Here is a 72,089-nt window from a genome sequence, read left to right on the forward strand (position 1 = left end):
CGAAATGAATTAAAAACGTTTATTGACCTGATCTAACATTTAAATTCGATTACTAACGAGCTCACAAGCAGTAGCAGGTACAATATAGTTTTTTTAGTTTTGGCTAGTTAAGATGAATAGCAAGCAAACTAAAAAACAAACAATTTTATAAGTTTCGAAGTACAAAGCGATGAGTTTGTTTGCTACAATGACTTACTCGTAGAGTTTGCTTTCATAGCTTAAATCACTAGTAGCGTTACATTTATTTGTAGTCTTACGCTGTTGAGATAGAGCCGAATTTCCTCTGTCGCTACACGCTCACACGCATGTAAATAAAGCGGGCAAGTTTAATGCAAAACTTTTGGTTTACGCTTTATGGTAAATATTTGGTGTAACATCGTATAACTGTTTTATAGATCTAGTAAAATGTTTGGTTTAATTGTGCTAGGTCAAGAGCGGGCGTTCGACAGGCGTCCTTGCGACGGGTAAATATTATTGTCTAAGCGGGTTTTCCGCTGTTTAGTGTTTGTATAAGCCCGAAGCCCGTGAGAGATCCAGGCTGCGAGAGCTGGCGCAACGACTGCGAGGCCTTTAAGACTGTTTCGCATAATTATATTCTGAACTGCTACAGGCGACAGGCAGTAAGCCAAACACAATAATAGTTTAAAATATTTTTGATAGCAATATGAGTTAAAAAAAGCAGAATGAAATCTTAAATTAAAAAATAAATAATGAAAAACAAAAATAGATATTTTCAGGCTCAAAGGAATCATCTATATTAATTTTCCATTGGTGTAGGTGCATGTGCTCTTTCAATAGGAGAATTTGTAAAGCGGTGTATGAGCGATACGGGTGTGGATGTCTGGCTACGCGGCGGGAAGGCGCGGGTGCAGGGGCGGCAATGGGCGGCGCGGGCGCACGCTCGCTGGTGGGCGGTGCGTGCACTGTTCTCCGGCTCGCGTTCCGACGCGCACGCATGAAGACCGAGGACCAAAACACCGAAGAGGCGGCGCGCCGCGCGCCTGCCACGCGCCGTCAGGAGAAACCACCTTTCTCTTACATAGCCCTTATTGTGATGGCAATTCGTCACTCTCCGAACAAGCGCCTGACCCTTAGCGAAATATATGCATTTCTTCAGCAGCAGTTTCCATTTTTTCGTAGTTCTTATCAAGGATGGAAGAATTCGGTGAGACATAATCTTAGCTTGAATGAATGCTTTGTCAAGCTCCCGAAAGGGCTCGGAAGGCCTGGGAAAGGGCATTACTGGACGATCGATCCATCTTCAGAGTTTATGTTTGAGGAAGGATCTTTCCGGCGGCGGCCTCGTGGCTTCCGACGTAAATGTCAAGCGTTAAAGCCTCAGTTTGGAGGTGGTGGTTATCTGTGCGGAAGCGGAGTTGGAGCGCTGCCTCCTTCCCAGCCTACAGGATATGAGTTAGCAAGTGGTAGCGGCGCGGGCGCTAGCAGCACTCCATCTATCGATTACGGAGCCTGTGCTTATTCGCATTCGGGTTCAAGCCAACAGTTGAGCTACGGTGGAGAGTATTGTGCTTACAGTAGTATGGGAGAAAGAGAATGGCCCCTCGCGTACGGTGCAGTTGAACCAGCGTACCGACCACAGCCAGCTTCTCCACCTTCTCGACATGATCTGCCGGACCTCATACCCAACTATCAGTATGCCGTCGCCAATGATCATGGTAAGTTCATATGATTGAAACTCTTACTTGTCCAAAAGTTGAAAATAGTTTTAGTTTAGTAAAACGTTTTCAATTTTTCAATAATTTATTAAGTAAATTAAGTAATATTATTATTAGTATGTGATTTTACTCATACATTGTTTATAATCTATCGCCTTTTTAGGGTACTTTGAAAACTAAATTCAAAAGTTTTTTTTATAACATATAGTTATTAAACAGCTTTCTAATTTTTAAAACAATCTTCTAAATTAACTTGATAAAATATACACGCTTGAGAAAAAAAGCATAGAAAATTGCCCATATTTAATTAAACATACCTACGTAACTGAAAAATGTTTCAATATTGTTTTTACTTTAGTATAAAATTTTAATGTGAGTCCTGTACACCCTGTCAATCGTCTTAGCGTAGAATCGACGACTTCAAAGTTTGATTATTTTAAGATAATAGTGCGATATGGCAAGTTCTAAAAGTATCTCCAGCCTAATAAAGATATTTTTTGGATAATTACTTCTTATTCCTGTCGTCTGCAGGAGTAAGGTCGCTATTTCTAGAAAACACGACTTTAATAACATTGTAAAAAATAGTCAGACGATATAAAAGCGTAGAATTACTTTTGGACTTCCAGGCAGAATATATTACATACATATATAATTATATTTGACTAATATGTCTCTCATTTTTAGATATTGAAAAAGAGTAACTACTGAGTTTCTTGCCGGTTCTTCTCGGTAGAATCTGCTTTCTGGAAGGGTCGTAGCTTCATTTAATATAGTTGTTAAATACCTATTCGAAAGTGCTGTAAAAGCCTACTTGAATAAAGTATATATACTTGATTTGATTTGATTTGAATAATGAGAGTTTTATTCTTGGTAAATGTTTTTTTTTATCATACATAATTATATCTCAAATTCAACGGTTATTAATAAAGAGTGGCAAGTGTGTTACAAAGTAATGCATAGAACCTTTTATAGGCAATAACACATTGCACGTTACTCATTGCGTTCTTTTTTGTTTTTAAATATCTTATCGGATATTCAGTGCACAAATTGTCGAACAGTATTGCATACAGGTGGTAATATTGGTGGTAGGCCTTTGTGCAAGCCCCTCTGGGTAGTTACCACCCAGTTATTCTACTCATCAGTATTCTACCGCCAAATAACAGTACTCAGTATTGTTGTGTTCCGGTTTGAAAGGTGAGTAAGCCAGTGTAACTTGTGTAACATAACATCTTAGTTCCCGAGGTTGGTGGTACATTGACAATGTAAGGAGTAGTTAATACTTTTTACAGCGTCATTGTCTATGAGTCATTTTGATCACTCACCATCAAGTGGCCATTATGCTCGTCCGCCAACCTATACCATAAAAAAAACACAACAACTTAGCCTTTGACCACTGTAGGACTTATTGTTAATACTTTCGATTCAATTAATTCTCAATATAATTATTCTTAAAGAGAAAAATAACTAAAATAATCGTTTGTAAATAACAGTTGTAAGAGAATTGACACTTATATCTGGATTGATTACTTTGAAATAACTTAAATTGATCTATGTATGACGTTATTACGGTATTTGAATCAATCAATCATCAAGAATCAATCATACAAAGTTAGCAAAACAAGTACCTACTAAATCTAAATTATAAAAATAGTTTTGGATACCATATTTTTTACTGTTCTTACAAGTTATGTAACATTACTCTGAAGGAGTTTACTTTACACTACCCAAATCCAACTGCCACCCAATCTTTTTTGAGGATACATAATATGTGGCAGATTTTCATATGACACTTGCAAACTGTTTCTGTGGTATCCTTTACCGCTCAACATAGGATGAATTATAAATACAAAATCAATAACATTATTCGGTAGTGCTAGCCCGGGGTTGAGCTGAATAATCGGGTTTTCAGTAATATATTTAAGTATACTTTATTTAATAACTGTTTTTGTTGCAATTATAAATAAGCACCACAGCACAATAGATATTTTTATGTGTTTACTAAAATAATAATTAATATACACTCAGAATACATAGAGCATGATGTAAGTAATTTATGGTCCAATTGGATTTTCGATTCCCTTGTCAGAAAACAACTTGAACAATACAGACAATTATTAAAAATCTTACGTTCAGTTTAACATATTCTTATATACTATCTAAACTAATCATTGAACAGACAATTACAAAAATATAATAAATTATAAAAATACCGACATGTGTCCAATAGGTTTCTCACAAACCTAGAAGGTATCTTGATTAATTAGTCATACGTTGCAATGCATACCTATAAACATTAGCTTAAAAATAGTGTAGAACGCTTGAGTCGGTGAATGAGACTATGAGAACGCGCCGAAATATACCGAATACATTTCTACAAAGTTCTTGAAAGTGTCGACAGCGCGATCCCTCGTAACTCTGGCTCATGTCAAGTGCTCTTGACTTACCGTGAGCGTTGAACGCTGATTAACAGTAGCTACGTGTGAGGGTAAACTGCGCCCAATTTCGATAATGAATGATTTATCGTCCTCTGCTCTTAGAAGAACTTGTAAATTATGCATGCGCACTTGAGAATGTTGTATCGAAATAAATCATGCAACTGCTTAGTAGCATGCGTGCATACTGTCTTCTTCGGTTGAAAGGATATTAATTTAAGCTTTTGTAAACAAAAAATAAACGTTATAATTATGAATAAGTACCTATAATCTCACAGTAAATTCTAAATCTATAAAACTATATCTCACAGTAAATTCTAAAACTTTAAAACTATATTACGGGTGAAACATTTTAACATTTAGTTTCAATTATCGTGAATAAACCAATGGCAGGTTCTGCAGAACAATCAAGCTTTATCTAAGAGTCGTCAAAGAGCTCGAAAACGGAAGCTTTTATAAACTATTATAAAAGAGCATTAGGAAAAATTGATATTGGTGTCATCCTGAGTGATTTCACCCACCGCTGCCAATCTGAAAGGGGCCTGCCAAGTCCTAGGATATATAGTGCCTAAGTGTGCGCAAAAACAATTGCACTTATACCTATTCTTATAGGACGGCAAATCCGAGACGACCGTAATTCAGGTGAAGAACCAACAACACTTTCATCTCCCAAACTGTGTAAGAAACGGATAATATTTTTTACCTTAGAAATGTCTATGGACCGTGGTCATCGCTTACCACCAGAAAGCCTATTTATTGACTGATCAATAAGCTGACAAGTATATCTGTTTTAAACATAAACGTGATAAGGCCTCCTAACATTATGAAGCCAAATGGCAATACAAATAAAAATACTGTGATTCGGAGGTACTATGGTAGCACGTACCCATTTATTAAATCTTTTGCAGACCGAGGGTATTGCATCAACATCAATTAAATATTAATTATGGTAAATTAAATATTTACCAGTTATATATAATATTTACAGTAATATTTTTTGTTTATAAATATAGTCAATATCTAAACGAACAAACTAAAGTAAAAATGTAAAGGTGGAGCTGTAAATAATTTATACTCTCATATTATATTTCTACCTGCTTCTACACAATTATTTAAATGGTTATATTTAAATAATTGTGTAGAAGCAGGAAGAAATATAATATGCAAATACATATAGGTCATAAACACGCCAAATCATCTCTTGTTGTATCCTGGTACCCTGGTAATTGGCACGCATCCGTGCACGTCGGTGTGACAAATATATATTATACGCACAGTGGAGTTAGTTGCACTTAATTAATTAATAATCAAACCTTAGTAGAATTATAAATATTTTAAAAAATTATAATAAAGTAAAAACAAAACGTTTTTTGTTTTTTCATAGTAAAGTATAGTACGACACAAATTAGATGTAGCATCGGAAAATGGAATGGAATGAAAATAAAACCGATTACTGCCGATTGACACAACCAATAAAAGTAGCTCCCTATCGCGCCATTGGATGCTATTCGTCGCTATAGATTCAAGCGTCAGAGAAAGCAAGTGCATGTAAATCGACGCGTCAAATTGACGAATATATTAGGTCATATGATATTACAAGTTATTACATTTGTGCAAAGATCATATTCGCATGAGAAATAAATATTGATAATTTGGGATAGTGTATATAATTTGGATGTGATCCGTTTTACGAATTTTGCCGATGCGACATCTAAGTTGTGTCGTACAAACTGAAGCTTAAACAAGTCATCACGATCGTAATAATAATCCGTACCATATGCATATCGGACCTGAACTATTATACTATATAAGTATTTATACATACATTTTACTTGGGTTTTCAATTTATAAATTTTAGCTTTAATAAAAAAAAATATTGCTTTTATATTTAGTATAAAATCTGTTAAATCATACAAAATAACTGGTATTAAAAATTTACATAGTATCTATCAAAATAAATGTGTATAGTTTAATAATATATTAATAATATTTTTATGGATTATTTCTACAAATAGAAATAGACATGAACAATTGAATCTACAATTTCACACGATTGACAATACTGTGCAAATGTACAAAAATCAATCAATGTTAAATATATAAATTAAGCAAATCTATGGCTAAAAAACACCGCAGCAGTACTAGAAGCCCATACAGTGAAAGAGTTTGCAAAGTGCTCTATCGTTTGTTGAGTCTATGCACACCATATGATAGCAAGAGATCGCTTGGATTGATACTGGTTCATTTTGAAATAATTTTAGTCTATTGTTAATAGTAATTGAAAATAGTCATCGTCTCTTATGCTAAATTACTTCTTGGTTAAGTTTGCAGTTAAGCAGTCGGCCTTTGGAGTAATAATGAAAATATGTTTTTTAAAAATATATAGCCTCGTCTTATTGGCTCCACTGGTCTAAACTGGCCTAACTTTATTTTTTATTATTGTTTCAAACGACTGTTTTAATTCATGATTTATGTTTATTAAAATTACTTTTACACTAAGTTGGTTCAAGTCAATCTACACTTTTAAAAATACCTTTGATATACTAAAAGTGTATGCACTAGTGAATGACCACAACAACACTTGCATATATAGACGAAAATGTGTGTATTCAGTTTTAAGTAGTGTGGAAGTTATAACAAAAGCGAGATAGCAATAATGCTATCTCTTTCTCCATCGACGAGTCCTTTATGATAGTTAGAGTAGATGCAACGATTATGCCCCAGGTGCTACGTTGACCGGATGTTGTATTAATATAGCTTCCTGTACTGTTAACGGTGATAGGTCCACCTGAATGCACCCTGAACTCTAACCTCTTCACTTTCATGCAGTTTTAGTACGGTTGCATCGTATTTTCAGGTTATGTCTATATAAAATTATGGATGGGTTTGTTCCCTGCATCGGAAGCGTAGCAAATACGGAAACAATGTTTGTTAGAAAAATTACATTAAAGTATTATATATAATACTTAAACAACACTAACATATATTTATATATTTAAAAATAAATATATTAGATCTTTAAAATATCCTTCTCCCAACTCTTATATGTATGTCAATGCTATTCCGAGATAAATTCTTATTTTTTGTAAAACATAATTAACTTCTCTCACCACCTTTGTCTTATCTCCAAAGATGGCAGTCTATTTTAGGTCTTGAAATGCCTTTTAATTTAGAAAACCCCAAAACCTGACGACCTACTTCTGGAACGAGAACGAAGCAGCGGGCGACAATTAATTAATTATACATTTTATAGTTAAACTTAGGCTTCAAACTTAATATTATAACCTTAATAGTTACAAATACAATACGTTTGTGTTATAAGCATAGAGTACTCCAAAGTTACGTTTGGTAATATCATTATGATCAATAGAGTAAAGCAGAATTTATTACCACTTTACTGCTTTTTTTTTTAAGTATTGCAGACACTAAAAAATAACTTTACGTTTTTCAGTATTTCCTCGAAATAGGATATTTTTAGGATAAAAAGTATTTAGTTTAAACGAATATAACTTTTGAATATAAAGTATTATTGAAAATCAAAACGATGCAATTTAAGAAAGGATTTAAAATTTGTTATCTGAACTCCTAGGTACACAATCGCACTGCGTTTTAGCACTGAATAATACTGAATATAACTTGACATAATAATAATTCATTATATGACCCGTATGTAAAAATGGTATGCATTGCAATGCTATGCAATAGAAAGAGACAGTGAGAAAACTGCAGGAAATGATGAATGAGCGCGCGTAAACAGTCATGTCAGCTGTAGTATTGATTTTTAATACTATTGCATATAAACTTATCATGAAAATGCAGCTACAACTCTTTGCGTTTATGTTACCTTAGTACTGGTGCATCGTGATTTTACGTCATTTATAGGTATGATGGCACGACGACAAAAGTAAAAAAAAAAGTTGCATTTATTTTCTCATCCAATTTGTTAAATTAAAAAAAATATAGTTATGTTCAGCCATGTTTTAAAATTTAACAATTCCCTCATTTTTGTTTATAGATAAAAAGAGAATTATAAAAGTTGGATATAAAAATTATGAGAGATTTTTAAGATTGAGGTGAGGTTATCCATGCGCATATTAACTTAGTACCGGTGCAATGTACATTTGCGTTTTTATTTTTTATTTTTACGTATATCTTTGCAGAAACAAAAAAAGAATTGCTTATGACATTTTTTTTTTAAGAAAAAGTTGTTTTTCTTTTTATTTGGCCACTTACAGTTTTTAAATACAGAAAAACAAAAAAATGTCATTATGTTATTGTCAAGTTTTGTGATTAGCCTTGTATGACTTACACGCCATAAATTTGTACTAATAAATAATTCGTGTATGGTAAATAGCAATAAATCCAATACATAAGATATCATCAGAAGAATAATTTAAAAAGAAAATCCTTTAACACAATATTTTAACGCTTATATGGGTTTTATTAAATATGTATTTAAAAATACAGTAAGAGAGATTCAGATTGCCTCAAATTTCCCGCCGAAGGTTTTTCTTTTTTTAAATGTTGCCCACACCAAAAGTCGTAGCGACTATACTCGTAGATAGCGATTATATGTAACTGCAATGATACACACAAATTGTATTAAGTGAGTCACCATAATAACCAAAGTTTTTTATTAAAAAACTAGTAGACTAGACTTTTTTTCATTGTTCAGGCAAGAGCGACACTAGAAGCTGGTGATACAATTGTATTTTAAAATAAATTTAAATTTATAAAAACTGTTTTTTTAAGATAATGTTAACATATCTAAATAAATATGTACGTATAAAAATCGAATTGTTACTTAAAAACACTTATGTTTTAATCAAATATACTATAGATACCTACTTAAATTTAATTTATTTGTATAAGCACATTTTATTAATAAAAATTACAATGGGTTCAGCTTATGTTGCGTAACAAACATACAGACACAAACTTTGGCATTAATGATGTCTGTAACATAATTTCAAGAGTTTTGTTGTTAACTGAGTGTTAAGTTTCAAATGTTCGTCGTAGAAAGCCCATTGTTTATATAATTTGTCGGCGATTGCATTTGAAATAAAACTCCCTCAATTATATATTAAAGTATTACTTGTTCATTTTAACTCGATCCATAAATAGAAAATAATACTTTTATCACGTGATAAAAATATTATAAATATTGTGTCTACGTCAACACTGTAAAATCTTGTAATTAAAAAAGATGTATTTGTATATTTTTTATCTATATTTATACTTTATTCTATTTTTTTATCAGCAAAATAAAGTATTTAGAAAAGTTAATCTCAACTTTAGTTAATTATTTATAATTCATTGATAACAATTTGATTTGAGATTATTTATATTTAGATTCTCATTATTATGATTAAAAACACACTTCAAGTAATGAAACGGTATACAATTTCAAGTCTAGCTACTTCTTAAATAATTAACAATAATAATAATACACCAACTACATATAAGTAAAAAGCTACTGTACCCTTCCCATTTATATCAATATTATGATCCTTTACCCAAAGGTTGCCTGGAAGAGATCGCTGCTTAGCGATAAGGCCACCTGTTGCACCTCATGCAATTTTTGTTTGGGTGCAATAAAGAATAAATAAATAAAATAAATAAATACACCAATATAATTTTATAAAGTAATAGAAATTTCTTTTCAATTAATTTTCTATATACTATTTTCTATTATTAACATATGATCATTTATATTACATTTAGAATTCAATTAACCAACTTTTTAGTTATCGTTTTTATTATTTTATATTATCGACTTTTAATATTACTTCGAGGGAAGTTTATAAGTCCGCGCTGTTTCCTACTACGTTATACGCTCCTAGTAACGTTAGGTTTCAGTTTTAGGTTATACACAATTAGGTATTTGTAGCGGAGTCTAAGCTAGACAGAGAGAGAGAACCACATAATAAAAAAATATTTTGATTAAATTATTCAATTATTTATATACTTTTATTATACTCATGTACTTTTTTAACTACTATCCATTATATTAATATTAATTTATAATTATTATTATAACTTATAATTATGAATAATATCTACATGTTTTTTTATAAGCAACAAAAAATTAAGTTTTTATAAGTTATAGATAAAATTAAACTCTATCGATTGATACCTCTCTACCTACTCATATGAATTTATATTTTAGTACGTAGGCTGAAAATACTTGTGCAATTTTTAAATACTTTCTTTTTAACTTTAACAAAGTTATGAATGAAAATGAAAATTTTCTAATATATTTATATTTTCGCAATATCATGAAAACAAGTCGAAACATCAATCATGCTGTCGAAACGCTTGGCCCTTGGAGTAGTGGTGCAAAAAGCTTCATCAAAAGTATAACACCCCGCCTCATTGCCTCCACTGGTGACAGGAGGGCTGGTTCGTTTTTTGCCCAGAGGATCGGAATTGCGATTCAACGGGGAAATGCTGCTTGCCACCATTCCACGCGGTCAAGATTTATACAGTAACTAGTTTTAGTTCATATCTGTATATATATATATATATTTAATCATTTAATGTTATTAATTCTTATGTTAATAAATTTAATTCAAACATAAAAAAAAATGAAAACAAGTTATATTTGTATTATATTGGTATGTATATTTTAAATATTTTAATTGGTCAAACAATTAATAAAATAATAATGGTTGCTATGATGTCGGTAACTTATAAGCCATATGAAAAATATATATCACTAAAGATTTATTAACATAAATTTAATAAAGTTCTTTCATGAGGTTATAAAAACAAGAAACCATCCAATTCTAATTTAATCTACGAATCTAATTAGTTAGTTAGTAAGTACTTTGAGGTTATATAAAGTTAGGCATGTGATACTAGGCTCTCAGAAAGCATAAGAGCTAGTTAGAAAGTTATTTCAATTGAAACCTCATATTATGTAGGGGGCAGTACAACTAGTACTAAATGCACAAAATTATGCAATTGACTTTCTATGTGCGCAGAACGTTATTCATAAAGCTCCACCCATTGCAGCAGAAATGGTTGTCTGACCATTTAGATGGATGGTGACACTATAATTTAATATCTAACTAAGCTTCAAGACTTTTACAAGTTATGTCAATTTTTATATTGCCCTTCTTATATGTGATACATAGTTTTATCAAGAGCATTTTTCTAATATTGATAATAATAGTTTTCAAATACAATATACAATTAGGATAATAGTTTTAATAAAACATTTATTTAATGAGTATCTCTAATAATGTAAATTGCTCTGGAAGTAGAGATATACGTTTTTACTTTGGGCAAAAAAAATAAAAAAGCACAATTAAATAAACATTAATTGGTTATTTATTATTTATTTGTAAATTAAAAAAATAGTTCTAATAAAATTAACAAATTCTCTTGAGAAGGAGCTTATTCAAACTTTCGATAGAAGTTTAGTACTCAGTACTAGGACTACATAAAAGTCAAGGCTATTGTTTATTCGTTATGCAATATCATTTATATGGCGCTATTAGTTCATCAATATTTATCAAATCGCTTTTGAGCTGTGATTTAACCTTAAACGAACATAGTTCATTTTATAACCTATGTTGGCTATGGCCATAGGGTCTATATAAGTAATCAATTTAAATGATTTTCTGTACATATTCTTAAGCTGCAGATTATATCCTGATTTCAACTTCCGGGCAAAGTTATTGTTTTTTTGTACAGTAAATTTTTGCCTCTTAAATTTGAACTATTTTAATTCATGTGTCATATTTTAATCAGTGGATATCTCAACAAGTGAATCAGGAAATAGAGTGTATTTTCCCACAAATTTTGTTATACATACATAAAATTTAACCTAAACAAAAAATACTTCGCAATTTATATTGCACTAAATAAATATTTTCTCTGACTGGGACTAATAATAAAAAAAATGTTGTATCTACTGTTTTGGCCCTATGTTACATCTACTTTGTTAATTAAATTTAAAAGTTATGATTGTATTCTGTATTTTATTTATTTGTGCATTTGGGACTTATTATACCCCGAGCTAGATAGAAGGTAAGCCTTTTAGGGTTCCAGCTTATTACCGACGTAGCCACAGAGTTAATCACTTATTTTTATGAATTAGTGCGTTGACGTTTTTATGTATTTTCATAACATAAATAATAAATAAACAAAAAAATATTATTATTATTATTGTATGTACAGCGCGCGCATGTTCTAAAACATTGATTTATAAAATATTCAAGGAACGCAAGTACTAGAACTACATAAATTACAAGAAGTTTTTCCTAATGTTACGTTTCAAATATACTGAAATAATTATTTCAGTATATTAATAGTTTTTATCGTAAGTTTTCATATCATTTATTTTTAGTATTACTACAGGCAATATTCTTATGATTATAGGCATTCATATATGTTTCTGGACTAGAAATCTTTGTACGGAAAAAACTTCATTTTAAAAATCGAAAGAATCTAAACAACGATTTGAACAAAAAATGTGAACTGATGTCACTTTTTAATCTTACCCGAGCTTAGCTCTCTAACCATAAGTCGTGGTACACAATTTCTTATCAAAGTTCTCTTAATAATCCACATTGTTTCTTCTTTATTTCACCTTGTCTTTTAGAACTAACATTAAAAATCGGTACAAAATAAATAAGTCACTAAGTAAAGTCAAAATTTTTAATTCCGCCGGTAAATAGAACGCCTCCTTCAACTTACGGAGGCAGAAATAATAATTGCAATAATGTTATAAATCATAAAGGTTAAAACTTTATTCGCATGTATGATTTACCTTAGGTCTTATTAAAAGTTTAAAATCACTTAATAGCACGTGAGCATTTAATTTCACTGTTTGATCGCATGTTGCATCAAAATATATTTTTACATATAAATTCAAACTTCAAATAACAAATTCTCAAAGTTAAAATTAAGTAAAATATGTTTTGTTATGAAAACAACGTCGAGTAGTTATTTACTCGATTAAAGATTAACTTGAGCAAATAACATCATCAACTCATAAGTTTTTCAATATGTAAAATACTTTTAAAATATTTTAAATTACGTCAATACGTGAACCATTAAGAATGATGAAAGTAAGTACCATATTATATATACATGGTGTGTGATTGAAACAACCTATAACTATGGTGCGATAATACTAAGGTAACATAAAAACAAGGAGCTACGGAGGTGTGGAAGGGAAATGTGAGAAAGCGAAATGCAGTCCCGATAAACCCGTATGCAAGAGCAGAAGGAAGCGAAGCCAATGAAATTCGGTTTTCTATCTCATTCTGATTCATTACTATTTAAATATACATACATTGCATTAAAGCAAACAAGCACATTGTAAGTTGCACTACACAGTACACAGTTCTTCCTATAGTCTTTATAGACTTTTTAGTATAACTATGTCTTAATTGCATTGTGTTTTTAGTAATTAATTAGAAATTAAAATGTACGAAATAAAATGAATATATCTAAGTACAAGAAAAAAGCATGACATCCCAAATCCTTATAACTGTAATTTGAGTAATCTCAAGAAATGTATTTAATTATATATTTAATATAATATGTTGGAAGGCAAAGCCAAATTGGCTTCAAAAAAGCTGGGTGTGCTCAGCAAGGCGAGACAGTATTTCACGTCGGCCCATCGCCTAAAACTTTACAAGGCGCAAATTCGGCCTCACATGGAGTACTGCTCTCACCTCTGGGCGGGTGCTCCCCAGTACCAGCTCCCTCCATTTGACCGCATTCAACGTAGAGCGGCCCGAGTTATCGACGATCAAGTCCTTTCCGATCTCCTTGATCCTTTGGCTTTGCGTAGAGATGTTGGATCACTCTGCATCTTCTACCGAATTTTTCACGGGGAATGTTCCGAGGAATTGTTCGGATAAATCCCGGCTGCTGAATTTCACCTTCGGACATCTCGCCAAAACTCTAAGTTTCACCCGCACCACCTTGATGTCCGAAAATCCACAACAGCGCGATTTCTCAGACATTTTCTGCCTCGCACAACTACTTCGTGGAACCAGCTTTCGCCGGCGGTTTTTCCGAACCGATACGACATGGGAACCTTCAAGAAAAGAGCGTACTCCTTTCTTAAAGGCCGGCAACGCACCTGCAAGCCCCCTGGTGTTGCAGATGTCCATGGGCGGTGGTAGTCACTTTCCATCAGGTGAGCCTCCTGCTCGTTTGCCACCTATGCCATAAAAAAAAAAAAAAAAATGTTATTGTGAATGACATCTGGGGGCACGGCCGTGCCCCAGCCAAGTCTCGAGCAAAAGGGGCACGGCCGTACCATCTTTTCTCGAAGCGGTTCACGGCTGTTTCGCCCCCACTATATCTTCGACGTGGACAAAGCTAGGAGTTTAGGTTTTCGGTGAATAATAGAAGCCATTAGGACAAGCTTAAGTTCGAAATTATGTGGCAATTGAATTAATAGTTTAGGAGTTACGGTTGAACAAAGTTACGCCATTTTGTCACTCACTGAGTCACTGAGCGATCAAGCACACAAGAAAAAACAAATAAAACAGGATATTTGGAGGATTTGCACATAATTCCAGACAGCAAGCAGCTTTTAATTTGTGCTCATTGCCAAGTCACTATAATTATAATATAAAGAAAACTATTGATACAATTACTAAATGTTGATTTATAACTACAAAATAATTTGAATAGGACTTGGCTTCTATGAGATCTCAAAACTTTTTACGTTGGAAAGACTGCGAGAGACTTGGCATTTTTTTACATTTAATGTTTTTGGTGGAATTATTTTTACGGCGTGCTTTCCATTTTTACTGGCAAATAAAGATACATCTGAGTTATGTATTCGTAGCTAAACAAACAAAATATATATTTAGTCCAAATTCTAATGATTATGAAGTATCTATTCGTATTTACTATACTTTTTTTTATATTTTGACTTTTCCGATTAATAAACTTGCTTACTTTAAAAACTCATTATCATGCTAGAAGATATATCTTTTACAAACACACAGAACGAAATACTTTCACATGTACAATATTAATATAGATTAAGATTATATCAATATTAACCTATGAGCATTGGGTATTAATATTTTTTATTATTTCGACTAAACAGAAGTAGTATCGGTTTCACCGTTGAAAATCAAATGTTTAATTTTAGGACCAAGAGAAAGATTTAAACAACCACACACGGATGATGTCTTATACAAATAATAGTGTAATCTACAATTATGATCAAATTTATGTAATAAGAGTATTTATAAAAGCTAAATTCTCTGAAAAAAATCAAGGATAGTCAGCGACAGACATAGAGTAATAGTTAAGATTACTAAAATCATAAAATATTTATCGTGTTTACTAATAATCATGCAACCCGAGTCGATTTTTGTTGTTTAAGTAATCCAAATAAATCTAATCCCACCAAAAACATTAAATGTAAAAAAAATGCCAAGCTTTTCGCTGCAGTCTTTTCATCGTAAAAAGTTTTGAGATCTCATAGAAGCCAAGTCCTATTTAAATTATTATGTAACATTTGCACATAATTCCAGGCAGCAAGCAGTTTTTAATTTGTGCTCATTGCCAAGTCACTATAATTATAATATAAAGAAAACTGTTGATACAATTACTAAATGTTGATTTATAACTACATAATGATTTGAATATGACTTGGCTCCTATGAGATCTCAAAACTTTTGTCGATGGAAAGACTGCAGCGAGAGGCTTGGCATTTTTTTACATTTAATGTTTTTGGTGGGATCTCGTTTATTTTTAGCAAGTGTATTTCTTTCTTTTATTTTTTTGAAGTGACCTCGTAATTTCTTGGACTTCAGATACTGCTTTGCTTAGAACCTATTCTCTATCTCTATCTCTTTTGTTTCTTCTCTGAGGCTTCGTTACTACTAAGGTAGACAAGTCTGGGCGATATACTTCGGAGTCGATTATATTCAGCCATTGCTGTCTCCTGAGCCCGAGCGCGCATACAATATTTATCGCTATACAATGGAGCTTAAATGAAATTTAAAGAATTATGAACTTTATGTAATAATATGTATTAATTATAGTCTATGTATTACATTTATATTATTATTTTCTATTCTATGTATGTATTCATCCAATTGAATACTTCAACAACGAACAAAGTTAACAATGCAGTCAAATTCCATACACAACGTTCTTGCCAAACCACAAATATAAAATTGTTTTCTATGGTATACTATATTTTAATGTTTTTATAACTTTTCCTTTATATATGGCTAATGACCTACCTTGATGCAAAATTTGAAGTTTCTAAGTCTGCTAGAAGTACCTTAGATCAGTCAGTGAGTGAGTGACAAAATTGTCTAACTTTGTTCGATCGTAAATCCTAAACTATTAATTCAATTGGCATGTAATTTCGAACTTAAGCTTGTTCTAATGCCTACTATTAGTCATCGACCCAAACTCCTAGCTTTGTCCACTTCGAAGATATAGGGGGGCGAAACAGCCACGAATCGCTTCGAGATAAGATGGTATGGCCGTGCCCGTTTTGCTCGAGACTTGGCTGGGGCACTGCCGTGCCCCCAGATCAGAAGAATCCAATTATAATCCAATATCTCGGAGCGCGGATGATCTTTAATATCATAAAGAAATGAGATATTTTCAATTTCATTCCTTATTATCCTATTCTAAAATCCAACTCTCCAAAAGAAACCTATGAATTTGTAATATACGTATACAGCATACAACTACCGTTTAAACAAATTTAGCTGCAATCATGTGCAGTCATTCCTTATTATAACTGATTCTTAAAAAAATATAGTCATTCTCGGTTCGGCATCCTACGAATCACCTCTTCATCATTCATCGATCGATCGATCATTGATGCATATGCTGAAATTAAAACATTGGTAGGTTTGATATACGAACACAGAACGTAAAATATTTAATTAATTATCAACATAACTTAAGATGCTTTTTTATTTTATAAAATAAAAAAAATCTTTTTTTAAAATTACTTTGAGTGTCGAATGAGGTAAAGTAAATAAGTCTAGTACTAAATAACAATGACCGACCCATCTTTAAATGCATTTTGCTTGTTTGAAAATATGTAAAACTTATGATTTCATTTGAATTATGAATAGAATGCGATACGTTGCTCATCCTTCTAGTCATTGCTCGCGTCTTTGGTCTGTAATTGTCATAAAAGGTAAAAAGAATGTCCTCTGTAGAGCGCATGGCTGCACATATTGATTTATTAGGGCACTGAGGAAGTTTGAGTACTAAAATATCATAACCTGCGAGGAGGTGTGCTTTGCTGCAGTTTCCACTTTTCAGCAAATGAAGTTGCATGAACACAAGTTAAAGTAACTATTTCAAAATATCTGCTAAGTCAAAGTTTTTCAAATGCAAGTTTTCTACTACTGTTTTAACGTTCCTACATGTATTATGCTAAACGTTTATTTGATCAAAAGTCATAACTTTGGACGGTATTGAAGTATATTTTGTCTTGCTATACCGTGATTTAGCTTTAGCGGGGCAAGCACAATGCTGAGGAACATATTTATTCATACATAGTGAGTCGTCAACTTTGAGCTTTCTTAAGTTATCTAAACTGTTTCACTAAATCGTATGATTTTAGAAAATAAACAAGGATTTGTTAGTCAAGATCATTTATGTCATCAAACATTACTGTTTGATGACATAAATGAGTATTTAGGGAGACAATATTAGGACTCTTATTTTATTTAATGAAATTTTGTTCCATCTTTATTTGCATTTTAAATGTATCCTTTGGTATGCTCAAGATCGATAGTCATGAGTATTTAGTTGAAATATTTTTTATTTATTATATTACTGCCTCTTTTGCTGTACTGAATTCGTATAAATAAAGGTTAATTTCATTTTAATCTTCATTGGAATATACATTGTTATAATTATTGACATATAGAATATGACTGAAATTGTATGTTAGTTTTTTCTGAAGCAAATTTTATCAAGCTCATTTTCTCCAATTAAATAGCGCGTTTCTCTGGCTTGTTACTCACTTCCGCCCCTTTTCACGAAATCATTCCCATCAGATTGCAATTGAAAGCGAGAAAGATTTTACTCATGAGTAAACAATATAATGGGTAATTTGTATTAAATAGGACATATATTACAGGTACGTAATATACATACGCTTTTGGAACATTTTTTTTGTTTTAGTAGTTATTGACAAGGTTAAGTGTTACCAATAAAAATTACTTACTTACTTATACTTTTCACAATATTTTAATTAATAATTTGGTGGAACTTTTAACTCGGCTAACATTAATAACTACATTTTATTTTTGTTATTCTGAAAGATTGGAATAAAGAGATTAAAAGAAGAGCTTCGTCAATTAAAACATCATTAGATTTAATTTGGTTTAAATGCTTTTAGAGAAATTTTATACATAAAGCCAATTGTCTTAAGGCAAATATTAATAAAACCGTTTATAAATATCGCCATACCCTACACTTTGTGCATATGTAGTAAAAAAAAATATGAAATAATTTTATTTTGAATTTTCGCGCTATTAATTCGAAACCATTTTATCCTAGGGTGAAGTTCCTGTAAAGAGTAAGAGCAATATAATATGGTATATGGTAGAAATTTTGTGTATATACAGGTACGGCGCTTCTGTCACGTGTATTTTATTCGTACAGTACTCTTTGCTTTTATGCGCTCCTAGTATTTTCACATCGTAATGTGAGGTTATTGCTCCTGTTGGTTAGCAACAGGATAATTTTGGTTCCCGTTTTTAATGGAATAAAAAAAATTTAAATTTTGTAAATCTGGTATAAATAATGGTAAAACTGTGTGTGTATGTGTTTCTTCAATTAAAAATAAGAATAAAAAAATATATTATTAAGATAACTCTTAAGTTTAATTAAATCAACCCAATTTTTAAAGTCCATTGTTTGCCATCACTCAGTCTCATCTTAAAATTTATTTCAATCGTTTTTTTAACGACATTAATTATGTTAATTAATGTTTGTTTCCTTAGCTAAATTCGGGTATCAACTTCACGAGATAATGGTTTATATATACACAAAGTATTTGTGTGATTTTTTCACCTTAATAATAATGGATATCATCTAAATAAATAACAACAGAGCTGAGATGGCCCAGTGGTCAGAACGCGTACATCTTAACCGATGAATGCGGGTTCAAACCCAGGCAAGCACCACTATATATATATATGTGCTTAATTTGTGTTTATAATTCATCTCGTGCTCGGCGGTGAAGGAAAACATCGTGAGGAAACCTGCATGTGTCTAATTTCATCGAAATTCTGCCACATGTGCATTCCACCAACCCGCATTGGAACAGCGTGGTGGAATATGTTCCAAACCCTCTCCTTAATGGAAGAGGAGGCCTTATCTCAGCAGTGGGAAATGTACAGGCTGTTACTTTACTTTACTTTACTTTAAATAACAACAGCTTACCCTGTAGACGATCTCTACAACTTTAACCTAATTACTTAATACGGTAAAAAGATTTTTCTCACCCTGAAAAGCTTGGTTTTGTTTTAAAAACAGATTTGTTTTAATCTAAGAGATATACATATTAAAACATTTTGTTACAATAATAAAAAGAACATGAAAAAAAATACATTATTTGTTATTGAGTACGTTTAAGTCTATCAAACTATTTGTTGTGATATTTATATTTTATAGTTTTTTTGTATGTCATCGAAATGTAATTTGCTGCTCGTTTTGATCAGTAGCTTGCTCGTTTATATTATTATGTTTTTTTTATTACTAAAATATGTATGTGTATCATTTTAGATGGGAAATTATTGAATTTTTTTACACACAAACCATCAACCCACACAAGGTGTGAATTGAAAAAAGTAGTCACTGTCTTTTCCCTGGACTCAAATTATCTCCATAATATCGATTTTTTTAGCAGATTATACCTGTTTATTTATACATATAATATTAGTAAACATTTAATTTTGTTATAGAAAGATCTAATAAATAGGTATCCACCTTAAAGTTTATAGCAATACAATAAACTTAATAGACAATAAAATTCAATAATTATTTTGGTGTTTATCGCTTTGAAGTACTGCGAATAATGGTTGCACATTGGTCGAAATTCGACTATAATATTTCATTGCTAGTAAAATATTAGATGCGTTGATTCGAAAGATAAATATGACAAATGAGGCTCAACTGGTCCTTGTCACTACTATGGAAAAAAAATTCAAAGGTAAAAAAAAGATAACATTAGTTTTCATATTTGACATAACTTTTTTATCGTTGGAAGTGTGACAGTAGACTACGTTTCATATTAATTACTTAGTTGAGAAACGTGTATGTGTTAAACGTAGCTTGGTGTGTGTAATGTTTAATTATCCATGAGTATTTTGTTAAAATATTAGCAGTTTGCACTGCTTTTCTACATTAACTTTAATATTTCAAAACTTCATAGAACTTTTTGTTAAAAAAGGGGAATCTTTAAAGATATTACTAAACGTATTAATATATATTTAACTGAAATAATATTTTAGAATTACATCCTAGCGCTCATGGGCTATAAGTTGTGTTATTGTATATTTTTAATAATGTTGTAAACAAATTCTGCCAAGATCCACACACCCGTCATGTATTTTTTTACATATACATTTTTGTGTTTGGGCCTCGTAACTTGTGGTTTATTGCTCTCCTATGAATGAAATTGTCTTGAACACAAAAAAAAAAAACATTTGAATAGAACTTGCAAGTACCAGTATTTGTGGGTTATTAAATAACCTTCAAAACATATGTTATTATTACAAAAAAATATAAATAAAACATTGTAAATGAAATATTTATACTTCTATATCAATATTATAAATGCGATCATGTCTATAATCATTACAACATATTATGTTATTTGAACAAATGAGATGGATATGGCTTCAAAATCTAATATGGCACCAATTTATTTAAAGCTTTCTAAATATAGGAGAGTGCAAATAAAAACTGGTTATGGCTTTTTAAGCATCATAGCGTATTTACGTCATTGTAGTTAGTACTCGTAGAGCCTAGATAGCCAGCGTAGACATGCGTAGAAAAAGTTGCAGATAGATAGATATCGATGATGAATGAAAGCGCATGATTACAAGTATTGATTGGTTGCCTATTCGACCAACTTGAGTACTAGCACTCCATAAATTACGAGGAACCTGAACATATTTTTATAACTAAAATATTTGTAAGCCAACTATTTCAAACTTTTGACGGCCACCACTATTTCCCGTGTAAAAAAAATCGTTTTTAAAAAAAAGTGTTGTGTTTGATTAAAACCTGAATTTATTAACGAAATTTATTTAAGTAATTAACAGCATTATTAAGTTTAAAATAGACTCATCCAAATTTGAGTAAAAATAAGTCATTAATACAAATAATTGTACATTGTACTAAAAATTAAGCTTAGTAAAATTTCCTTTTTTGTTTTGAATATTGTTAATTGAATTTTTGTATACATTTAAAAGTGATAATTTGTTTCTATAATTCCTTGCTTGTTATTTAAACATGAGTGGTATTTTATTGAAACGACGATTTCAAGAATGTAAAATGAATGACAGGGAAAGTGATATGTAGAAGTAAAATTTTTATGTGTATCGCAACTGTTGACCTCTTCGGTGTTATGTAGTTCTAGTACTTGTTCCTCGTAGTTTTAAGGATATTGAACTCTATTGCTCCATTATTTTATTATATATTCCAACTATATAAAAACTTTGTTTAAGTTATTTAAACATTTTTTAATATAGTAGTAGTAAAATATATCCCTTTAAACGTATTTCTTACAATTTGTGTTAAATGTTTTAATTTCCAAAAGTATATTTAATTGTGCAGTTTAAATGAGCTATTTTTTTTTTGATAATATTAAAAAACCAGTAAAATATTTCTCACTAAGAATTTCCATTAAATTATTCGGTTATCACAATGGACATGGCAATAATAATCATAGCCAGCAAGGTGAAAGAAAACGTACGTATTTCACTTACGGTGATACTCCAATTTGATCCAAGTAATTATTAATAACATTTAATGCTTTTAAATATATACAAATATTAACTAAAACTAGTTACTTTATAAATCTTGACCGCGTGGAATGGTGCGTAATTTTATTATCGTCATAGTCGCATATTAGATTCTATTTCATATAAACTGTCTTAAGCCTCTTTATTTATTTCGTGCGTAGCAGATTAGAATATTGTAGCTTAATTTGGTCACCGTGTCAAAAATTGCACATTAATAGAGCCGAGAATATACAAAAAAAGATTCTTCGTCAACTATCATATAGATTTAGGATAAATTCAAAGTCTTATAACGAAAGATACAATCTATTCAATATACAACGTATAGAATAGATGAAAAATCAATGATGTTTTTATTTAATTTATTTAACAATAATTTTGACTGTCCGGAACTTTTATAAAAATTCTTTTTAAAAGTCCCTCACATTAATTCTTATGAATGAGCTATTTTTTTATACCAGATTTTGGAAAATGCAATCGGGAACTAAACGCAAAAGAAAAACTAGGTAGAAATTCCATTATATCGAGTTTATTGTTGTTATACATCACCATAAGTATGAAAGTAAACGATTACATTTATTAACATAAGAATTAATTCATTAAATGCTTAAATATATATACACGATTTAAACATATGTCACGATTGTTTTATTTGTGCTCAATTTTAATCGAATGTTTAATTTATATTTTCGATACTATTCTAATCCACAATGAGACTACCTGTGAATGGTAGAATCTTTACCTTGATTATTTTTGAAATGTAATTTATTTTTTGTATGTGATATTGTATCTACTGTTGGTTGTCCTAAAGAAAAAAAAAATATTGCGCTCGTGATTTGCGGTGATTGGCGAGTTTCTTCTAGAATATAGGTTTTTACAGATCCTTTCAAGTAAAGATTTTTTTAATACGTTTTCATGAAAATTTGTCTTTACTTAATGTCTATAAAATCAACGAACAAGTCATTAACTTTCGCATTAACTCGTCCAAGCTGACTGTCCGTCTAGTAGTTGACACAAATTGTGGACATAATTAATTTTGTGCTACGTGATAAATGTATGTCTAGGATTAAAGGAAGAGATACATAAATATGTATCACTCTAACTATATTTATATTAAGGGAGTCAATAAACCTATTTCAAATAGTTTATAATAATTAATTTGAAAATAATTATTTTGCTGAGTTAAAAATTCAATATCACTACAAAACGTTTTATATTTCATATATGAGTTTCTTTATTACACCATAATCTTTCAATGGCTTATCATCATCATCAACAACAGCCTTTTTTTCGTCCACTGCTGGACATCGGGCTCTCCAATTGCACGCCACTGTGATCGATCTTCGGCTACTCGCAACCACCTCCTGCCTAAACTGACTTAAATTATTATCATATGATATCTATAGTTGAAATCCTTATATAATTAAAAAAGTCTATTAATCAATATCATACCAATGATATATGATAAATGGCAACTTTAGTAAGAAAAGAGTTTGACACTATGCCCATTTTTATTTTTCCAGCTACGTATAATTTTACCGCGGTTCTATTTATAAATTTTGTTTTTTTTTGTGATTAATCACAGTCTCGCACTTTTCATCCAATTTATTCTGAAATGTCTGCATACTTATCATAAATATTAAATCAAAATAGAATTATTCTGAGATAGACTAATAATTTATTTTGTGAATTAAAAAAAATTAAAGCGTATTGCCGAAACCCGGGATTGAACCGGGGACCTTTAGATCTTCAGTCTAACGCTCTCCCAACTGAGCTATTTCGGCTGTCATTTGTTTAATCAAAATATTAATACATTTTCAATGACATATTTCAAGTAGTATTTTTTTTTAGATTTTTAAAATGATATTCAATTGTATTAAATTATTTTTCATAAATATCTTAAAATTCCACTTAAAATCATATTGTTTATTAAACTCTACCGAAAAGAAAACGAATAAATGATTACGTTACTTTTAAACTAAGTAGGTATACTTTAAAATAGCTTTAGAAGGTGGCTTCAACTTCAAACCTCAAAAAGTTGTACAGTGTAATATGAATACATAAATTAAAATCGGAGTGTCTGTTTTTGTCTGTAATATTAAAACAACCGATTTTTGATAAATGCATATGTACGTATACATATACCAAAATAGCATTTTTGTCAATTATTGATTGTCTGTCTGTCTGTTTGTTCCGGCTAATCTCTGAAACGGTTGGACCGATTTGACTTTCACTGGCAGAAAGCTAACTAATAATTAACTTAAAGGTAACTTAGGCTACAACTATATATATTTTTTGTTAAATTTAAATCTGCACAAGGTCGCGAACACAGTTAGTATAAAAATATATTAAACCAAAAGTAATTACAGTCATAGGGAGGATTATAATCGTTTAATCAACGAAACGAATTATTCATTCCGGTGTCCCCCACCCACCCTAGTGCACTAGTGCACCGATACGACCTAGGGGATGAGGTATCGATTAAAAGACAGTTAACCAATATCTGTTTATGCTCTCCTGGTAACTGGCAACGTTACTACGATGCATTTTTGCAAGTTCATGAATGCAATTGCATCCATCTATGCACTTTAAGATTTTTTGACATGACATTAGAAACTTCCTAATACACGTTTGAATTTAACAAAAAAAAATATTATTATCTGCGAGTATATTATCTTATTGTATCAGTTATCTGCCAGTGAAAGTCCCATCAAAATCGATCCAGCTTTTTAGAGATTAGCCGGAACAAAGAGATAGATAAAAATTGTAAAAAATATTATTTTGGTTTACGTACCGTGTATAACATATCCATTGAGTTAAAAAGGGCTATTTTAATATTACAAACAGACACTCCAATTTTATTATATGTATAAGTTATACGAATATTGTAAAATCGTTCATAAATAAATTTATTATAATATTAATATGTTAATAAACCGGAAATCTTCACAACAATAATTATGAGGCCTTTGGTTGATATTTTAGAGCCAGTAGCCACTGGTATACAACACCGACATCATCAAATTAAATGTATTCATCAAAATTTGTATTTGTATGTATTTTGCGATGATCAATAATTTAGCAAATTGAAATACAGAAAATTCTCATAAATGATATTTATTTTATAGATGATAAATCCACTTAAATTTTGACAGGGCCGGCCCAAATAATATTGAAACTCTTCAGAAATACCGAGTATATTAAAATTTAATAGTTAGTAATAGTTTATTACTGCACAGCAGTTTGGATCATTGACGGTTTCTGATTTAAACATCAATTTCATAAAATTGAAGAATCAATTTTATTTATGATTTGATATATGCTTGATGAAAAATATCACATCAATTTTGTCGTTGCATTGCATTGATTGATTTCGAGATTTTATTGACTCCAGATATCTTTAGGTGCTCTATCTAGGTTCTGAAATACTAATTTTAATTCTATATATACATTATATAAACCATAAACAACATTAAAGTTGGAACACTTTACACGTTTTAATTAACTATATACACTGTTTAAACGGTAAAATAAAATGTAGAGTTTAAGAAATAATTTTAGCTGTTAACAATTATTTCTTAGTCACCATATACCGCTAGCTCGATAAATGGCACATATTCACGTTAAAGGATACTCAAATTAAAAAAAAGTTTAAATCTTTGTTCCGATATATTGCTACAATATATCTAATGGAATCAGTGGAAATTACTACAAAATAAATCGAGTACATTCGATTCAGTTTTAATATCTAAAATTTCAACCCCACTATCTAGTGTTAAAATGCCACATACTTTAGGTAGCTGTAAAAATAAAAACAAATTGTATTTTGTATTTAATTTCTTGCCTGTGTCTCTATGCGCATCCATATATACGTACGTACTTTGTTAACGTGGAAACTTTGTTACTGCCGTCTTCTCTGTATTCCTAGTATAAAAAAACGAACTTTTGCTGGTATGTATACTATTTAACACTAGTATATAAGATAGAGATAGATGCGTATTATGAAAATTAAAAAGGGAATAATTATTATATAAAAAAAAATAAGAACCTCCGATCCAGCGGAAAATATATGGTAATAATCAATATTCTACAAAGAATTACTTATAAGATTTTGAATTGACCTGACTTTGAATATTTGTGATATGATTTGACATGAATATATCAAAGTATTTAATATCAAAGTCTCACTTATTCTCGCTTAATTTATATTCTCTTTAATTATTTATCAAAATATCATTTATTGAATTAGGTAGGGTAACGAGCAGTTTAATTATAATTCTGTTGGAGGTAGGTTCAAAATAGAGTACTATATGCATATTAAATATTAACAATGACTTATTCGTAGACAGTTAAGATCAGGGGAATAAATTCACGGCCAATAAATACTTATAGATCAGGGCCGGATAATCGACAGTTTATTACCTCCCATGTGCGCAGCCCGTTTCTCAGAAGCTACACTCCCTTACGACGGTCGTAAAAGCTGCGGTAACATGTGCATTTGTGCAATGGCAGCACCAGTACCAGTTCACTGTCTGAACGTATTTGCTGCTGTCAGTCCACTAACTAAGCGGACGCGAGGCCGATGTTGTTATTAATATACATACAACACACTGGATATTATGGACTATCCGGATCATAGATGGTTCTGATAATTACAATATACAAGCAATTCTACTTGTTATGTACGTAATCATTTATTATTCGTTATTACGAAAACCAAATCTAGAATAACGGTTTCATTTAAATGGATGCGGACGGTATATGTAACGGCATTACATCGTTTTTTTAACAGATGTCAACAATGCTGGAATTATATTAGTTAAGTCGCTTTGGAACAGAATCTGGGTTTAGATTTAGTGGCCGCAATGAAATCGATGAAACAGAATTTATCGTTACCAAAACGGAAGTTTGATTGGCAGTTTCGCGTTATTCAGCTTCTCCATAAAATAACTAATTTTAGACATTCGCGTTTTACTTGTATTATAGTAGAAACGAGTCATTTATTACATATTTAAATGTAATATACCTCGGTATTCGATCGTATTCACCAACATGATTAAATTTATTTTATTCTATTATTATTTTTCTTGCATTATCATACGACAGATGAGTTCAAAATATTTCGTATCACATATATTAAAAGAGATAATACAGATTAATAGGTTTTTAAATTGTTTTATGTTGAGTTTGTAAGTTAAATTAATGCAATTCAACAGTGGAAAAAAGCTCTTTAAAATCTTTTGTATTTTATCTTAACTTTCATTTTGACTATTTCTATGCTCCTGAAAAAAAAGCTATCTAACTAGTAAAAAATCGTCGAGTACTTGAAATAAGATCTTAACATTAACAAAAAACATTAACACATATTTATTTCATTTTATAATTATAAATTAAATTACCTATTAATTAATAATTTGTAAATAATATGATGATGAATTGACTAAATGGATCCCTATTTCTATATTCAATGCATATAGTAAAAAGCTATTTAAAAATTTTAGTCACGAGTGATGATGTATTTCAGTTTACGCATCGATAATGGCGTCAGGTCGCTGGGAAGAGCCAGCACTCGCTCCGTACATATGAGCGTTTAGACGAACTGTTTACACGAAGTTGCGTTTGTTCCACTCGTTTGATCTTTGTAAATGCAATAGGTATTTTTAAGAATAACCCGCCAGAAAGCCGACGAGCGTTCGCTTTAATAAAAAATACGAGAATGATTTTTGAGAACGACAACCTTGATACAATGTTTATGTTGCCCAGTGCTCCGTTTATGAGCATTTTTGATTTAACGTAGATAACAGACGTTTGTTTGAAAGTTTTAATTTAACTGTATATGTTACTAACGCGTTCCATATTATTTTTTTATTCTTTTTATAGTCTGGATGTCTCAAAATATATCTGGCTAGTACTTATTATTTACTTTATAATAATTTATACGAACGTATAAGTTATCCTTTTTAATCAATTTATGTATATTCATAAATTAAATATTTTATTTTATTTCGATTTTGTTCGGCACTTCGATTCGAAAACCTTCACCATTTTAACTTAACAATTTTTCTAAAATCTTGACGACAGAAATATTTTGAAGAGATCTCAGAAAAGAAAACCAACAGCATTCCCTATAAAAATATAATTTAATTCAAAGTAAAATAATAAGCTTAATACGTTCTTAGCTAGCAGATATTTTATTTATTTATTAACATAATATGAACATAAAATGAAAACATAGTATGTATGAATAAAACCTATATGGAAGGGTTCTTTAACAACAATATTGGAAAATCTCAATAATAATTTTTTAACTTATCGGTAATTAGGTAGACGATATCAGTAGTATAAGGGGATATCGTAAGTGTACCATTTTAAACGTTTATTTTCGTTGTAATACAAAACAAAAACTGACGTGGAACAACCTTTTAAAAATAGATCCAATGAATTGACACTGCGATCAATGCATTACCCCGATGTGTGCGGGCTCGGTAAGGGCAACTACACACCGTTTAAGTTTTATATAATTATATTCATATTATTTAAGTAATTTATTTTAAAATGTGTTAAATTTATTATTTTTGGATATATTAAGCTAATATCAGTTACGATATGTTTAATATAAACACAAGATTTTTAATAAGGAAATAATGTTTACTTTGTATAGGATGGATCGAAGGCGCAATACCAGACACTCTTCGAATTTATTCAACACCTGTTTACTGAATCAGAAACTTAAAATAGGTCCCAACAACTGTATCTAAATATCAGGTACTACATTTCATAGTAATTTTGGTCAGCACGAATTGAAATTATTAATTAAAATATACTTGAGACAGGTACTTTTGCATAGTACATGTCTTTTAAAGTCTTTTGAATATTGCGTCCTCGTGAATCCTTAATGCCAAATGCGATATAACTATAGGATGTAATGTATATAAACTCATTTAATAAGGTGTTTAAAGTTTGACTTTTTACGTATAATTTATATTTGTGTACATCGTAAAAGAATTCATTGCAAGAAAATTGTATCCGCATGAAATAAAATGTTCTCATTTGCTTCTGTGTTAAAAATAATTTAACTGTGATCATCAATGGAAATGTCCGGCATTCAGGATTCACATAACTCGCTTGCGAAAATATATTATTATGTCATTTGTAATTTAATAATGAATAAGATTTTGCTTTGCGAATTATGCGAATGCCTAAATAGTTAAAAAATATTATAATATTTCAACAAGTTCAAATAAATTCTAATACATGTTCAATAAGTAATACGATTAACGCTTGAAGAGTCCCGGCGAACGTCTGTCGTCAGCTACTAACTTGAGAGCAATTTAAACTGTCGGCAAACTCTCCGGTTAATCAAAGAGCTGGTGAAGTGATGACAAGCCAAAAAAGAGTGCGTAGAATGTATGAAGTACATTTTTGGTAGTAGCAGATGGGTAGTCCTTATAACCCATACGCGGTGCGTTTTAATCGCTGCAAGGCTCGACGAATCACAGACCTTTCAATTAATCCGAATAACATACCTAGATGAGATAATTCTGTAATGAGTTCAAACTCGTTTTAAACACGTGTTCAAAAATATTCTTAGAAAATAGAAACTCCCAGTGAGAATTTATTTCCTAAATCATCCAATTGGGTGGTTTGTTTAAGTTAAAGCGATTAGGTACCGATGTATGCATGTGGGCGACAACAGACGAGCGGCAGGCGAGCCGGGATCGATGGGAACTTATAGTGTGCAATTATAGCTTTACGAATACTAATTTAATTCTGAATCAGAAATTCTGTGGCTGTTACTTCATGAATCATTGCGTTGGCAGATACAATTTGTTTCTACTATAATGTGACTTATGCGGATGCTTTCGCTGATGTCAATATGATGAAACGGATATTTCATTGATTAGTAGTTTTAGTATATTGGTAATAATGTTGAACTATTTTTTTACGCTTAGCGATTTCAAATCCATTGAAACGGCTGTTAAAAAAAGTGTAAGATTTATACTAAAAACAATTCACATTTAAGTCCGTGACTATCACAATTCGCAGATTGTAACGTTTATGGCATTGTTCAATCCGTCGATGTAACCTCACACTTAATAGAACGTTTTTTAACAAAACATGATCATTTTACAAGTGTGTTTACGCCATGCGTCTTAAAGACCAGCTAAAGACCTTGCACTTTTGACCACTACGGTCACGAAGTGTGAAGTTGATATTAGCGTTGTACCTATGTCACTACATTGAGCGCTAACCATACACTTAATCAATATCTTAAATTTGCCTTAGTATTTATTCTTCATCTTGAGCCTCTGTGATTTCAAATGTGTTTGTAAATTATTTAATTCATGTTATAAGCAATTAAGCGACTTTATGTAATAAATGAAATATGCATATCGTAATTAAGTCACTGTAAAATAGTTACAGATGTAATCAATGTACATAATGTAATATTTATTTCTAAAGGTGCGGCGTCGATGTTCGCTGGGATGCGTGGGATGCACGGGCAGATGTTGTCCGGCAGCTCATTAGGGGGATCATCTATCAGTAGCCTTGGTGGGTTCGGGCATCACTTGTCGTCATCCCTCCCGGCACTGCCACCAGACCGCAAGCCACCTACGCCGCTGCCTGCTCTGCCTCCACCAGCTTCTATCTCATCGACACCTGCTACGCCCACAAACTCCACACCTGTACACTCATATTATGACCACATTATATAAGCGTAAATGAAGTAAATATCATTGGTAAGCTATTTTTAAATACATAATCATAATTCTACAAGCGTAGTAGCATTCAGTTCTCATCCATTTTGAACAATATTAGTTCATAATTTCCGAGTCACTTCTAGTTAGCACGCTACACAATAAAAGTATTATATTTCCTGGCTGTCCTGGACTATGTTTTGTGGGAAATTAGAAAAAGCAATACTAATTTTTTAATGACGTTTTATACATAGTTTAATATAATTCCTTTTTTTTAAACATATCCTAAAACTGAAACTATATTTTTCTTTTTATAGATACAACTGGTACGCGAGCTGTGCTTCTTGAACGATAAAATACTATAGAAAAAGTAATGAAACTAGCATAAACAATTAATTGATGACGCAAATTGTTAATTATATAATATAACAGTATGAAAATGAAAATCTGTTTTATTAACATAAGAAAGAACATTTACTAGAGAAAGAAGTTAAAAATAATGTTTAGTTTTTATTAACACGCACAAATTTAATGATACATGTCTCGTGTTAGCCGTCTTACCATTTTGTATATGCTTATATTTAGAAAGAGTATCTCCAAACAAGTTCAATTGTATTGGTGGATACATTTTTTTATGTAATTGTCTTCATAATCACTTAAAAACGAATTGCATTTAAAGTGATATTTCTTTATTATTATATGGCAACAATAGTGTAGATTTTAAGTTGTTAATTAAAGTATAATATTCCATTTACTATTGTAAACGTGAATTTTTATTTGAAAATGCGCCGTTAGGTATCAGTCAGGTTTTCTTTCAACATTTCGTAATTGTATAACCGTTTTTTATACTTGTCATAAAATATTCATGGCATATTTTTTTTTAATATTTCTATTTGTAAAAACATTCATTCATAGATTAGATAAAAAGGATTTTTAGATATACCTTTGCCTAATAAACATTAGGTTTATTTTTATATAATTCTTTTTGTAATAAAATGCAAAGACAAGACAATAAAAACAATTTGAAATGAAATATATTGGTACATTATTAGTTCAACGATCAAAATGTATTTGGTGTAAGTTAATATGTTTTTCACTAATACGTACTTTTGTTTTGAAATTGATATTATATATACTATATCAAACCAATTATTTGATAAAAAAAAACAATTGATTTAATTTATTATAAAGCAATGGACGTTAGTTTATTATAAAACAGATTTTTTTTTGTGAAAGCGACACTTTTCGTTTATTTATTAAAAAGTCACAAAAGTAATTTTAGAATTTATCTTTTAAGGCAGATTATTCGTTGTTTTGGCGTTATTGGCATCAAAAAATTGAGAGATATTAGTTAATTTCCATATTTGAAAAATAAATATTACAGAGCCTAGGTCAAGGCCAGATTTGAGAGGACTTAAGAGACTTTATCCTAGGACCTAAACAAAAGGGGAGTCCCTACAATCGAGATATCGAAGATTAAAAAACATTCCTATTCCGACGAGTAAAAATAATACTTACTTCATATATGCAGATATAATGAAACATAAGTATTATTCTTGATTTTACTACACCTACACAAGTGTTTAAAGGTTTTATGAATCAAAGAAATAATGCATAGGTTTGATTCTTTTTTCTTCTATAATTGTCTTTTTTTAAAATATATTAGGAGTTAAAGATTTTAATTTGTTTTAACATCCGACTGCAAAAATGTTTAATTTAGTCTATACCCTCTTTGTTGTCCCAGAACATCGAGACTTCCAAACCCGGCCATGACCTGGGGGCCCGCTTCAGTTCAATTATTCCAATGTCTCTAACTAGATATACATCTTATTCGATGAGAATTTCTGAAAGAAACAGGTCATTAGTATTTAACTTAATAAGATAAAACCTTTTTCAATTATATTTTCAATGCAGGTACAACAATCTAAAATTATACAATCCAAAATGTTATAATTGGCAGCGAATTGGCTGTGAGGAATTCTTCTGGATAGAGTTGACCTCTCACTAAGTATGATTCAAATATTCATCGATATCAATGATTGATAAAAGTGCGATTGTTTTATTCTAAGTTACGTAATGGATTAGCTTAAATGCAAAATGTGTAAATAATTATAAATTATAGTATGTATGACGCAATTAAGTAAAATAAAACCCATATTAATCGAGCTATAAGTTTAACTTTAATTGCTTAACGTTTTTATATTAGTAATTTGGTACCGTACATAAATAAATCTATTTTATAAGATTTACTTACTTTTTTTTTGTTATTTAAAGGGTGATTCGTTAAACCATGTTGTGTTTCTTTCTTTCGAATGTTAGAAAGAGAAATTAAGTATTTACCTAAACACTTACTAAATGAGGTTTGTGTCCAAGCCCAATATTAATGAAAAAGTTCAAGTTGACATACGTCTTATTATTAACTGTTTTTTCGCTATATACTTTTGCCTCATCAATTTTACTTGTGATTTTTTCTATCAGCTTCCTAATAGAATAAGATCTTTTGAAGTATAAGAAATCCGAGAATCTAATTTCTTTTATATAACTATCATAATTAAAGGTACAGGAAGACTCGAAAAAATTCAGGTATTTTTTTCAACAAACAAGAATTCTTTTGAAAAGTTAACTTAGTACCAAAAAAATAAGATCCTCAATAAGATAATATCGGCATCGTGTACGGAAAATGTTAAATTTTAGAGAATAGCAATCATTCCTTATAAGAATATGAGACAATTAAAGGTTCAAATCAAATTGTTCATCCAAAAAAGCGACGATTTCTTGCCTGTACCCTTAAGTTGTGGTAACTAAGACAAGACTATCGTAAAATACTTATAAATACTTATAAATATAAATACTTAAATACTTATAAATATAAATACTTAAATACTTATAAATATAAATACTTATAACGTATCTATTAATGAAACCCTTTGCACGCTGCATGTAAAAGATAAATTTAAATAAAAATTTAGTCAATTGCTAGAAGAAGTGAATATGACGATTTTTGTTACAATTTTGGTAGTTGGTTAATCATTTAGAGGTAGTTAATATTCTTTAGAGATTGAAATAAGATTTAAATCGATAGATACCAAATAGTATTGTAATTATAAGCTGTTTCTTTTTAAATAAATCCTTTTATTGAATTGTTTTTTATTTTTTAAACTACGTAACATTTTCAAATGACTGACTGACGTATAACGCACAGTGTAACTCGATGGGGCTTATATCATTATGAAAAATTGTAAAGGAATCCCTATGATACATGGAAAAATAAACATTGCCAAAGTATTTTTAAAACTCATCTTAAATAGGATAATAGTTTATATGATAATTAAAAATTTCTGAGGTTAAAAAAGTACTTAATTCTATACTTAGCCGCCTGAAATGGTCCAAAAATTGAAAGTTTGCGACGAAGTTTCACGTTTTCAAATTTCATATTTTCAACATTCTTGAAAGTATGAAATTTGAAAATCGTTGGTTACACTTTTTCGTGGTCCAGGATCTACCTCTTCACGTTCCACGCTGGGAACGCCTGCAGCGCGATGGGTCGTGTTGTGATTAGCGCCACAGTGGTGAGTTAACGTTCTCTTTCGTTCTTTCTATGTTAAGACAAGTTATATCCTCCAAAACAACCATAATTGAACATTACATGTGTCAAACGCACATAGAGGAGTAGATGTGACAAAATAGGCGACCCACAATCTGTTCACGGCATACTTTCTATTCGTTCATATCGATTGGGAGTCTAGGTGCTCGAAGTGATCTTTCAAGTCCTAGTGATCGTAATTGACCAGTTGAAACGTTTGTTTCACTAACGAGGACATGGCAACTTAGGAAATTTTTGGAATCATAACAATATCGACATGTACCTACTCAAGGCTCAACTCGGAGATCTTACTAATAACAATGGTCACCGATGTTTTTTATGTGGCTTTTATTAACTTCCCAATTATAACGTTAAATTCAAATATTATACAAATGTCAAAGTTCAAATTAGTAATTATTGTTTTGTATATTACTTGTTTTTATCTTGCCCTTTTTTATTACATTGGAATCTTAAGTTTTTTACCAATCGTTTATTCTATTTCACTTCTGCGCTAAATAGTCATTATATTTAGCGCACAAAAGTGATATACAATAAAGAAAACGACGAGAAAATAAATTAATTAAAACAATTTAGTAACTAACAAAATATGTTTTTTTCGTATTTATCTTATAGATATAAAAAATCCATTAATAGATATTTTATAAAATTACTCGCTCAGTTGAGCTTACAACCCAAAAATATTCACAAATAACACTTTTAACTAATTACTGTCCGCGCCCGAAAAGAAAAAAAAATAATGACGACTTGATACGGTTTCGCGCGCTTTTGTTTTTTTATATTTTATTCGTTCCAGACAGTTGTATGTAATGACTGGCATATTGTTATATATTCTGTGGTTGCTGGCTGCCCTTTTTAGTTTCGAAAACTGGCACTGACATCAGTGTCATGTAACATTAGCAAATGACATTGACAGATATGTGATATTGTGAATTGTATTATTATTTTTGTTTCTTTTATGAATATTAATAAGAACGAGTTATTTAATTTAATTTATTGTATTTTAAATAGTATATCATGAAAATTATACTATGTGACTATTATGTGAATGTATTCAGAAATGTTTTGATCTAAATGAAAAAGAGGTTGGAACACAATTCTGTTTGTATAATATGAAGTGAAAATCGAGATCTTGGTTTTGAAGATGAGTCTTCAAGATCGTTTGAAACCGTTATTAAAAGCATTAAAAGTTGGTTCTTTGATCGGAGGTAGCATATTCATTGTAGCTTATCATTTGAGGGAAATATGTAAAAGTATTGATAAAATTGTTAATTCAAACGTATTGGATGTTGAGAAAAAAGTTATTTCTGAATACATATATATCGATGATCCATCATATAATGCTACCATGAGTATAGACAATGATATACAAAATACAAACACTTTTGGATTATCACGGGTATGGAAGAGCTTGAAGCATTCTGTAGCTTGGCGGTTACTGTGGCTTTGCCGGCATGGAAATAAAGAGCAAAGAAATTTAGCTTTAGAACAATTAGCTTCATTTAGAAATAATAAAAGCTGGGACTGTCTTAAGATAGCTCAGGCACTTGATAAATCAACAGCAGTACTTCTTGCCCGGACCTATGGAGCTGACTTGCGTTATTTCCTACCTCCTCCAATACATGTTCGGAAAGCAGCTTTAAATCCAGAACTTTTATCATATAAATTTATAGATATGATAAGTACTGTAGAGACTATTAACCCTCATAGTTGCATCAATCAGTTCCTTTCGAAACATCTACTAAACATCCAAGATCAAGTAGTTGAAGTTGATAGTGTTCCTCCAAAACCTGATAGTATTACTGAGAAGCAACTTTGTATATTATGTCTTGATGCTCTCCATCACCATATTTTCTTATTCAACCAAAAATCATATGATGATGATGTTTCAACTTCTACATTAATGAAATTGGGTATATTACCTCGGTTAGCTGAATTAATGTTGCGTTATAGATATGACACAGAAGTAGATTTGGCCGTTTTAAAAATTCTTACTGTTTTGAGTCTATATACTAATCTCTTGGTAGATTTCTTTCAAAATGGTCTAATTGGTGAACTGGCGCGCCTATTAAAATCCCAAGATATACGTCTAGCAAGTTCTGCAGCTGTTTGTTTGGCAAATCTTTCTGGAGAATTTTGTTACAGACCAGGACTTTTCTTATTACACCCATTATATAGAACAAAAAGTGTCCAGACATGTGATACTCTTCTTGTACATGGCTTAAGAGGTGGTGTATTTGTGACATGGCGCCAAAGAGACAAAAAGTGTGCAGAACCTGTTGGGATTATTGAGGTAACTGTATCAGATATTGATTGTGAACCATGCAAAGAAGATGTAATCAACAATAATAGATTCTTAGATCCTGACCTACAACAAGTAATAGCTGATATGAAAGTGCTTGAAGAGGAGGCACTTTTGTCTAACTTTGAAGTTGTATTACATGATCTCCCTATTGTTGCCAAGAGAGAACCTATCAGTAGCAATAAATTTACAGCTAACAAAAAAAGAGTAGCAGTGTTGCAAGAAGAACAAGATAAATGTTATTACACTCACTGTTGGCCTAAGGATTGGTTGCCTAGAGATTGTAATAATTTAAGAATATTAGGCTTTAATTATTGGAGTAAACTCTCTGATTGGTTGGAAGGGTGTCCTTTACAAAATGCAGACATAGAAGCACGTGCAGATGAACTAGCTTCCACATTACTTCATGCAGGTGTTGGAACAAATAATGTTGTTTGGCTGGCTCACTCTATGGGTGGTCTTATAGTTAAGCAGTTATTAGTTGATGCAGCTCAAAGTAACGATCCTGCATATGAAAAATTATGCCAAAAGACGCGGGCAGTCCTATTTTATAGTACCCCACATAAGGGCAGTGCATTAGCAACAATGCCCCGGGCAGCAGCTGCTGTGCTCTGGCCCTCACAGGATGTTAAACAATTGAAAGAAAACTCTCCAACATTGTTAGAAATGCATCAATCCTTTATAAAGTTTGCAGATATTTTTAACTGGGAGACAATAAGTTTTGCGGAAACATTACCCACTCTAATCACAGCATTTAAAGTCCCAGTTCACTTTGTAGATTCATATTCAGCAGATTTAGGACGTGGAGCATTTTATCAATTACCGTTAGACCACTTATCTATATGTAAACCAGCAACAAGACAGTCTGTATTATATACTACAGTATTAGATGTTTTACAAAGGGCTTCAGATTGTGAAAGTGAAAAAAGCTCAGACTCATTGTTTCAAAGACTAATAGGTTTAATAGGGTTAACTTTAAAAAGTAAAGGTGAAGATACCAATTATAATTTGCATGATGAGCAAAACACTTGGAGTAGACATTGGTATGAACAGGTATTACTTGATGCCTTTACAGATGGTTTTTTTTATTAACTGTTGTTGTTACACATTTTGATAAATAGAAAATGCCAAACCACTTTTTTACTGCTAATTGTTTTTATTGTTTTAATGTTAGGTTAGTTTTTATAACTTGGTGATAACATTCACAAAAATCTACAATCTGCACTTAAAAAGTATTATTATGTAATTAACAACTTATATATACATATTAGTATGTGTAGAATTTGAATAATATTTACAACATTTTTAAAAATTACTAAAACAATATTATAAATAATTTCAAAATATATGTTATTTAAGATAGTTTTTTGGAATTAGTCATGTCATATCAAAATATTTTAAACAAAATTTATAATATAATAACATCCTGGAGATTGATTGTTAAGTTTGCAGAATATAAAATTTTCAAACATGTTGCTTTTTATTTGTGCAATATTAACTAAAAATAAGATAAAAGGTTTGCAATTAATTTTTACTTAGACTTAATAGAACAGTTAAAAATCCTTCTATAGAAATACTAACTTAATAATTAGGCTTATGTATAAAAAAGATTACAAGGTACTTCCACAATATGTTAATGGTAAATGACGATTTAATTAGTAATTTCTCAAAAATAAAGTACAGTAATAAATATTAAAACATTAATATTATTAAAAAATTCATTCATAAGTAGAAAGGTATGTACAACTCATAATTGGATACCTACACTTGTTATTGATATATTAATTCTACAGCCACAGGGCGCTTTTAACACTTATAGACAATGTATTGTCTGTAAACATGCTTTTATGAAAACTTACAATTTAAACATGTTCATACAAAACATTATTGATTTGTTCACTATAAACTTCTAATTTATTTACACATATATACACCTTACAGCTAAATGCAAATCTTGTTTTACCATTACCCCTCGTTTTACCGTGATTTAACTATAAATCGGGAATTCGATTTATCTATGTATTATACGTACTAATTAACTACCAACATTCAATACATATACGGAACACACAAGATAACTAACAAAACAGCACAGTGTTATTAATAAGTCACAGTCAGAGCCTACGGAGCAAAATCTAAATGGGTAAGTAGATATATAGTATATCTCTTTATGAGGTAATAGACTAAGAAAATAGTTTTTACTCAGAAAACGATTTTAAAAATATATTACCGCACAGTTATACCTCTCAAGCGTATATTATCTCATCCACATCCTTTGGCAATTTGCCAACATGCTGTATAGGGTTGAGTCTAAAAATGTTATTCAGAAGTATTACAATATCAGTAAAACAATATAATAAATACTATAGTCCGAATATAACACTATTTATGAAGGGTACCCTCTGCGGGTCAAGGGGCCACATCTAATATCAAAATTTAAACCAACCATTCGACCTAAAATAGTAGATACTTAACGTCAAATACAGAGACTCGAGAAAAAACCATTTAGTCAGTCATATTAAAATAGCTTTTCAAACTTTCGACAATAAGACTTATTTGTTTTCTCGGGGCTTTTGTTTTTTAGAGACCTATGAAGATTTTTATTATTTTGACAAACAAGCAATCTTTGGGTCAGATTTTGAGAATAGCACTTTCAAAACAAATTTTGATATATATTTTTCACTCGCTAGTGCCTCGTCTGACCCATAATGACCATATATGAAAATAATTATTTGTTGAAAACAAAGGAGTTATAAAGAAAAAGGATTACTTGTTTTCAGGGCCGAATTTAGAGAACTGGAGAGCCTGGGACAAGAAACCTTTATTAATTTACAAGCAAACTGAATTCGGTGTTTGAATAATAAATATATATTAAATTTTTTAACTTCTTATGTATTTATTCTTTTACATAATTTTTTTATCTAAATCCAAAATTAATAAATATAAATAGCTGTCGCAAAACCTACCTCCTGTACATTAAGTAAATTGGTTTATTAATTGGAATTCAGTTGTTTTTACTTTAAAAATTTATTGTGTTGTCTTTGGCTTCGGGTGCTCTCTATTTAATTTGGCCTTCGTGTTGAAATGAGTGTCGTAGAAAGCAAACTTTATTAATTTTAAAATAAATAATATTAATAAAAATTTTAGAAGTCCTTTGCTACAAAAGTCAAAGTAATTTATACATTATAAGTGTATCAACATAAAATTAAATAAAGGCCAGGCAACATTATAGAAAAATATTAAAGCAAATAACTATTTCATTTATATGTACTCCTGTATGGGAAAACCCTTGAATTTTTTTCCGATACTCGCAAATTATCAATTTTGTGACAATGTACTCATACTCGACATTTTCCTAAAATTATGACACTAAAATCGACTTAATCCCATTACACAAAGAAAACAAATAAGGTATACGAGATAAGGAATAGCACAGCAACCAAAACACAATAGGCGATGGGCTACAATATTGAATCAATCACAGCGGTTGAATACCTGCTACGTGCTGCTGTTAGTTATATAAAAATGCTCTTCGATTGGCTGACTATAAGAAATAAGAAAAAAACAAATTTCCACCGCGACGAGAATTTTATTGTTATTAATTATTCCTTATTTTTGAATTATGAATTGATTAACGGTGCTGCTATCGCTGGATTCCGCTTTTCCTTATTTCTTGTTCCTTATTCCTGATCTCTTACATCTTTTTTTATTGTGTAATGGGCCTAATATTGATATGTGACAATTATGTTACGTTATATAATATATATAATACGTTATATAATTATAATATCGCTAGTAATTATAAGTATCAGCCTTTTCATAGCCAGGCAAGACTTACTGGCATCCATACTAAGGAGTCTCAGTTTGCCTAGAAAGAGAAAAACGTGTAAGGCCCTAGAACCGAAAATGTTTTAGCATTTCAGTATGTATGAGAAAAATAAATACAAATGACTCATATTATCTAAAAGGCGGACGTCTGTAAAATATTTACATTGCCTTGTGAGCAAAGTAACCTTCAGGCGATTGCTAAAAACAATTATGGGAATGAGATTCCCTTTTTTGAGCTCATAGTAGATTATGACTAGACACTTGTCGCCGAAAATGTCATTGCAGATATCCAAAACGAAATAGTACAACGTTTTAAGGAAAAGTATTACATTAAAAAAGCTTTAGCAGATTTAATAAAAAAATGGTGTCTACCATGTTTAAAAATAAAATGTCGGTTAATTTGATATTTTTCTCTACGATCGACATTAAATCTAAACAATCTAACGAATAATTCTTAAGTAGGATACATAAGTAAAATGTTATAAATACAAACTAATACAACATACATCAATAGTTTACTTAAGAAATACACAGGATGAAAATCCTATTACATCACAATAATTATTATCGTAAATATTTTAAATACAATAATGTATAATATCGCTATAAACATCATATAAATATTGTAAAAGTTGTACCTATTACCTATATAAAAGTTTATGGAATTGTCGTTTCACCTGCTGTTTTTTTCTTTTTATTGATAAGTCGTTCAAGATCTTCATAGTTTCGCACAACAATAGCAGATTTCCCTTCACGTTCTCGAACATAGATTACTCCGTTATTGCACCAACAGAAATTATATCCCATGCGTTTTGATTGTGTTCGGCATTCACGAAAGAATAGCCTGTTTCCTTGTGTAAGTCGCTCATTTATGAAAACTTTTTGTGCCGGACCAGGCAAACCCAGATCAGTGCTTGTGATATTTCGTCGTGTTTTGGATGCTTTTATTATTTCATCCCGTTTAGAGCGCTGAAGCAAACGCACAACTATCGGGCGCGGGTGTTTTCTTGCATTTCCAGTGGATTTATCTGAAGGTAAAATACGCGGTCCTGCTCGAGATGTCCAGTCTATATCTTGATCTGATAATTCTACGCCGATTTCCTTCGCCAAATGCAACGCTATGTGGGTTGCATTTTCGCTTGGTAATTCCGGGATACCGCAGAGCTCAATTTCATTCTTAAGATGGTTTACCGTCTGCGCGTTCATTTTAGCCTGTAATTCACCTATGGTGCATTTGAGGAATTCAATTTCGTGGTTCTCTCTCTCGCTCTCTTGGCTCTCAATAGATATTACAGATGCTTCCAAGACGTCAATTCTTTCATGGCAACGGTTTATCTCCTGCGTGAGCAACCTTACTTCTGTCAAGAGGTTTTGTAGATCAAATGTCTCAGAACTGGTAACACTGTCCAAAGTTTCCGGTCTGTTAAGAAGGGTAATATTTTGGCTGTCGATGTTTGATCTTAATAATGTCGACTCTTCCCTATTATTCTCAAGTGCACTGCATTCGGGACAAAGCCACTGATTCATACGATCAGATGTTAAGGAGTTTATACTGATACAATCGTTGCAGAAACGTCTCTCACATATTGGAACAATACATCCGATAGATGTGGCTTCATTAACGCTGATAAAACAACCTGCGCACTTCATTTTATATTCGGTTACTTTTTTGCAACGGTTAACTCTGAGTGTTTTAACGTTGTTCTTTTCGTTTTGTTATTGACATGCAGACGTTCTTTTCAAAATTAACTTACACTATTTTTAAGATATCGTTTTTAGAAATAAATTTGTCACTGTTGATGTATGCACTGGATGCTGTGATATTTTGAAAAAGTGTTTATTTTTACTGAACGATAACTTTCGATATTTTCAATATATCCTGTACCTAGGACAGGCTAGATATGGATAAGTTGAACTTATTGTTTATCAAGTGAGACTATAACAAATTATATGTATAAATAGCACCGATGCATAAAGAAATATCTCCTTGCAATTTATGAAATTTTAGTATTTAGGTCCATCGAAGAGTAATAAATCAATACCTGCGATCATGCGCTACAAGGATGCGCACAAGGATATGTTTTTTTAATCTATTGTGCCATCTATACAATAACAGCAAAAACTTTTAATATCATTGTGTACCATCGCTATTTATACAACTTTTATATTTATACGTTAAGGCGTATAAACTTCAATTTGTTCAAGAGCTACAAGGCTATAAGTAGTAAAAAAATTAATCGCAATGTGGGTAGCTTTTTCAAAATGAACATAAACATTGTTTGTTATAGTTCTTTTCGTTAATTTTGTTCTGTTGGACCCTTCAATATATTATTTTGTGAGACTTGAACAACAAAACTACAATTTTATACTTATTAATTTTATCAAGACTAGACGAAAACCGTGCCTGCTTAATAATCTAAAGATTATCTTTAGCCAATATGTGACGTAATTTGTAAACAACAATGTAAGCAAGTACTACGCCGTGCTTAAATTTTTAATACAATATTTTTTTAGCAAATTTCACAGGAAATAGACAAATAAAATAATGTAAAAATATTTCGATAAAAATCCCGAAAAGTTTCGAATTAAAATGAAATATACTTTTTTTATATCAGTCAACTAAACCATAAACTTTATGCAAGAATTTTTATATTTATGGGAAAACCTTAATCGAAATTTATTTTCATAAAAACTTGATCTCTTTAGGAAGTTACCTAGTTATGGTATAAGATACAAATATTAAACACTTTTGCCTCCTCTCTCATATATCCGATGAGAATAATCGCAGCCCTTTAATTTCTATTAGGTTAGTTTGTACCCAAGGTCATAAAGAACTGACACTTCTTTCTTCACATATTATCAGTATATGTGTATTTCAAATATCTCAAAAGGTAAAATAAAGATGCTTATTATGACTTGTTTTATTTAACCCGCTGGCGACTAACAACAAAACAATAACAACTTCATAGAACATACTGGCCAGTTTGGATTAAAAAAAACTTAGATTATATGGTATTGCATTTACTTTTGATAGAGATACCTTCAAAAATGTTTTCAAAGTAATTAGATTTAAAAAAGAAATGATTTTTTGCATGTCTGTGCCTTTGAATGTGAACTGTATAATTCAGTTTTTGGATTCTTTTTAGCTTCGACTATGCATCTAAACAGGGCTGATTTCAATCACAAGGCATGAACTGAAGTGTGTAATGTCTAAATTACATACACCGCATGACATACAATCATTGGTATGTCTGATTTATAGCACAGTAGTTGTTCGTACAGATTATTTCAAAGAAAAAAAATATATTTATGCTCGGAAACATGAATTTGTCAACAAATGTTGAACTCTACTATGAAAATTACTAATTCATTTAAAGTATTTCATATATTTTGTATGTATTTCATACAATTTTTGTCATAAGGTGTCTAAATGTACCTGGTATTGTATGTATATAATGTATTCAACATTATTTTAAAGATATAACAGACAAGATATATTTCAATTTGAGCCCGAATTCCATACACTTGAGTGCATATGGATTTAAAATTTTAAACAGGATTTATTTAGGATCAATATCAAATTATTTTACACTATTTTCAGATAAAACTCAGTAAATACTGATTAAAATTAAACGCACTTGTACAAAGAAAAAAAAATGGATGGCTGTAAGGCAGTTAAGTAATAATGTCCAATTTTTTAATGTAAGCACGCCATAGAACTTTTTTATCGATAATCCGAGTTTCGGTGATTTTAAATGATGTCGTTATCACGAGTTAAATCTAAGGACTACACTGCACCGCACTTGTACTATGTTGGAATGGGACATTGGTAGGCACAAGTATCAATGTTGCTGTAGCTCCACTCACACTCTTAAATCTTTGTTATTGATCGAACACCCAAATATTCGTTAAATAAATAGACACTATTACATTATTATAGCAATCATAATTCTATTCTGTTTTCTTTTACATGTTTAGATAACTGATTTGCGTACTTTGTAAATTGATTTTTCTTTTTACGGTATACTTTTTGTTATTTGTTATTCACCGACGATATGTTTGTTTATTTTTATGCGTTTGACGGTTGACATTAGACTGATTGTCATCTGATAATGACGTTTAAGATTCGTTCTACACTGTATTTTAAACGTAGACACCGTAAAATATCTTAATTTAGTTATGAATGCTCAATCTTACTTACAATGTTTGTTTGTTCTGAAATTTCAAGAAATCTTCCAATGTAGCGTAAACAATTTCATATTTCGTACAGCATATATTATACAGATTTCGATCGAATTCGTCATCATAGCCTACGAATGCTAATCATAAATCAAAATTGCTGGTTATATTCTTTCGTCATCAGTATAACCTACAGCAAAGCTTTTTTGTGGTCTTATGTGGTAATAGTTTTGCAGAACATTGTTTTTTCGGGAGGCTAGAAATAGTCAAAGTATTAATTTTAATTAATTAGTTGGCTGTAAAATTGGCTGTTTTGGATTTATATAAAGGTAACTTTATATAAAACCCTTTATGAGAATGGTACCAAAAGTAGAGATTCTGAAGAATTTACAATTTTATGTAAAAATTTTAACGTGGCAATTGTTTTTATATCTAGATAGGGTTAAATTATAATAATATTACTAAATAGTTTTTTAAAAGTTGCTGATACAAAAGTAAATAAATAATATATTGGCAAAAAGCAAAAAAAAAAATTAATACTGTTTAAATCCTCAGACAAATGAAGTTCTGTAATTCTAAAATATCTTAAAACCATTTACTTTACTTTATCTACACTAATATTATAAAGAGGAAAACTTTGTTTGTTTGGTTGTAATGAATAGGCTCAAAACCTACTGGACCGATTTCAAAAATTCTTTCACCACTCGAAAGCTAAATTAATCCCGCATAACATAGGCTAAATTTTATTTTGAAAAAAAAATAGGGTTCCGTAAGTTATTTTGGGTTTTTCGGACAAAAAAGGAAAAAATCTACCAAAATTTTTTTGATTTTTGCATATGATGCCTAAACTATAAAAAATAGAACTATAAAATGTTCTAACTCCGGTCCTTACAGGGCATAATGGCCTCCGACCCTAAGAACCTCATCAGATTCGTGGCTGATGTTGGTCTGGCTGAGGTGTTGTGATCACGAATTTGAGGTTTATCGCAATAGATCCAAGCGCCGGTTGCAGTAATTCTTCAAATGTGACCGTGCCTCAGCAGTAGGGATATTAGAAGACTGATTATGAACCGTTATCTACGCGGGCGAAGCCGCGGGCGACCACTAGTTTTGACATATGTATTTCAAAAATTTCAAAAAGAGCCAAAATGAAATTTGTTTTCTTAATAGCTTTCGTAATATTTTTCAACTTCTTATATCGAGAATGCATCAATCATGAGAACACTAAATGAAATGCTGTTAGCATTCTTGCCACCATTCCACGCGGTCAAGATTTATACAGTAACTAGTTTTATTTAATATTTGTATATATTTAAGCATTTAATGTTATTCATTCCTATGTTAATAAATCATGTGTGTAGAGAAGTAATATTTAATAGATTAATAAATCAAATAAATAGTTCATCATGAAAACTAAGACGTGATGTTTCTTGTGCCTGAATATTAATTATTATTTACTTTATATTTCCAACCAACACTCTTATATATCTACTGGAATCTATGTTTTGTCAATTTGCTTATGACCTAAGCTAAGATTTTATTTTCTGTGAAAAAAGGATAAAGATGTGTTGACAAATGGCGGGCTTTTAAAATAAGATAAAATTAGATTAGAACAAATAATCATATCTTGTCTTTTAAAGCTGATCATAAAGGTAAATATATTTTTTTTATGAAATCAAGGTTACGGTGTTACTTTTTAAATTATTTATCACATTATATTCAATTCAAATGGACTTTTTTTGAATGATTACATTTATTGATTGATTTTGCTAGATTTATAAACCTGTATGTTTTTATACGCATTTATTTAGTTGTTTAAAAAGTATATGTGGCCGTAAAAATGGGCCAAATGGTAATTGGTCACCTTCAACCTTATTTATTATTTTTTGTGTGTATTTTCTTTATTATTTTGTGTCATTTGTTTTTCTTATCTAGTTAAAGAATAAGTGTGATAGTCTGGTTTATATTAGGTCTCTTCATACTACGTAGTCTATATTTATAAATTATACATTGTTTTAAATAATTACATTTCTGCACAACGATCGGTCAGAGTTTTGTCGAGACTGATAAAAAAATGTATATCCTTGTAAAGCGCATGGTTGCGGATATTGATTTATGAACTCTTCGATGAACCTGTGTACTAGAATATCATAAAATCCCAGGAGTTGTAGCTTAATGCTTTATATATTGTGTTATAATGTAGGTATGTAACTATGTATGCACATAAGTGTACTTTCTTTATTATTATATTTAATAAATATTATAAATAATAATAAATATGAGACAACATCACATACATTACTCTGATCCCAATGTAAGTAGCTGAAGCACTTGTGTTATGGAAATCAGAAGTAACGACGGTACCACAAACACCCAGACCCAAGACAACATAGAAAACTAATGGTAATCTACATCATTTGTTAATATATCGATAGGCCAACAAACATGCCAAAAGATATATTTTAATTGTTTAAGAAAGCAGCTTTACCGAACTAAAGTTTAATCTTCTGAATACGGTATCTTCTGGAGGAGGGACATGTCTAATATACATAGAAGACATATTTAATTGTTGCTTCCTAACTTATACAATAAATACTTTTTTCAGATTTTTGTCTACTGTCTGTTTACGATGAATAAATCATGTATTAGTTTTTTATGGTGCCTAATTTATTTTCGTACTATGTGCGAGCAAAGTTTACAATGCTACAGAAAACTTCCCGAAAAAGTTAACAAATATTACAGTGGGTGCAGGCTGTCAATTCGTTGGATGCGCAATCCAAAACTTTCTCTTTCAATATGCGCATCATGTTATTGGCTCTGCAATTCGAATGCACCAGAAAGGGATGTGATCATGATAGGAATAAAATGATGAACTTGTACAGTGCTTATGTATTCCTGGTATTCCAAACTATAGAAATATTATAGTTAGTATATATATATATATATATACATATACACTGTTGCCCGTGTGAAGGACCTTTGTGATGTTGATGTTTTGAAGAGGGCTTTTGGTTACTGGTTACAAAATACTCTGAAACGCAATGATAAATTGTCAATTTGATTATTTTATACAGTTAATAAGTTCTAGTAAATAAAAATTAGTCACCCAATCAATGCCTTTACTTAATATCTATATCGAGGAACATGATTTTAAGAATGCAATATTAAATTTACTTTGAGTTTCTATTCTTTATAGACCAACTGACCGACGAAAAAGTTATTATTACCTTGCGCCTAATACCAGTAAATAGCAAACTTATACTCACAAATGCTTGCTAAGTGTTTAATTTATTTGAAATTAAAGTATATATTGCATTTATATAAATAATAAAGTTTCACCTACGATGGGCTGGTTAGTTGAATTGTAGAAATTTGTGTCTTCATTATCTGGTGTCTCATATTTGATATGAAGGGAAAACGTGGACACATTTAGATATTTATCATCGTTTGTCAGGTTGGTGTCTCATTGGTCATGTAAGGAATGGTTATTTTTGTCTATGGGTGGGTGGTGGTGACCACCGACCATCAGTTGGCCGGTCTATAATCTACCAAACTATACAATCAAAAACGCAGTTTTTAAAAAACTGCAATAATTTGACTTATATTTTTTAATTATAAATGAACTGGATTTTTGGGTCGGTTGTTTCAGGTAGAAACGGTAATATGATATAGATTGGTGGACGATTAACACTCTTCAAACCGGATGTGGATTTTACGTATTAAGACGAAACGAAAATATATTGTAGTATTTATTACTAATTACTCTATATATTCTCATAAGAAAAAATAAGAATAAATTACTTTATAAAAATCGAAACAAGAAGTTGCTCTTGTAAAAAAGTACTGCGACGCGGAATGCCGAATCGAAGGAATTAGTAAGTCAACCAGAAACTATCAAAACAATAAAGTATGGAAGACCACAAAGACCAGGCTCTGTAGAGGTTTGTTATTCTCAATATTTCAGTGCTGTTACGAATTATGTTTGGTAACCAAAACAAAACCGAATCTTTGAAACGTTAACCCATTATAACATTCTACTCAGATTCCCATGTCTGAGTAGGATGGTGCTCATACCGTTCGACCCGATTTTCAGGCACGCTTAGTGGCATTCTAGCATAATCTTAATGTGTTAAACGTGTAATGTTCCAGTAAACAATTTAATTATTCATAAGTGTCATAAAAAATTGATTTCTTTTATTTGAAATATTTGCTTGATAAGAAAATATTCTGAGTTTGTTGTTTCATTTTTCAATTCATTCATAACTTTCCCTTTCAATGTGGGCATCACATTATTTGCTTCTGCAGTTTAGAACGAATCAGAGGGGCGCGTTTACACTGCTTTTATGTTACCCTGGTATTCCAAACTAATTTTTTTGTAGATAGATATTTATTTAAAAAGGACAGATAGATAGATAATTAAGATTATATTCCTAAAATATTTATTTTATTATAATGATTTTACTGTGTTGTATTTTATTTAAGTAGAACAACTTTATCGTTTTTATTTTACTTTGTCTTTCACTAGAAACGTAATAGATCACACAATTTGTTAAATTAGTATGTATACATTGTATCATTAATTAACATAAAAAATAAAATCTGTATCGTTATAGATTGTTTTAAATAGCTAAATGCTTTAATTTTCTGCTACACTTATACACTATGCTCCTACCGTAACGCTTTACTCGCATACGTGTCTACGGTAAACTTCTACACTAAGCTTCTTTGCTACACTATGCTACGCTTGCAATATGGCGCGCGGTGTGACCAAAGAGTCTTCCGACAATGTTTTTTTGGTGACCTGAGGTGATGTAAAATACGACGACTTTAATCGAAACGATACAAGTTTGTTACTAAAGTTATTTGCATTGCATATTTTAATATATATAAATATATATATATATATATATATATATATATATATATATATATATATATATATATATATATATATATATATATATATATATATACTTGAATATTTCCTTTTTTGTACCATTCGAATAATAAAAAATCTCTTAATTCTAGTCTGTTATTGAAGTATCTAATCGATCTGCTAATTGAGGAGTTTAGCTGATTCCAACATTTTTAATGAACAATATTGGAGTGTCTATTGAAAGCTTTTTTTTACTCAATGTATATGTATGTGTACAATTTTTGTCCGTCTGTCTGTTTATCTGTTTGTTCCGGCGAATCTCTGGAACCGCTGGACCGATTTTGACGGAATTTTCACTGGCAGATAATAAGGAGTAACTTGGCTACAATATACATTTCATTTGTTGAATTCAAACGCGTACAAGGTTGCGGACACAGCTAGTAGTAGCTTAATAAATAAGATAGAGCGGTAAGAACCAAAGAGGCATTTTCATATTTTTGTAACATCGTTTTTCTAATTTTAATAATTTTAACATGAAAACGACTAATTATCGGAAATAACTATTTAATAATTGTTAAAAATATTATTTACCTACTAAAAAGAAACAAACAAACTGTAACATATTATCGAAAGACGTCAACGTCACTACTGCAATAACCTCCAACTACGATGCACAAATACTAGAGCAGCATAAAATTGAAGGGTCTAGAATATAACAAAGTAAATACTGGTGATGCTTTATACGATACCATTTATGTATGTATGTAGTGTACGTAAATGAATATCTATAACGACACTTTAGCTCTCACTTGCTCAGGTTGTTCAAATTTACAAATTACTACAAAATGGCGAATGGCTTAAACAACCCATTGTGTCTGATTACGTGGTATGTGAATTAAAAAAGTCTTATAGCACATCAACATGGTATTATAATCATTACATCCTATATATGTTCTTTAAATTTAATAATAGCAAGCAATTTTCGGGAAGGTTTGTGTTGTGTTACAATACTAACGACGCAAATTACCTTATATTGTCTGCTAGCATTCTTGCCGCGATCCCGATCTAATCGAAGATTTATGCAGTAACTATTTTTAATTTTTATTTGTACATATTTAAGTAGTTAATTTTAATCATTCTTATGTAAATAAATCGTTATTCGTTCGTTATATTTTCCATATGTTATAACAAGGACAATTCTAAAAAATCGTCACAAAAAAGGCATTCACTGATTAGCTTACTGACTTTAAAAAAATAATAAATTTACTGCGTACTTAAGCCGTTTTTATATGTTATGTACAATAATTAAAACAGTAAAAATATAGTTTGACCCTATTTAGCAATTAAAAGTATTCGATTCGAAAGGAAATCTTATTATTATGTGCTTATGGTTAAAACGCCCAATTAAGATGTCCTTTAAACAACAGTTAACCAACGTCAGTTAATGCAATCCTGATAACCTGCAGCATTTCTACAATATATATTTCAACGACGCCATTATAACGATAAAAGTTAATGCGGGTAATTAAATGCAAGATTGCGCTTTGATAAAGATATATTTTAAATAAATAAATTTCCAGGAAAGGAAATGAAGCATATTTTATTAAATATACATTTTTTTAAATTGAATCATCGTAACTTTTCACGAAAATTAAAAAAAACACTTTTTTAAGAAAATTAAAAAACTAATATTTTTTTTATATAAGCTTCCTCTAAAAATCATGTACATATATGTATAGATCATGATTAGTCTTGTTTGTTTGTCATGTAATTAAATAGTTAAGTTGTCAATTTCATCGAATGTGAAATTTATACAAAAAATGGTTAATTCTTTCAAACATTGGTTTACTTACAATAACGATTCTCTTTCTTTCTTTCTTTATTTAAGAATATTTATTGTTTTTCATTATATTACAAATATACTATTTATTTTTGAGGGTATTATGATTACCTAAAACCGATCAGTAACAATTACCCCAAAGAGTCAATACCACAGGTGATTAATTTTGTTACTGAGAATTGCCTCTGATTATAAAAAATATTAATTAATTATAAATTAACTCAGGCATTGATTGACGTGAAATCATTCAATTGGTCAGGCAAAATTATCCTAATATAAAATATTAATTAAAGATGCCATTTAAATCTTGACATGAAACATTCTTAAGATGATGTAAATAAGCACTATGTGTAATAAAATTAAATTGAATATAAGCTTTTAATTTTCTTTGTCTTTTAATTTTATATCTATGCACATACATTACTCTGATCCCAATGTGAGTAGCTAAAGCACTTATTTGTGTTAGATCAGAAGTAACGCCGAACAACACTCAGACCCAAGACAACATAGAAAACTTATGAACTTTTTCTACATCTATACAATTTCGGAGTGGCGTACCTAAAAAATATACATATAACCTAAAATTTCGCTATGGAATTACTAGAAAATCATAAGTGCGAGGAGGTTTAAAACAGTATGAGCACTTTTATTGTTCCTAAGAATCTTTTATCTCTTTCGGATAAATTACAGCATGTGGAAATAACAACAGGCCGCATATTGAAAGTGAAAATTGAAATGTCTCGTAATTCGTATCCACTTTGATAGAGGCCTTTGAACTGATTTCTCCGATTTATTTAACACAATGATATTAAACGTGAGCAGAATTGAAACTAACAAGAAAGCTTTTTTAGAATTGAAACTCTTTCAAGAAAAACTGAAAATAACTTTTTTGTCCATCAAATATATGCTATATGATGAAAAGAAAAGTTTATATTTATTTTTATTATTTATTTAGGTATTTATTTCTATCATCTATTATTGAATCATTGAATAAAATTGTCTTGTTAATTTTAATTCATTCATTCAGTAAATTCATTGTAATATCAGTACAATTTCTCTATAAAAAAACAAACATATCTGTAAAGTAGCGATTAGGAGGAGTAAGCTTAAATAAAGGACATTATGAAACAGCGGAATTTTCATCTCCTATTGTTTTATTTGTTTGATATAGGTACATTTCCTTATGATTAAGGTATTTTTAATGTAGACATGGAGTGAGAGAATTTTTGTTTTTTTAGACGTGCGTGGATAAAAATTTGGTTTGGCGCATGATTAAAACTATTGATTGAAATAGCCGTTAGACAGACTGAAGTACTAGGACACCATAAACAAAGGTGAATAAGAATATGCTGCATATCTATAGCACAGCACCTGTAAGTCATTTTTTAATAATACACGAGTAACATTCAAAGTAAGTTTTGACAAAATCGCATCAGTTTAATATCATCACACTACAATATTTTTGGATTCACCTTAAACTCTATTTTAATATAATCTTAAAATTTTTGTGATTATTTATTTAATATTTTGAATATCATATCATATCTCATTTGATTTAACTAAAAGTTGGAAAATTGTGAGGTCAAACCCACATTAATATTAATGTTGGTTTTAGTTTTTACCAATATATATATAATTCTACTGTTACTGAGTGACTGACAGACAACGTATTTGACACACGTATACCTTCAGTATCCTACAGGTGCACTAAGAAAGGATTTTTCAAAATTCCCACGGGAAAGGGAATAAATGGGTTTTATATTTTCGAACCAAAGTAGCTCTATCTCCGTAACTATAATTATTAGGGGTTTCAAATTATAATAGCATGCAAGTAGGTTATAACAACAACTAAATACTTTTTTAGGATAATTCAAAATTCCCAAGGGATAGGGAATAAACGGTAATTCCATTTTTTCTGAAAATCTATATGTAATAGCTGTTGCACGCGGCGTTGCTTGGTAATGGTAATATTTTGTGGCACGAAGTACACCTGACAGGTAACCGTATTAAGTTCATTATTTCCCTTTTAATGGATGCGCAATTCATACCTTTCCTTTTCAATATGCGGATCATGCTTGACTCTCCAGTTTTAAATGCATAAGAAAGGACGCGCTTATGAGCACTATAAAATAATACACAAAGCTATTATATTTACCAATTTGATAAATTCCCCCGCAATTCCGTTCCACTGGGCAAAAAAAAAATGAATAAAGAAAATCTAAAAAAATCAATGGATTTTTTAAATTACACAAACGAAAATTTACAAAATAATGCTTAACACTAAAACTTAGCAACAATAATAACGATTTACTAACATAACATAGGTCCAATATGCATATAATGAAATAAAAAGTATGCCGAAACTCGGGATTGAACCAGGGACCTTTAGATCTTCAGTCTAACGCTCTCCCAACTGAGCTATTTTGGCTTTCGTTTATCTATAAAAAAATAACCAGACAAGCATTACTAAGTTTGATATAGGTATTTAATCATAGTTTGCATAACATTAAAATTTGGCTCCTAATACATATGTATTGCACTAGTGCAACGATTTCACCTGGAGCTGAGGTATCGTTTGAATATCGTTTAACGGATTGCCAACATCTGTTGAAGGGCTATGGCCGCCTGGTAAGTTACAGTGTATCTATGATGCATTTTTGCAAGTGCAACTGAGGCGCAAATGGCATGCACTTAAGTGATTTTAACTGATTTGAAAAGAAAAGCTAATAAAGAAAATTTTATTTGTGTGTATACTTTTGTTTTTGACCAGATTTTGGCGGTCACGGATATATATTTATTAATTGAATTCTTGGAAGTCAAGTACAAAATACATATATAAATACAAATACTTCGATTTTACAGCAATTTGCATTTCTGTCCAATGTAAACCGAAAAATTAAGTCAAATCAATATTTGAGCTGCAACTGTTTTATTGTATTTTTTATTGAATACCAATACAAAAAACTTGGTGTATTTTAAATTCGTGGTAGGTATAATTAAAAAAATCGTATCATATGTTTCAAAAGTTATGTCTGGAAAAAAATATTTAATAAAAAAGGGAAGGGGTGACTTTACCTGACTTCAAAATGCAAATGAATGGTGCACGAATGAAATGTAATGAAAGTAAAAGTTCGAAATGTTGTCGACCTAGCTCCTCTTTGCACTTATGCTGTCCTGGTATTACTGTGATGTTTTTAGCCTGTACCCACGCTTAAAATACGTAAAAAAAAATTCACCGAATTAATTGAGAGAGAATAATTTAAATTGATTTTGATTTTATTTGTATTATATAATTTTCATACTGAAAAAAATATATCTTTTTCTTCGTATAAAATAATCTATATACATCATAATAAAATTGGAGTATCTGTTTGTAATATTAATAGCCCTTATTTACTCAATACACATTACATATATACATATATTACACGGTACATATATCAAAATAACATTTTTTATAATTTTTGTCTGTCTGTCTTTGTTCCGGCTAATATCTGAAACGGCTGGACCGATTTTGACGAGACTTTCAATGGCAGATAACTGATATAATAAGGAGTAACTTAGGCTACAAAAATATTTTTTTTAATACAAGGTCGCGGGCACAGCTTTTATACACTGCATGAAAATATTAACGTAAAAACTGTATAGGTACTATCAAGGATTGCAGTGAATTAAAGGAGCAGTAGTTAGTTACATTTAAATAGAACGGGATAATATTGGCAGATCATGAATTGTTGAATGTCAGGGGTAATTGCAAATTCTGATAATTGGCAATTGTTTGATTACTATACACTCTTGGTTATAGCGCACACTTTATGATTTTTATATTCTATCTTGGATGGATTCGACAAAAAACCAAAATATACTAGTCAGAATTGCTGCATCGAGTTAGTTATTCCTTAATAATCCTAAAAACAAAATCTAAAAGATATCGATCTGTATAAAATAACAAATAATTAATATATGATATTCATTCGATATTCGTAAAACCACATCAATTTTTAACTCTAATAAATAAAAATTTTAACAAAAAGAAAAACCGACTTCAAACAAAACACTATTTTAAAACAAATGAATATGCATGAAAAAGTAATAAAAATAAATGCGTATTCAACATATTTTTTAGAGTCTTCCTAAGTTAAATGAAAATAAAAATATTAGACTACTTAAAAGTCGATTAACGATTATATCATGTAGTTATAGTTATTGGTATATTTGGAGCCGGTGTCAGCCACGGTGCCCTTGCCACAACAATCAAAAGAAAGAAGCGATACGAGCCCCTTGATTGATCCAGTATATTATTGTGTAAAAGGTAATTTGTAAAAAACATATTTGTTAAGTATTCTCGTATTGTTTTTTGATAGATATACTGTAGGGTTTTATTGGCTGACACCGACTCCAAATATAACAATAATTATAACTACATGATATAATCGTTAATCGACTTTTAAGTAGTCTAATATTTTTCTTTTCATTTAACTTAGGAAGACTCTAAAAAATATGTTGAATACGCATTTATTTTTATTACTTTTTCGTGCATATTCATTTGTTTTAAAATAGTGTTTTGTTTGAAGTCGGTTTTTCTTTTTGTTAAAATTTTTATTTATTTTTTGATTTTAAGTGAAGCTGATGTTGACTAACTATTTTTTTTTAATATGGATAGATTAAGCGTTCCGTTTATATGAGTCAGAAACTACTTCGAGGACAATTTCAAAGGAAACTTGCGAATAAAGCAAAAATAGTCTTTCGAAAATGCGGATTTAATACGTCACGCGGCGTAAACTACAAGGATCCCTCGAAAGAGCTGTAATCGAACTCAGCAAAAAAAATTTGAAAAAGACCAACATTATTTCGGACATCATATGGCATCACATCACATATACAAAATTTGATTAAAGATAGTAAGAAATTCTGCCCCATATCGCACCCTAACTGCGAGCCGTATAGGAGTTCCATCACTACATAGTATAAAACAAAGTCGCTTTCTCTGTCCCTATATCTTTAAATCTACGCAACGGATTTTGATGCGGTTTTTTTTATTAGATAGTGTAATTCAAGGGGTAGGTTTGTGTATATTATAAATGAACAATATAGTAAAGAAACACTGACAATTTTAGAAGTTTGCAATGTGATGTCGTAAATAAACAAATTCTTTAGTATATTTAGTATCAGTATTGCACCCGTGAGAAGTCGGGGCGGGTCGCTAGTTGATTATAATATTCGATTATGACAATTACATGAACATAACCACGTTCCGGAAGGTGATTCAAATATCCAAGTAACCCATAAATAAAAGATTCGACCGAGTATTGCTAACGTGCTCCTCAGAATTGTTCCGTTCCCTCCCGTTCCCTTAATTTGTCATGGATCCTGTGCTCAGAACCTTACCAAACTTTCACCAAACTACCCTTAAAGTATATCCTTTATAATATTAAAAGAATCATCAAAATTGGTTAACGTAATTTTGAGTTATTCACCTATTTGTCGCGCATATACATAATGCAAATTTAAGACTTATGTCGTTTTCATACGGATACCATCATCGGAAAAAAATTTAAAAAAAAATGGTACCCCACGGGAAGCACTACCTTTCAAACAAAAAACAATTAATCAAAATCGGTCCACCCAGTCAAAAGTTATGAGGTAACAAACATAAAAAAAAAAAAAAATACAGACGAATTGATAACCTCCTCCTTTTGGAAGTCGGTTGAAAATGCTTCTTTTAAACTTTTTGGAAGACCAATCATCCCATCAGAATCGTAAAATGTAAAAAATATGCTAACAGAAAAAGAAAAATAATAAGTGCAATTTATTATTAAACGTAATTATATTATATTATGTTAAAAGGTTTTTTAAAAATTATTTAGCATTTATTAATTTTCAAACCAAATTTAATAAGTCTATGATAGAGAGAAAGAGTGATAGATATAATTGGAAGTAGAACAATTTTTTACTTCCTCATATTTTATGTAATGCTAGTGCTCAAAATCTTGGAAGAAATTATTAATCAATAACTGCAGTCATGCGCTTGTCCACCAGAAGCGCAAAATTAAAAAAAAAGACCTTCTTTCTCCTGGCATTCCATTCATAACAAATCGTTAATTAAGATTATTATGTCGTATAAACAAACGTTATCCAGTTAAACATAATTTCTGGTAGTTTATTTTTATGAATAAGTAAATCTGGGGGCACGGCAGAGCCAAGTCATATTCAAATCATTATGTAGTTATAAATCAACATTTAGTAATTGTATCAATAGTTTTCTTTATATTATAATTATAGTGACTTGGCTATGAGCACAAGAAGAAACAAATAAAACTAGATTATAGAATGTTTTTGGTGGGATCTGATATAAATGTGGACACACATGATTTTAAAAGTTTACTTTATGGAGATTACATCTTTCATATTGCAGTCATGTTGTGACAAACGATGATTCCTAATAATTGAAATATTTTATATCAATATCTAATACGCAAAAAATACAGGCTCTATAATTAAATAAATAGTAAATTCCCAATATGCATTATAATAAAATAAAAAGTATGCCGAAACCCGGGATTGAACCAGGGACCTTTAGATCTTCAGTCTAACGCTCTCCCAACTGAGCTATTTCGGCTTCCGTTTAACCTTTCAATGAACACCCAGACAATTTATGAAAGAAATTCAATCAAGCTCCAACATTTATGGATATATGTATACCTTGAGATATATTTATTAGATATAGACAAAGTTATCTAAGTACACTCAGCATAATTCGAAATAGACCTACGATTTTCTTTATTTGGCGTTTTTGAGTTATAGAGTTAAAATGTGTTAGGATACTCTGTAAATTAAACAAATTGTGATGATTTTCAATGAATAAATTTGCCGAAAAAAAATTATTATACAATCCTTTCAGTGATAAAGTAGCATCAGTTTTTGCTTTCATTGACAAAGTACTTAGTCTATACACGTCGTGTGGCATGAAGCCTAGCAGTGTTTAGTAGAACTGTTACAGAGGCCGTTAAAATATTCCAGGAGATATTATATAACACGCGAAGACAGGATTTTTTTCTATCTTGAAAAAATATGTCAATTTAACTTATAAATTACCATTGTGTATACCATTAATACCTTTATTCCATGTATTTGGTTATCCCATTTTCGATCTTGAAATATCCGGCTGATTCGAACACTCTTTATATTTTTTACTACAGTCAATAGAAGGAAAGAAATATTTTATTACAGTTTATTGACTGAGGATAAAATCTAAAAGTTTCTCAAATTAAATCTGAAATTCAATCAGAAAGATGTTAACTTCGTCGACAGGACGTACTTTAAAATGCGATAAATGGAAATGAAAAGTAGTAAAAATAATCGAAACAAAAAGAAAATGGAATACATCAAGGGAAAATACAATATGGCCGGAGATACTTATTATGTATTTATTATTATATACTAATGCCTCAATTTCAGGTACCTTTTCGCGTTTATGCACTTCTAGTATTTGCGCATCGTGATGTAAAGTTTTTATTACACTCTCGCAGTTTATTTATTTGTACACTGAAAGAACAAGGATTTTTTTATAATTCATCAAATCCGCTATAGTTTAATTATGTAATTTAATCGTTATAAATATATATTTATAACGACATTTTTACATCTATTTTAAAATAAAATATGTACATAAGTAAAACTGCTTCCTCCTTTCGTCTCACATTTATTAGTTTGGATCTGTAATTGTTTTTTTTTACTATTGATAAGTAACCAGTGTTTAATCGTGTGTTATATATTATTAAAAAAAGTGATAAATTAAAAATGGTTTATTAGCATAATGCATAAGGGAGTTAAAATTCAGTTAACAGTATTCAATCACCTCCTACGTTACCAATAACCCTGACTAATGAACCAAAACAAATGAATAATATTAACGTTGATAATTGCAATAAAAGTGGTTGAACTCCCCTCTGATGTTTTTGTGATCTCTTTGCGCCCGTGTGATCCTGGTATTACGGTTAATGAAAAGGTCATAAAAATGTACTAGGCTAATAATAAAAATATTTATTTTATCTAATACATAAAAATAAATAAATCATCATAGTTTTTTAATGTTTTTGTAATTTTTATTCCGTTAGATCACTATTTTTCGTTTATAGAATAGTTTTAGTCAATTGATATTAAATAATAAACTTTAATTGGATATTATTCTCTAACTGAAACAGATCCATTCATGTATGAAATGGATCATGCCTGTTTTGTATTTTGAAAACTGTACCAAATGATTCTTAGATACGAACTAGATATAATGTGATTATTCTAGTTGACAAATTAAAACAATGCGTACTAAATAATTTTTTATATTTCATCAACATAGCTTTTACTTCTATCTCAAAAACTTCAAGAAAATAAATAAAATAACCTTAGTAAAATTATTTTACAATCTTGGAAGTACAATCTCCGTTCCATATTTGCATTCCATCCTCTACTAAGACTACACGCCATTCGGTTAGTGTACCGCTGTAACCTAAGGTGATAAAGTATCGATTAAAAGAGCGTTAAGCAACATCTGTTTATGCGCTCCTGGTAACCTGCAGCCTTTCTAAAGTGCATTTTTGTAAATGCAAGGGTTGGTGCAATTCGAATAATAATAACTGGCTCAAAAATCGGAGTAAATTCACAGTTATGATTAAAAAATACAACCCCACAAACAATAATTATAAAGCTTTGGGAAGTTTTAAATGAGACTATTAACTGTATGAAATAAAAAATAATAATTTTGAAATAGCGTACGCTGCAATTTGTTTGTACACATTGTAGTTAACAGGTTACTTACTTGTCACTATAAAAGTAGATTTGACGGTAAGTGAATAATATCACTTCCGAATGACATTGGTGTTGTATAAAAAAATTTACTTGACTTTATGTCCCTTGTTCATGTCGTTACATTGATTCACCCAAGCTTCAAATGCCAACATAAAAAATACTAAATATTTCTTTTCGCTGGAAGAACATCTCATCAGCGTGTCGGACCTACCCAAATGGTCTCGAAAAATTAAATATGGGCATTTAATAATTTCAATACGTAACCTAACTGTTTTATTTCACTGATTTTTTTTAAAATGCTACCAATACATACCTCTATTAGTCAACTCGTCAAAAAATCATATTTATTGCGCACGAAACTCTTTCTACTTATGCGATCCTGGTTACTGCTGGGTAGTTTAACCTGTACCCTGGTAATTTTAATTTATAACTTTTATTTATTTCCCAACAACAATTTTATTTTCTGGTTATAAAAAAATAGTATAGTTTGCTTTCATTTAAACTTTTTACGTAAACAAATATACTTAATACCACAGTAAAATAAATTTAATTTCGTGCTATATAATACATCAAAATCATATTTGAATAAAAAAAAATATTATTTGTTAATTAATTATTATACAAAGAAAGTTAGAAATGTGAACTTGACTTGACATACAAATTCCATTAGACGATAAATTAACAAAAAATGTCTGTAACATTTCATTTAACTTTATAATTAAAGATTTCCATATTTCGAACATTAGAAAGACCGAATTTCTGTAAAAAATATAATCCTTTTAAGAGATGAATTTTGAAAATACTCTCTTAGGCCTCACATATAATGTTCCATTAGGTATTCGTGCGTAAAATTTTATCGTCATTTAAAAATTTAATTAGGTACAATTATTTTATAATACCTACGATACAAGCACTTGAAGTATTCGTGTAGCTAAGACGTAGACGTAGTAGCGTAATGACGTTTATAGTATGGTTTTAAATAACAAATATTGATAAAAACTGTTTAAAGAACTAACAAAATATAGATAAGACTATATATACTATATTTATTTATTTATTTATTTTGGAAACATACAGTAACTATTGAATACATACAAATTTTAACACTAAAACTATTACTTAAACCTAAATTGTTTCCTATGTTAAATAATTCATACAATTTTTACAGCTACAGTATAGATGCAAATAATTATTATTAAAATTTAATTAAAATTTTAAATTTAACAATCTTCAAAGCTAATTTAAATTAAATTAAATCGAACTTTAAAAATAGATAGACATATTATATTGACACTGACTAATTAAAAATTAAGTAAGGCAGTAAATAATATAGTAAATTAAAAATAATAAATTCACACAATAATTCACATTAATAGATAATATTTAAAACAATACACTAAGAGATATAAGATTACACAATGTTATCGCTTAATACAGCCTCAATCGACTTTCTATATTTGGGGAGAGAAAGATAAAATATGTCAAATTCATTGAACAAATTGTTGAACCTTATTATATATTCATAGGTTATTGGTAAAGATCTTCAGTTTATTTTAAATCAAATCAGGCTAAAATTTGTAGCATGTTCGTAAAATATTCAGTATTATTATAACAGCATTACAACAACAGCAGCCTGTAAATTCCCACTGCTGGGCTAAAGGCCTCCTCTCCCTTTAAGGAGAAGGTTTTGGAACATATTCCACCACGCTGTTCCAATGCGGGTTGGTGGAATGCACATGTGGCAGAATTTCTATGAAATTTGTCACATGCAGGTTTCCTCACGATGTTTTCCTTCACCGCTGAGCACGAGATGAATTATAAAGACAAATTAAGCACATGAATCAGCGGTGCTTGCCTGGGTTTGAACCCGCAGTCATCGGTTAAGATGCACGCGTTCTAACCACTGGGCCATCTCGACTTCAGCATATAACAGCATTAACATAGACTACAATATTTTTACATTTATTCTAAACTAATAATGGTCCTTGCACGTTTTCGGTAGGTATAATATGAACTTATCATTAACTACATATAACAACTTCTGGTTTTTTACTAAATTTAATTTTAATTTCTTGGCCCTTTGAGTAGTGGTGTAAAAGGCTTCATCAAAAGTATAACACCTCGCCTCATTGCCTTTCTGGTGACAAGAGGGCTGGAACGTTTTTTGCTCCAGAGGATCGGAATTGCGATTCAACAGGGAAATGCTGCTAGCATTCTTGCCACCATTCCACGCGGTCAAGATTTATACAGTAACTAGGCAGTTTTAGTTCATATGTGTATATATTTAAGCATTTAATGTTATTAATTCTTATGTTAATAAATGTATTTTTACTAGAAAAACTAGTAAAGTTGTTTTGGTTATGACTATCAATAAAATAATTGAGTAATAACAATTAAAAACACTTAAGAAGTCAGTGGTAAAATTGTAATACTATTTTCAGTGAGGGAAGGAGTTCAACCGGTAAGTTGGATCGAAAATAGAGAAGAAATTGTTCACTTTTAAAATTTATATAACATACTTAGTACAGGTAATGTCAGCCCAATAAAATTTTATCATGGAGAATCTCGCTGAAGTTGCAACGGTAGACAGTGACAGATTGAATTTTATTCCGCGCAATCGCAGATCAACTTATGAGTTGAAAGACATGCAGTCCGATAACATTCGTGTCGATAAAGGATAGAAAATGCAGTCGCTACAACAGTAACTCCTGTATCGTTATGATTTCCTAATGTTCAGAATGCATCGGATATACATTACTCATTCAACAAAAACTGCATTTTATTTTGGAACGGGGTTTGATCGAACTTTGTCTCGTTAAAGATACAAGTTTATTATTATTATATTTAAAATTGTATAATAAGAGAAATAAAAAATATTTATCAGAAAAAAGTGTAGTTTGTGAAGAGAAATAATGATATATAATAAATATAATTTAGTTTTTTTTATTTTAATTAATCAATAGATGAAGGTAACTTATCTATTTTTATTTCTCTTTTTTCTACAATTATTGCAATTAGGTATGTGTGTTAAACCAGCAACATAAATTGTTGCTGTTAGCATAGAATACTACATTATATAAAATAATTATTAATAATATAAAATAAAAATTATATATATATATATATAATTTGCAATTCGAGCTTTAATTGAATTAAAACTTAATTGTGAAAGCTCATTTTCTATTCAGGATCCCTCTGTTAAAAGTAAAGCAGAGCTAATTTTTACAAAAAAAAATTAATGGTAATTACCCAAAAGAACTATGTGTACTGAAATATAGTAATTTCCATGACAACACTATGCAAGCGCAACGTATTTAGTAGCATTAGTAATGGAAATACATGGAAATTTTAAGGCTTATTAATTATTTAGATTTTCAATATAAATAAACATCATCGAGGTTATAGATATTTCTCAAAAGCAAACCTAAATATATTTTATTCGAGTACAAGCACTTTCGAATGGTAATTTTTTTAAAGTTGGTTACTTTTTATATATAATTACTCTAATATACACAAAAAAGAAAAAGTTTGTTTTTATGCACTTTTACTTTTCTCCTAAGAAACTTCCTAAACTAGACTTTTATAAGAAAACTTTCCTGGTGCACTCTTAAGTAGCAATATCCAACTTGCGCATGTTTTAGTGAAATTGTAGAACGGCGGCGGCGTTCTTATGCATCTCGATATTTTTGTTTGACCTAGCTCTTTGCACTTATGCTATCCTAGTACTATTGTGACATATTTTGCATGTACATGATATGTATGTATTTTAAGAAAATTATTTGTGATTTTATTAATTTTTTTTTTTATTATTTGACAAGCTATGCCCGCGACCTTGTACAAGTTTTAATTTAACATAAAAAGAAATTATTGTAGCCTAAGTTATTTATACCTTAGTATGTCAATTATCTGCCAGTGAAAGTCCCGTCAAAATCGGTTCAGCCGTTCCAGAACTTAGCCGGAACAAACGGACGACAGACGACAGACAGACAAACAAAAATTAAAAAAAAAGGTTATTTTGGTTTATGTACCGAATATACATTTTTATAAAACTATTTTAATAAAACAAACAGACACTCTAGTTTTATTATATTAAAATTTTACCAATTTTTGCAAACAAATAAAAGCTTTTATTTATACAATACGTATATTTAGTAGTAAGAGAGATAGAGGAAGCCGCCTTAAATACTATGCATGGATGATATTTAAAAGAAAGGACACTCGAGCAGTATGGCAATATGGCAGTTTTTAAAAACCAATAGGGCACTCGAATAAATCCCTAAGTTAGTAATCACTAGCTCTTCTACAGCAAATAACTATATTGAAGTTGACCAAATAAAAGAAGGTAACAAACAATACAAAGAATTAGCCAATTTATCACATTACTTTAAAATTATTTCTAGTTAAGTCAGTATTATGCCATCTATGAAAAGAATAAACGATTTAAATAATTATTAACTATTAGAACTTCTAGTTGAATGGAACGCGTGTAGATGTCGTTGCTGTGTAATACTGTGTATTTAGCACTGTCGCTGCTAGATGTCAGTCATTTTACTTTTCTAAAACAACAAAATTAAAAAAGGGAATAAAGACATTGCTCTTCGGATAAAATAGGGGAAAGTTGGATTTTTAGATGAACCTTCCTTTTGTGGTTCTAAACAAAATCCCAAAATTTATTGCCTCTAACAAAGTTATCTAGAGTACGCGACAAACAGCTTTTCGTAATTACACTCACAAGTCACCTTATCTCGGAAAAAACATCGTTTTCGAGAAAAATTCATTTCAAACTTACATATACTCCAATTTTAGGGTAGAAGGTGTTCTATAGTGGGCCAGATAAAGAAGGATAGATATACGGCCAAACTTTCTCGATTCGAATTTTGAAATCTATGACAGGTTCTGTTTTGGTTAAATTTAATTGTATGCTGCGGTTTACTGATTGTTATAGTTTACAGTTAATTGGCGCTAAAAGGAGGAAACATTTTAAAATGAAATTATTTGATATAAAATAGTAAGTTGTTTAATAAATGATCAATGCAATAAGCGCTGAGCACTGTGAGCATGGACCTTCTCTTTTAATTACACAATGTACACAATCGACTCCAGACATTGCAACGAATTAAGAAGACGGAACTCGGCAAATAAAGGCTGTCTTTGTCCAAAGTTTGTCCTTGTCTCTTGTTAATTGACATATCAAATGTCAATGTGGAAGTCCCGGCACGTAAAGGCTGCTTAAATTCAATTGGGTATAGAGTTTGCCATGTAAAATAGTCCGTGAAAGCAGTCTCGATGCTTTACAGCGACTGACTTTTTAACTGCGCCTGTTTCTCAGCAAGCTGACTTCTCTCTCGGTCAGTTTATAGTTTCAACAACGTCTTGAATAATAATCTTCTCAGGGACTCAAATAACTTCAGAAATCGGCAGTGCTTTTTGTCGATCAGTACCGATCCGTAGATGAAAGATACGCACATGGCCGTAGGCAGGCGGGGGTTTTGGGGGTTCAAACCCCCCTCGAAATTTTTTCACTAACCGCTAAAAAAGTATTTTACGCTAATTAAACAAACAAAACGTAAGTATTTATTGATTTCTTCAGAAAATTAAGACGTTTTGTCTAGGTACGACAATAAATCTAAACAAAATGAATCATTTTACGCAAAGACTAGAGGCAATATAATCATACCCTTATTCACATTTTATTAAGATATTAATTTTAGATGTCATAATGTCACGTTCGTAATTTTAGGTACTAAAGAAGATAAACCTTTTACAGATTGTAAAATTTCTGATACATTCTATGTACAGGGTTATTGGTAATTCGACGTATATTCGTTAGGAGGTGATTGGGGTGACTATTTGCAATAATTTTAACCCCCATATGCATAATCCAAAAGTGAACCATTTTTGACTTATCATGTTTTTGAGTTTTTTCAATTTATTTAAAAATTAAAATCTATTTTTTTCTTTTGTTTTATAAACACTGGATATTTGTCAATATTTAAACAATAATTATCGGTCCAAATTTAAAAATGCGGGACGGAAAACGAAATTATTTCAATATTATTTTGATTTTATTTCTTCAAAAATCCCTTAAAAACTAAAAAAATCATTATAATAAATCTTGGCCTGCAGATTATTTTAAAAACATTACCGCTTTCTTAGCTTTCCAAAAATTTATAAAAAAAGAAAATTATTTGAAATCAATCGAAATAAAATAATCAGAAAGGACGCTGTTGGAAATTCATAGCCGAACATGAACGAATTCGTAGTAAAGGTCGCTCTTTAAAATTCCCTCAAAATTAATTAAAAATAAAAACCAATGAAAAGAAACTTAATAAAAATTTAAAATAAAATTTAGGAACAGAAAAAGTTCAATAGCTAAGTTATAAATAAGACATTTTGTTAAATAGCTTAAATAAAGTATTAATAATCGAATCCGAGAAACTCTCTATAAAAGAGCATAGCACACACACCATGTTCTACAGTGTATAATGCAGAATTCTATCCTTACTATTCTCACGAAGAAGTCCCTGACGAATAGTCGCCGACTACGAAAGTAGCCGAACTCCTGGAAGACTACTTTGGTGCATCCTATCCCTAAAAAGAGCAACCGCCCAGCTAATTGGACAATTATAGGCCAATAGCCATAACCTCCTTGTTTCGTTTTCATCGGGGTCGTTCAGTGCCAGTGATCTTCTAGATTACCTTAGTCATAGATGGGCGGAAGCAGTTGAGAGCAAGTGGGAGGCATGGCGGCCAGTCTGGACATAGCGAAGGCTTTCGATAGCGTATGGCACAAAGCGCTTCTTTCGAAGCTCCCTTCCTACGGGCTTACCGGGAAATTATGCAATTGGATCACCAGCTTTTTAGTAGATCGGAACATTAAAGTCGTTATATGGTGCATGCTCTGATTTAAAATACGTTATTGCCTATGTTGCACAAGGCTGCGTTCTATCCCGGGGAGAAGGAAAAGGCGCTACGCGCACCTTCTCCCTCCGACTCAATAGGCGCCGTAGGGACCAGGGGACGTCCCAGTACCCTGGGAATCCCCCCTAGCTGTTGGAGGCCCGTATAGGCGGGCCGACCGTCAGGGCGTCACGGTAGCATGCGTAAGCGATCCAGACGGAGAGGGTACCGCTGGTTTTTTAGTGGGTAAACCCGGTGTGCTTGGGCGTACTCGGCGATCAGGGGAGTCCCACACCCCCCCCCCACTTTCCATCACGTGGGGGAAGCGCGTAATGCGTCTTTCCAGCGAGAAAAAAAAGGCTGCGTTCTATCACCCACTCTGTTTCTTCTGCATATCAGTGACTTGTTGCAAATCTGCAACATTCATTGCTATGCAGATGACAGTACTGTAGACACCTTATACACCGGCCGGGCTAATATTTCTCGGGAAAACTTCGGAGAAAACCGGAACAAACTTGTGTCTGAAATCGAGTCTTCATTAAACAAAGTCTCTAACTGGGGCCGGCCAAACTTAGGCCATATATGATTGCTATTTTGCTATTAAAATATCTGATGGCGGGGAAGTACTCTCCCTTAGTAGTCCCTTAGGCTCACTTAGTAGTTTCGGACCCCCGGCTGAAATTAGTCCACTTCAACCCCAAAAAGAGGCAAGTTTGCTCGTTAGCTGCTAAAAATTACCATTTCCGCGTATCTCCACGATTTCAGAAGATTCCAATAGCCGCCACAGCTAGTATTGGAATACTTGACGTGGATATTTCGAGCCTCGTTCAGTTCCGTGGTCAATTGGAACGCAAAGCCAAATTGGCATCAAAAAAGCTTGGTGTGCTCAGCAAGCAAGCAATGACAGTATTTCACGCCAGCCTATCGCCTAAAACTATACAAGGCGCAAATTGAACCCCACATGGAATAATGCTCACAACTCTGGGCGGGTGCTCCCCAATACCAGCTTCTTCCATTTGTCCGTATCCAACGCAGAGCGGCTCGAATTATTGACGATCATCTCCTTTCGACCTGCTTGATCCTTTAGCTTTGCGTAGAGATGTTAGATCACACTACATCTTCTACTTTAGAATATTTCACGGAAAATGTTCGGACGCAACGTTTGGATTAATCCCGGATGCGGAATTTCACCTTCGGAAATCTCGTCAAAATTCTAAGTTTCACCCGCACCACCTTAATGTTCGAAAATCCACAACATCATGATTTTTAAGACATTTTCTACCTTGCACAACCACTCTGTTGCACCAGCATTCGCCGACGCTTTTTCCGAACCGATACGACTTCGGAACCTTAAAAAAAAGAGCGTACTCCTTCCTTAAAGGCCGGTAACGCACCTGCAAGCCCCACAGATGTTTATGGGCGATGGTAATCATTTTCCATCAGGTGAGCCTCATGCTCATTTGCCCCTATAACATAAAATAAACCATCGGTTGTCTTTTAAATACATGTGTATAAATTATGTCTAATTTTAATATACCTACTTATACTTATTTTAAAAAAAAACCTATTGTTTTTTTTCCTGGAGCACGAACATAACTCTACCCCCCCCCCCCCCCCCCCGAAATGAAATCCTGGCTACGGCCCTGGATACGCATCAAGATTAGGTCCTGCCCGTGGTTGCTGCGCCCATTTTAAGATACTGAAATCGATCAAAAAGTGCCTGTTTTTGCCTGTGACTCAAGACCGGAGCCTAACGGTCAATATTTTTTTTATTAAACTCTAATCAAAGAACTAAGTTTGTCATAGTAAGTTCTCACGTTTTTCAGTTGTTTTTTTTATATGAAACCTTAACCAATTTTATATGACCTGCTAATGGCGTAAGTCAATTTTCGATTTAGCCGATCAGCTTCCGCTATTAATATATGCATATGATATTATTCATTCCAGCTTCCACAGCCTTTTACACACACCTAGTGCACCGATGTGACCTAGATATGATATATCGATTAAAATACAGTTAACCTACATCTGTTCATGTTTCACTGGTAAGTTGCAGCAGATACGATGCAGTTTTGCACGTGAGAATATCCCTTGGATGGTTTATTATGCACAAATTTGATGAATATTTCAAACAATTTTTAAAAAAGCAAGTGGAACCTGTTTGTATAACATACTGTATTGTATATGAGAGTCATGTTTGCGGGTTGGTTGAGGTCCAGCTGTTTTGGGGTCCCCCTCCTCGTGGGAAGCCAGTCGTCAAGCTGGTCTGATTTGACAACCCACTCAGTTTGCCGTATAAGATATACCGTGACCTCAGTCTGCCACAGTCCGAGAGTGTTTCATACAACAGGTCCAGCTATTTTCCTAACATAGTCTGAAATGGCTATTAAAGTATTTATTCGAGTTTTTAATACGAAAAGCCAAAACGAATATTATCTCAAATGAGCTCTTACTTATAATATTATTGCTTATAGTGAAGAATAGTTAATTACTTTATCTCGTAAAATACTTTTTTGTTTTTAATTTGCTGTTTCTAGTACATCAAAGCTATTGAAGGGAGAGGTAAAGTGACATAGATGTACATTTATGTGAGTAGTGCAGCTACTGCATTTTATCTGTTATATTCGAACCTCTTTGCTTTCATGCATCGCTAGTATTTGTGCATCGTAGTTTAAGGTTTATTGCACTAATCATACTTACTTCCTTTTTTTAAAATCAGAGCAGGTTTATAAAATTATTTTTTATCTTTTAGTTTAACGTTAAAAAACCAAACCACGTCCAAATTTTAACATTTTTGGACGTAACGAAATATGTATACTAGTTAACATAGCTCAATCTCGGTTCAAACGTAAGCGTTCGTGAATTGTTATGTTAAAGATGAAAGCTTGCTCGTGTGGCCCTGATGGAGATAAGTGGATGCAATTTTCAAATTCGATGTTAAGATACTGCTGAAGAGTTCTCTGAAAAGATGAAAGTGAAAAGTGGATACTCTACTACAGTAACATGCAAAAAAGATCATGACTAAAAGGCCGACTATAGTGAAACCGGGATAAAGTCGCAATAAGATAATGATGACGTATGTATTGTGAAATTGGAAAGGTGCTGATTATGAGCTGAAACCGTCTGGCAAAATTGGGCGAAGATTCACTATTCTTAAAATAGAATTATTACTTATGTTGCAAATAAAGGTCGTATAAATTGATTCTTAAATTAAGTAAATATTTGTAAATAAGTCATTAAAGTATTATGTTACGGTGTTATATATTATGTTATTATATTTATTATATTTCTTATTACCACTGCATGATTATTTTATGCAGTTTGCCATAAAGGACATCCAGTGCATAGTTACTGCTCCACTTCTACGAAGCGTAGCGTAGACCTTGACGTTGCAGTGTAGCTTGAAGCGTAGCATAAGTGCGTAGCATTATTACGTTTTTGTCCTTTTATCAATAAAATTAAAAAAAAAAACAACTTTCAAGGAATAATTGTTTATTCTTACTATTTATACAACATAAAGTGTCGTTAAGTTTTTTATATATTTATGTGTATTGGTTGTTCACTTTGTTTAAAGTTTTCAACGCATTGACCTCTTTCATAGAGCGAATTTCTTCAAATTGAATGTGGTAAAATAAAAGACACCTCAAAACAAACGTTCAAAAGTGTTCAACATTCCGGTACAACATTACTTTTAGATTTACTCCTGCATATATTTTTTTAATTTTTAATAAAATTGATGGTATTTTAAAAATATAATTAGCATGAATCGTGAAATATCATATATAATCAAAAATAAAAAGTTAGTACAATATAAATTATATTTTGATACAGTCGACATAGAGGCTTACAAAGATTTCACTCCAAAATAATTAATAATTCCGGCTTCCAACCACAGCGAAATGCACCAGTGCAACAACATGAACTAGGCTATTGAAACATCCTTTATCCGATTATATTTATGGTTTCCTAGTAACATGCAGCTAGTACGTTGCATTTTCGCCAATGTGAATTTGTGTGTGTGAAGTAACCCGAACCCTTACCGTTTCTTTTTTTTTAAATAAGTTTACAAGTACGAACGATGTAAGTTTAAAACACCTCAAGAAATAATGTACCTACTTCTTTTTATTTACTTCTTAAGATAGTAATAAAAATGTATAAATATTTACATAAATACAAGTTGCCTAGTCAGAAACTTTTGAACCTAACTAGGACCGGCTCAGGACCATGCATAGTTAGTTATGTAAACATTCTTAAAAAAGAAGTGCATCAATAATATCATTGAATTTAGTAATTTATTTCATGAAAAACGCTTACTAAGTGTGTGTTAAGTGCATTTATTATTAGCGTAGCATTCAATGATTTTGCCACTTAAAATTAACAACTAACAAGTCTAGGATATCAGTCAAAGGCCATAAAGATGGAATTTTCCTGCTGCACTCTAAATGCAAATAACTCTTTGCCCTCATGTGATCCTGGTACAGTTGCAATAAGTGTTTTAGCTAGCTACACGTTAACATTGAACACAGCAAAATTTTTTTTATATTATTTATTAACTTTCGTCGAGAAAAATAACTTGTAAGTCAAATAAATGTCAAATATCCCTTTTCTTTTGTATCGTCATGGAAGAGAACTTTAATTATTTTAAAGAAAACTTCAATACAAAATTTTCTAAGTATAATCCACAACAGCGCGATTTCTCAGACATTTTCTGTCTCGCACAACCACTTTGTGGAACCAGCTTTTACTGGCGGTTTTTCCGAACCGATACGACATGGGAACCTTAAAGAAAAGAGCGTACCCCTTTCTTAAAAGCCGGCAACGCACCTGCAAGCCCCCTGGTGTTGCAGATGTCCATGGGCGGTGGTAGTCACTTTCTATGGTATGTATTGGTTACGTTTTACGACCACCTTGATTTTGGATCCATACAAAGCGTCGGATCTCTT

General features: G+C 31.0%; 3 protein-coding genes and 3 non-coding genes across 10 annotated transcripts; 2 read left to right on the top strand and 4 right to left on the bottom strand.

The window, feature by feature from the left end:
- The first annotated feature begins 932 nt into the window (after nucleotides 1-932).
- On the top strand, nucleotides 933-31,842 carry LOC124543121 (forkhead box protein F1-B-like). The gene is made up of 3 exons (XM_047121182.1): nucleotides 933-1,676; nucleotides 30,580-30,857; nucleotides 31,133-31,842. The coding sequence occupies exons 1-2, from the start codon at nucleotides 956-958 to the stop codon at nucleotides 30,831-30,833; spliced, it is 975 nt and encodes a 324-aa protein (XP_046977138.1). The 5' UTR covers nucleotides 933-955; the 3' UTR covers nucleotides 30,834-30,857; nucleotides 31,133-31,842.
- Nucleotides 23,828-23,900, bottom strand: Trnaf-gaa. Its single transcript has one exon. It is a non-coding gene; the product is annotated as a tRNA-Phe (tRNA).
- Nucleotides 31,843-35,488: 3,646 nt separating the features above from the next.
- Nucleotides 35,489-38,192, top strand: LOC124543016 (protein SERAC1). Its single transcript, XM_047121009.1, has one exon. It carries the CDS (start codon nucleotides 35,561-35,563, stop codon nucleotides 37,808-37,810), a length of 2,250 nt encoding a protein of 749 aa, XP_046976965.1. The 5' UTR covers nucleotides 35,489-35,560; the 3' UTR covers nucleotides 37,811-38,192.
- A 2,053-nt stretch (nucleotides 38,193-40,245) lies between these two features.
- LOC124543017 lies at nucleotides 40,246-44,626 on the bottom strand. Of its 5 annotated transcripts, none has more exons than XM_047121012.1 (2): nucleotides 44,414-44,626; nucleotides 40,246-42,361 (listed from the first exon to the last, which is right to left on the bottom strand). In XM_047121012.1, the coding sequence occupies exon 2, from the start codon at nucleotides 42,194-42,196 to the stop codon at nucleotides 41,204-41,206; it is 993 nt and encodes a 330-aa protein (XP_046976968.1). In that variant the 5' UTR covers nucleotides 42,197-42,361; nucleotides 44,414-44,626; the 3' UTR covers nucleotides 40,246-41,203. The 5 variants fall into 5 exon arrangements, with proteins under 5 accessions (XP_046976968.1, XP_046976966.1, XP_046976967.1 ...); XM_047121010.1 differs by having other exon boundaries at nucleotides 44,350-44,626; XM_047121011.1 differs by having other exon boundaries at nucleotides 40,246-42,431; nucleotides 44,350-44,626.
- A 9,170-nt stretch (nucleotides 44,627-53,796) lies between these two features.
- On the bottom strand, nucleotides 53,797-53,869 carry Trnaf-gaa. The gene has a single exon. It is a non-coding gene; the product is annotated as a tRNA-Phe (tRNA).
- Nucleotides 53,870-57,987: 4,118 nt separating this feature from the next.
- Trnaf-gaa lies at nucleotides 57,988-58,060 on the bottom strand. Its single transcript has one exon. It is a non-coding gene; the product is annotated as a tRNA-Phe (tRNA).
- Between the last annotated feature and the right edge of the window lie 14,029 nt (nucleotides 58,061-72,089).

Source organism: Vanessa cardui, chromosome Z, assembly GCF_905220365.1.
Source record: "Vanessa cardui chromosome Z, ilVanCard2.1, whole genome shotgun sequence".
Taxonomy (NCBI): Eukaryota; Metazoa; Arthropoda; class Insecta; order Lepidoptera; family Nymphalidae; genus Vanessa; species Vanessa cardui.

Bases quoted from the DNA above. Each gene is read 5' to 3' on its own strand.
- LOC124543121 (XM_047121182.1), top strand. From the start codon at position 956: ATGAAGACCGAGGACCAAAACACCGAAGAGGCGGCGCGCCGCGCGCCT. The intron at 1,677-30,579 runs GTAAGTTCATAT...TTATTTCTAAAG, and splicing joins TGCCGTCGCCAATGATCATG to GTGCGGCGTCGATGTTCGCT.
- LOC124543016 (XM_047121009.1), top strand. From the start codon at position 35,561: ATGAGTCTTCAAGATCGTTTGAAACCGTTATTAAAAGCATTAAAAGTT.
- LOC124543017 (XM_047121012.1), bottom strand. From the start codon at position 42,196: ATGAAGTGCGCAGGTTGTTTTATCAGCGTTAATGAAGCCACATCTATC.